At 39.0% G+C, this 60,948-nt stretch overlaps 2 protein-coding genes across 4 annotated transcripts; both read right to left on the bottom strand.

Annotated features, from left to right (window-relative positions):
- Nucleotides 1-308: 308 nt before the first annotated feature.
- Nucleotides 309-6,412, bottom strand: TBR1 (T-box brain transcription factor 1). The gene is made up of 6 exons (XM_050976983.1): nucleotides 5,721-6,412; nucleotides 5,124-5,278; nucleotides 4,665-4,786; nucleotides 4,168-4,326; nucleotides 3,251-3,312; nucleotides 309-1,152 (listed from the first exon to the last, which is right to left on the bottom strand). Exons 1-6 carry the CDS (start codon nucleotides 6,410-6,412, stop codon nucleotides 309-311), a joined length of 2,034 nt encoding a protein of 677 aa, XP_050832940.1.
- Nucleotides 6,413-10,544: 4,132 nt separating this feature from the next.
- PSMD14 (proteasome 26S subunit, non-ATPase 14) lies at nucleotides 10,545-56,895 on the bottom strand. 3 transcript variants are annotated; one of them, XM_050976985.1, is made up of 13 exons: nucleotides 56,763-56,895; nucleotides 53,418-53,467; nucleotides 51,740-51,827; nucleotides 48,859-48,910; nucleotides 34,511-34,582; nucleotides 34,071-34,190; nucleotides 32,913-32,983; nucleotides 31,791-31,941; nucleotides 19,831-19,938; nucleotides 16,807-16,881; nucleotides 14,364-14,489; nucleotides 13,168-13,230; nucleotides 10,545-10,972 (listed from the first exon to the last, which is right to left on the bottom strand). In XM_050976985.1, exons 4-13 carry the CDS (start codon nucleotides 48,904-48,906, stop codon nucleotides 10,874-10,876), a joined length of 933 nt encoding a protein of 310 aa, XP_050832942.1. In that variant the 5' UTR covers nucleotides 48,907-48,910; nucleotides 51,740-51,827; nucleotides 53,418-53,467; nucleotides 56,763-56,895; the 3' UTR covers nucleotides 10,545-10,873. The 3 variants fall into 3 exon arrangements, with proteins under 3 accessions (XP_050832942.1, XP_050832943.1, XP_050832941.1); XM_050976986.1 differs by lacking the exon at nucleotides 51,740-51,827; XM_050976984.1 differs by lacking the exons at nucleotides 51,740-51,827; nucleotides 56,763-56,895 and adding an exon at nucleotides 54,719-54,805.
- Between the last annotated feature and the right edge of the window lie 4,053 nt (nucleotides 56,896-60,948).

Raw genomic sequence — 60,948 nt, 5'->3', positions numbered from 1 at the left:
TCCCCACTATTACTGTTTCCCCTAGAATCCATCCGTGGTAAAAGGAAGGAAGCGCTGTACGGTTTGAGAGTCTAAGCATCCTACTGATCAGTGGGTTTCGGTGCGGCAGTGCCCCTCGCGCCCCCGGGGCGCCGCCGGACCGGGCCGGGCGGGGAGCGGGGCGGGGAGGCGGCGGCGGCGGCCGCGGCTCAGCCTGCCTGCCTGCCTCCCTGCCGGGCCGGGGCACGGATGGGGCAGCTAGGGGCGGGGGTCAGTGCGCTAACGCGGAGGAGTTATTGTGCAAAAGGACGGCGGGCCGGCGGCCGCGCCTAGCTGTGCGAGTAGAAGCCGTAATAGCCGATGTCCTTGGCGCAGGTCTTTTCGCAGTCCCGCTGGGTAAGCACCTCGCTCTTGAGGGGCGAGGAGCTCTCGGACACTGGGGTGTCCGAGGGGGAGATCCGCCTCCTTTTGGCCTGCTCGTAAATCCCAGAATCGGAGGAGTCGATGGACTTAATGGACGACGGCGTCTCGATCCAGCTGGAGTCGGACAAATCTTTGGGCTTGGAGTCCTCGGCGCCCGGCAAGGGGGACCGCTCGGGGGCCAGGCTCTCCGCCTCCTCCCCCAGGTAGGGGTTGCCGGCGGCCATGCGCGCCGCCGCCGCGCTGTTGGGCCAGCAGGAGAGCACGGAGCCCGACTTGCTGCAGTACTGCGGGGGGCTGCGGGCCCCCCAGCCCGAGGGGTCGGCGTAGTAGCCCAGCGGCCGCCCGGCGCAGCCGGCCGCCTGCAGCGGCAGCGCCTTGACGCCCGCGGCCGCGTAGGAGAGCAGCGTGGCCGCGTTGCCGGCGAAGTCGGTGGCCGTGTCGTAGGCGGAGGCGGCGAAGTCGAGGCGGTTGTTGGCGGGGGCGACGAACCAGCGCTGCGGCGAGGGGGCCCCCGGGTCCTCGGCTTGCTGTGGGGAGAGCAGCCCGTTGGTGTGGGGCACGCTGCGGTCGGCGCCGGGCCCCGGGCCGGCTCCTGCCCCGGGATGGAAGCGGGACTTGGCGTAGTTACTCACGAACTGGTCCTGGAGGAAGGAGCCGGCCATGGCGTAGCGGGCCCCGGGCACGATCTGCGAGCGGGGCGAGTCGTTGGGGGAAGGCGTCAGCCGGTCCATGTCGCAGCCCGTGTAGATCCTGCCCAAGAGAAGGGGAGAGAGCTGGGTGTCCGCCGCAGCCCGGCGCCCTCCTCGGCGCGGCACCCGGCCGAACGCGGCCCTCGGGGGACGAACGGGGGACGGGGCGCCGTCCCAGCGCGCTCCGGCCCTGCCCGGGAGCCTGAGCTCCTCTCCGGGCTTGGCCTCTGGCATCAGCAGCGCCGAGGGCCTTTAACGGGGAAGAGGAAAGACGGGGGCAAGCATGGAGAACAAATCTTTCGGAACCGGTCGGCCATTCCTTGACGGGGCTGAGACCCCTCTCTCCGGTCCTAACCCACAACCCAAAAGCGTGGAATCTCGCGCGGTGACACGATGACCTGTCCCACCACACGTGCAACAGGCATCCAGCCCGGTCATTTGCCGCGAGCAGCATGAGTGGCAGACTACGGAATTCTATCGGCTGTTTAACACTTATTATTGGGAGTCACAGACGAACCATCAACATTTTACTGAGTTTAAATTAAGCTAATCTTTAAACACCTACTGTAGGAAATGTAAAGCCAGACACTTCCAGTGTTCCCTGCTTGGCCTATATATAATTCTCCCATGCTGGGCTGCAATTTGCGATTATAAAAACTTTAATGGATGAATAACTACTATCTGTATTTAATTCAGGCTAAAACTGTGCTTTAATTAACCCTCCACGCCTCCTGGAATTTCTTATCCAAAATAAACTTGGCCCTTAAACAAATTCAACGTGCTAGACAACATTGAAGCTTCCCCCTCCCCCCCGTCTCCTTTCAAGTGACGCCCTATAAAGTTTTTTTCCTATCGAAAAGGGAAAAGCACTTTTGGCAGGGGCCGAAGGCCTTTCCCAAGGCCGCGCATACTCTCGCAGAGCTCCCGGAGAGCAGGCAGGCTCGGCTGCCGCCCTCTGTGGCACCAGGGACCGCCGCTGCCCTCCCGGTGGCGGACCTGCTCCCCGTCACAGCCTCGGCGACCCCCGCCCCTTGGGGAAAGTGACCGCACCACAAGCTGCTCCCTGGGGAGAGCTGGAGCTCGGCCCAGGGCCCCTCTCACCCCAGTTCAACTCTGGGCGCCGTTTCCACCCTTGCCCTTCAATCCTGCTGCTGGTGGTTGCCGGACCGCGGTCCAGCACAGAGGCTGAAGTAGGCGCTTAAGATATGCCCGGGTGAGGCGCTCGAGGCCAAGTGAGGCCGCTCCCCGCCACAGTTTAGAGAGGAAAATGGTTTTCCTCCTCAAAGCCGGGGGCCCGTCCCACAGACCAGAGCTTGCAGCGGGACAGGCGAAATCCCTGTCGTCTGCTCCTCCGGGTGTATGGGCAGCCCTGAGGCCGCCACCTCCCGCTGCCCCAAGCTGTGCAGGGGGATGCCGGGCGGGTCGTATCCCGGGCCAGGGGAAGCCTGCCTGCAGGGCCTGCAGGCCGAGGTAGCCCCATTTTTGTCCCGAGGCCCGCGAAAAGCGGTGGCCGAGTGTTGATGCCGCCCCGGAGACGCAGTCGGAGGGGCACCAGCCGCCCTCGGCGAGGGCGTCAAGGCCGGGGGTCAGACCCGTGGGGACGCCTCGGAGGCGGACGGGCAGAGGCAGAACCGCGATTAAAACTTCCGAGGCTTTAGCTCCACCCAGAAGGGAGAAGGGTAAAAAAAAATTTAACCCCGGCGAAGAATAAAACGAGACGAAGACATTTCCCTTCGGACCCCGGCTCTGCGGACCTCGGAATGATGCAGACCCGGCGGGTTGCCGGGGACCGAGCCCCTGCTGCTCCGGTGCTTCTTTCGGAGCCCTGACGCGCAAGTGAAACGGAAGCTTGCAAAGAGGCGCCAAGATACGTGCCAGGAAAAACCAACAACAAAACCGCCTCAAGTGCCAAAGCGAGATGCGGACTCGGGTGCGGGCAGCGCGGCCCCAGGCGCGGAAGCGGCCTCAGGGCTGCGCAGGGCCTCGCCGCAGGGACAGCCCCCGTGAGGGAGCTGGCGTGTGCTTCCCTCCCGGAGGGCCCTAGAAAAGCCTGACATTACACATCTCGGTGTGAAATGAGCCAGCCCTCATCCTAAATCTCCCCCCTTTGACATGTGTGTGCAGCCGGCAGAAGGGTAGTAAAAATCCGGTTTACTTACGTGTCATAATTGTCTCGGAATCCTTTTGCGAAAGGGTTGTGGTCTATTTTCAGCTGTGTGATCTAGGGAAAGAGAGAAGCAGAGCACACGTTGTGAAACCCTGAAAAATATACCCTACTGCAGCCAACATGTTTTTAAAGGACCGAGCTTTACTCTAGTCAAACATACTGCCTTTAAAACTTGAAAAATCAGCTCTGGCATGATTATAGACATCACAGTCTAATTTTAAGATTTAGGATGTTGTAAAAAGCACGAAAAAAAATCAATATTTAACCCCATATTTTGAGACGTGTTCAGCATCCTAGTGCATGGGTATGAATATACTGAAATCCAGAAATTAGGCAAAACGTACCGCAGAACGGTAACTAGTAGTTTGCATTTGCATCGAGCAAAATAATTAAAGCGAGAATGCGGACTGAACATATGTCATTTGAAAAGGGGGCACCAGTCTGTAGCAAAGCCAGACCACTCCGAAACGCATCCAGGCATTAACGAGCTTTTAATTTGAGGAAGTTGCTCCGTCACCCCCGGCGCAATCAATGAGGATGTTAATTGATCTTTGCAGACTTAAAGCTTAAGCTAACAGCTTAACTGCTAACTAAGCTGTTTCCGACTGGGAGATAAACGCTGCGGGCCAGCGCCCAGCCCCGGGCGGAGGGGCAGGATCGCGCCCATCCTGGAGGGGAGGGCGATGCCGCCGCGGGCACCCGAAGGGGGCTCCTGAGGCGAAGGCGGCCCGAGCAGCTACGGCCGCCCTCGGGATGGCCAGAGAGGGCTGGCACAAAGTGGGGAACGGGGAGCCCCATCTCCCGGCGCCGGAGACCCTGGTAGGGTGGGCAGCAGCAGGGCCATCCCGGGTGGGCTGCTTTGCGGGGAGCGGGGGGACCGCGAGGGGAATAGACCAGGGAGCTCTTTACATCGGTGTTTTGGTAGGCGGTGACGGCAATGAACTGCGTCTCGGGGAACGTGAATGTCTGCACTCTGCCCGGCTGGTTGGTATCCTCCGTCCCGTCTTCGTTCACCTCCACCACATGCAAGCGAGGTTGGTACTTGTGAAGGGACTGCAAAACCACCATCTGTCAGGCATGGCAAAAGGAGGGAGGGGGACGCGGGGAGAAAAGAAGAAATTAGAGCGAGAAGGACGAGGAGAGCGATGCCCGCTGGCCGCCGCCTCCCCGGGACGGTTGCGGACTTCCCCGGCCGCACCGGACAGCGGGGTCGGCTTGGGCGACGAGGCCCGTGGCAAAACGAAATGGGAGTACTTTCTCACCACCACCCCCCTTTTATTTTCACCTAACGATACAATCTAAAAAAAAAAAAAAAAAAAAAAAAACAAACGCGTCCTTTCGGAAACGATAGGATTTTAACTGAAGAAATAAAATAATTCTGGCAGCTTCTGCGTTCCCCCACTGACCTGCCCGTTGTTGTTTGATGCTCCTTTATTGTTTGTAAGTTTTAGTTTCCCAAAGGAGATTTCCTGACGCATCCAGTGGGCTCCCGTGTTGGGAGAGTCGGGATGCATATACACCCGGTTTCCTAAGCAAAACAACAAAAAACACAACCACATCACAGTTCTCGCCTGTACCCCGGTTCTGCTGCTACAACCGCACACGAGGGTGAAGAACCCCGTTAAGTGGACAATATTTTACTGCCAAAACTCCCCTAATTTTAAACGAAAAGGATTAAAACAGTTTTTTCCGAACACCTTTTACTTTCTCCTCCACCCTCCTTTTTTTTTCTATTAAAAAAAAAAAAAAAAAGCATCGTTGGCCCATTTACGTTTAAGAAGTCGCCAGAGCCAGTCCGCAAAGGCATTAATTAATCATTCTCACCTACATATGTGTCGGGAAAAGTGTTAATTGGAGGAACTTGCCTTGTACATTGGTGTCCGCCTTGCCGCAAGGAACCCATTTGCCTCCCTGAAATCTCCAGTGATTGGGGTCCGCCAAAATTACATCCACAAAAATATTGTAGTGAGCCGTAGGGTCGAGACCAGAAATATTAAAGCTTAGGAAAGGGAACATGCGCCTATAAAAAAAAAAAAAAAAAGGAAAAAAAGGAAAAGGGGAAAAAAAAGAAAAAGAAAGGGAAGAAGGAAAGCAAGCCATCGGCAGCGACAGGCACACGCGGAGCACCCAGCCGTTGTGCTTTATCCTCACGAATCCCGATAGCGACTGGGAAATAAAAATCAAAAGAAGCCCTCTCCCCGGAGTGCCGAGCTTTCCGCGGGGAAGGGCTGAGTGCAGCGGGCGCGGGAACTTGCGGGGAGGCAGAGAGGGCTGCCCCGGCGGGGACCGGCTCCGGCGGGAACCGGCTCCGGCGGGAACCCGCACCGGACCTCCCGGCGACCAGGGCAGGGGCCCCGGTGATGGGGGACGGCTCCGCCGGGGCGGCGGATGCTCCGGGCGGCTCCCCCGGCGAAGTCCGCGGCTCAGTCCCGACCCCCAGAAAGGTCCTCGCGAAGGCTTACCTTCCCTGCTTCGTGATGATCATCTCCGTCTGGTGCCGGTGAAATTTCAGCCAGAGTGGCCTGTTGCACAGGTAGACCTGAGCCTTGCCGGGAACCAGCCCCGGCTGGGTGGAGGAGAACTGGTAGAAAGGTGCCCCTTGGTAGGAATGACCATACTGCTGGGGGTACGGGTAGCCCGCCGTGGGGTAGCCTTGCGGAGAAGAGTTGGACAGGAGGCTGTTATAAGCTCCGTTGGTGATCACAGGATGATGAGCCATGTAGCGGCTGGGGCTGGCGATGGAGAAGGCTGGGTGAGCAGGTCCATGCTGGCTGGGATAAGGGAACATGGTACTAGGAGCAGAGGCAGCAGACTGGGGCTGGCTGGACTGAGAGAGCAGATAGCGATCTGCAGCAGATCCATCGAAACTGTGACGAAGCTCAGAGACCCCGTCCAAGACGGGAGAGAGTTTATTTCTCTGGACGTCCCCTGGTGTGTCCTTGGAGTCAGGAAAATTGTCTGTATCTGACTGATTCGTCATCCCCCTGGTAATTTTTTTCAAAGGTGAACTTCTCTCCAGGTTGTCAGTGGTCGAGATAATGGGATGATCATGCAAGGCAAGCTCAGATCCGCCTGCATGTGGGTAACTGCTGCTCACATTGAGAAATTTCTTGGAGAGCATGATAGAGGGAGAAAGACAATGCTCCAGCTGCATAGCTCTAGCACCACAGTAATAACCCTTCAGTCCCTGGATCTGAAAGGGCTTCCTAGTATCAGAAGCTAGACATCCTGGGACCCACACTAGGCAGAAAGCACTTCATCTACCAAATGCTTCCCAAACGTTTGATTTACTTTTTTTTTTTTTTTTTTTTTTTTTTTTTTTTTTTTTTTTTTCCTTCCTTCCCAGGGAGAAGAGATTGGCCAATTGACACTATGCAGCAATCAGGAAAGACTCACTTTTGATCTTGCTGCTTGTGGAGAGGATGAAACGGCTTCTGCCATTGGTTAACCGCTGACAGTAATTTAATTAGATAGACATTAATTAGGATAATCACCTGGCTCCTGGTCGCGATGATCATGGCAAATTGAAGGAGATGATTTTATTGTGAGATAGAAGGAAGGAAAAGGGGGAAGGGAATAGTGTGTTTGCTGTGAGAGCTCATTATTATGTGACCTTTCTAGGTTTTTTTTTTTTTCTTTCTGACTACGGCTGGAAAATAAATCCGAGCCCTGCGATTCCCCAAATATTGCGCGCGTGTACCCCACCTTTGTGCGTCAGGGAGAAGAGCGGGTTCTGGGCGCTTTGGGGAGCGATGGCGAGGGAGCGCCGGGCTCGGCGGCCGCTGCCCTCAGCTCACCCCCGCGGTCTGTCCCCAGCGGGGCGCAGTCCCTCTCCCCCAGCTCTTCTGAGCGATCCCCGGCGCATCGCCCCCACCCTTCCCACCCGTGCCTGTTTCGCGGGGGAAAATACACCCTCTGTCCCCGCTGACAGTGGCCGCGTATCATCTCGTTTAACTTCTGAAATAATCATAAGCCCGCAGCCGAAGTGCCCTAATGTATTTGCAGCGATGTTTACGGGTTCTTTAGTAAATAAATATTTTATCTAGAAGCCGTAATGCCCGAGATTATCAGCAAAACAGCGTGGAAGGCGTCCACCTCCCCATCCGTCTCCGGATTTCTTTCCTCTCGGTGCCTGCTTTCCCTCAGTGACTCAGTCCCGGGGGCAGCTCTCGGGAGAGGCAGATTTCTGGTAGCGCCCCGGCCGCGGGTTCGATCGGAGCTGAGAAGCCCAAACCTTGATGGTGCTGCGGCAGGAGCCGCCGGCACCCCCTGCCCAGAGGGGTCTCCGCGGCAGCCGCGGGGGGCCCGGGTTGCGCTGCCAGGCGGGCGGGGGCCGCGGGCACTCCCAGTGACCGGAGGGACCGGCCGCGGGAACCGCGCTGTGCGCGGCCGAGCCCCTGGCTATAGAGAGCGGGACCCTCAAAGGCGCAAAGATGCGCCTGAAGAGTTCAGGGGACCCGCTCGCCACCCCGCCTTTGCCAAGCACCGGTCTCAATTTCTCTTCCTAGAGAAGCCTGCCCGAGAGTTTAAAAGCATGGGGTTTGTTTTTCGGTTTTTCTGTGGGTTTGGGTTTTTTTGACTGGGCAGATCTCCTGTTCCATTACTCTTAGTGTTGTCCCCTTAGTGGTTTGGACTTCAGGTGTTTTAGACACCACATCTCTTCCCAGGTGACATCAGCAGCCGGCTTCAAATTTCACTGCCAGATAATGCAGCCTGAACCACCTCATAATAAACCGAACCACGGCATAACTGCCTGAAGCCAGACTGAAACTTTGCAAACTCAAATCCAGAGAAGACTAGAACCGGGATGACTTGACAAAATGTGTATTTCAATGCTTTCAAATCCCGTGGCCATTTATTTTTCTGTTTCTTAACCGTGAGCTACTTTGGTTATTTGGTGTTTCATAGATGCCGACATACACACACTCTCTGCAAGGAAATTATTCTAATAAGACAATTTATGAAGCAAAAAGCAAGCAGTTCACTGTTCTACTCGAGCGGTTCAGCACATGCAACTTTCCATACACACCTTCTTTCAGTGTTAAGAAAACGGTTTCATTATTATCAGTTCTAACTAATGTTTCCAACACTTGATTCACCAGTGCTCACCCTTCCCTTTCCCTGTTTGCAACAACAGAACAGTAATGGACTTATACAGGCAGGAGATGGACCAAAATGCAGATAAACCCTCGGAAACGCTGCCCTGAATTACAGAGCTACAGCCATATAGATGCAGAGCTGCAATGAATTCAGTGGTATACTGCCAATCACATGGAAGTGCTAATATATGCCAAAAATCTTCAGTGCACAACTCCTAAACTGGTATAATAGGGGGGATATGCAATGGCAGGTGGTGTTACAGAATCGTCATAGAATGGAGTGAGGTTTGCTAATACAATATGCCCGTCCTTCACGCTGACAGGTGACAAGGGGTCATGCTGCTAATGAAGGTCTGCTCCATTGCGGCTGGAGGCTCAGAAGGTGGCTGCTTGAAAATCTCTTTCTTCCTCCAACATCATATATGGGCTGCTGCTTTTCAGGTTACGGCGTACACACAATTCTTCCAAATCCTCTGTGTAGCTCCTAAAGCACTGGACAAAAGTAAGGAAGGATGTCCCAAAAACCTGCCTTTTTATTATTCATGTAACATCTTGGTAAAGGGAAAATTGTGTCTCCAAGTTAAACTGAGGAGTGAATAGAAAGCAGGGTACCACAGCACAAGCTTATACTACAGGAGATCTGCGTCTCCAACAGACTCCCTTTAGCTACCCTCTGCAAGATGTACATTTGTCAAAATTAATTTAGAATATGTAAGACTCACTGGTTTATCTCCCTGCTTACACCAGCCTCTCACGCATGTATACACTGCAGCACTGCGCTAGCTCCTCTCCTGTTCTGCAGTGCCATGTTACCCACGACCTGCCAAACTCTGTCTCCCTTCCCTCGTGGTGTTACACGTGTGTGTGGGAGTAGAGAGCGGCAGGGATGCAGAGCCCCCCTGGCAGACGAGCCCCAGGGCAGGTTCCTCGATCAGCTCCTGCCCCATCTCACCCCGGGCACACGCAGCCGGCAACGCGAGGCCTGAATGCAGCCCTGCTCAACCACCCGCAGGTTTGCAGTGGGAATCTCCAGAAAGAACTTCCATTTAACTACACGCAGGCAAATGTGGTTTGGTATGTCTCCATTTTCCCAGTCTGATATTCCACTGCCTACTGTGGGGGCAGAGGGAAGGCCATAAGGAGGGCAGCTGCAAAAATCTGCATGTTTCCCTCTGAAGTAAGTGCACGCTAAATATACTTTGAGAGAGAGTTAGTCTAAAATAGTAAATTAAAAGGCTTCAATAAGAAATTTCAAACAAAAGAAAAATTTTTGAATGGTAAGGTGTAAGTAAATATGGGCATAAGCCAGAAAAAAAGACAATTTAAGGGTTATTTCCTTAGTATGCAAATAAGAAGTCAATTTTAAAAAAATTATCTTCAACGAGAGATGCAGATAAGTTTTGAAATATTTGCCTGCCACTACTGTTGCTCTTTATTAAAAAAAACCCCAAACCAACAGTAAAGAGAAAAAGAAAACTTCTGCCCAGACAAAAGAATCAAATCAGCCTAAGCAACATCCAACACTTGAAAAAAAGAACCCTAATGAAAAATTCCAACCAGTCCCTGCCCAAAACTCAGAGTCACTCCCCAAACCCAGATATTTGGCTTTACCTGCTTCAAACCAAGCAAACCACCTGCCCTCCCTGCAACTGTTTCCCCCTCCAGTCAGTAGAAATGGTTTTAAATGTCATATTCTAGTTGGGACTCTTTCCACATGTTTATATATATGGACATCTCATGTATGTTCTCTCACAAGAGGGTGGGTTCATGCAACCTAGAACAGCCTCTGTCACTTTCATGTTTATTCTCAGAATACTGCTATTTATGACACCGCTTGTTAGAGTTTTGTGATTCAGTTATCAGCAACTGAATTAATTTCCTTAAGGTCAGTTGTCTTGTGTAGATATTAGGGTTTGAATAATATTCAAAGGGAAGTGACAGAGGAATTTCAGCATTTTTCGTTTTGTACATCCTCAGAATTCAGCACTATGATTTTTTTTTTTGTTTTGTTTTAATCTCCATGAGAGTAACTGGTAATCAATGGCAGCCAAATTCCAGTAGAGAATTTTTGCTTTCCTAGCAATTAGTATCTCAGTAGTTTTACAGTGGAGGGAAACAAATGTTTACTAACAGTTTTTCTAGTTTGTTAATTCCTGCTGTCCTTTCTCAAAAAACACTGTCCAGAACTTAAGACAAATTTGTAAATGTATTTTTATTATGTTGCAACAATCAACATATATATGTACTACTGATTTTCCCCCCCAAATATTAAATGAAAACGTACTCAATTTTTTCCCCACCTCGTGTTCTTGAATGCTTTGGAATCTGTGAGGACCTTGACATAAAGAAACTGAAGCAAATGCACAATTAGAGACTGAGAGGTGTTATAGTGCTGCACTTACATTGCAAATGAAGTCAGATGTCTCCGTTTAATCAAATAGAGCCTCAACAGTCTCTGTTTTGTATTAGAAACAATAAACAAATATACACAGAAAGTATCACCAACAGTAAATCAGTTATTTAAATACAACTGTGTCCAACATAGCAGCTAAACACTGGACAATGTTTGAGGTCATCAGCACATCCACATGCTCTTCTAAATGACGTTTAGGGTCCTGAAACACAAAGGATGCCATGAGAGAAATGATTGAAACACGTCTCTGAAAGATTTCATTTACTTCAAGTCTATTTAAGGTGTCTGTGAGTTAATGAACACAGGCCAGTAATGCTCCTAAATTTTCCATTCTAGGAAGACCTAGCAAATGACTCAATTTCCATGAACAAAATTTTATTAATCCATACTAACAGTTAAGTTGAGGATAGGCTTAGGAAGCAAATTTCTATCCAGCATAACAAGAGTAACCGTGGCAGCTGTGAGTTAGTTTTAAGGACAACACACAATATGTGAATTTTACTATACATCTCACTAAGGCCAATATTTTAATCTTAGTTCTGGTACATTGCAATTTGTTTTCAGATCTTTGCAAATGTGTGTTCTAATCCTGCGAAGATTCAGGCATCATCTAACACAGTCTCTGAATAGTTATGTTGACTGTAAGAAAAGTAATGTATCTATACCCACAGAAACATGAAACATGAACAATGCCCTGTCAAATGCTCTTAGGAATTGAATGCTAAGCCTGAGCAGTTTTCTGAAAATACATATTTTTACACACTATTACTCAACTGATGTAGGCATTTGTGGGCATCTGCATGCAACAATAAGATTATTTCTTGTTGAAAATCATACCCATGCACTTCTTCAGTTTCACCACTGATTTGAAATAATTAATCTCCAAATACTGCAACAATATGAGGCATACCTCAAAAAGATGTCTAAGCTTTATTTTAGTGCTATTGTAGTAATTCTTGTGTGTAAAGAAATTAAAATATGGAAGACAATCATGCATGGGAATTGTAACTTCTTCAAAGACGGAATTATGTCAAAATGTAATGAACCCATCTAAATTTATATAGAAGAGTGCTACTGAACCTGTGTATGCTGCCCTTCTAAAATAACTCCTTTTCAAAGATCAGACAGTTCTCCAATATTCTTTTGGTTCCTAACAAATTATACACCTAATAACATAATATCCCTATACTGCGAGTGGCTGCTTGTTTACAAAGCTTTTTATCTAAGTTGTGTAAAAAAACCCCACTTGAAAATTACTTCACTGAACCACTCTTTTAATTTAAAGGAAACTTGAACATTTTATCAGGAAAAGAATTATTTTCTTTTTGAAGAACCGTATCAAAATTGAGTTTTTTTCACGTATGCGTAACAACTAGTGAAGCTCAAGTTCTGTTTGAGATGACATCATAACCCTTAAAATACAACCTTCTTACATATTTTATATGTATATATTTATGTATGTGTAGGTGTGCATAAACTCCATTGTTCTGAATGCTACAGAAATACATGAGTGACTGAACAATAGTGCAGATGTGTTATGACATTGCTGCTAGAAGCTGACACATAAGAGCAATCCAGAATCTTTTAAATTCTTCTACTGCTACTAGCAATACAGTAAGTACTGGTTCTTTAAGGACACACTAGATATTTTAAAAGCTATTTCTTGTTCTCATTGCCCTTCTTGAACACAAGCTCTTACAAATTTCCTTTGCTCTCCTCTTGCTCACAAGAGCACAACTCCTCAACCTTTATATTGAAATCAAATGTAGGAATAATTTTTTGTTGAGTTTTTAAAAAGACATTATATCCCAACATCGCAAAAGGATGGAACGAATTGAGTGGGTGTTTTTGGTTTCAGCTGTGGTACTAAACAGTTTTCCTCAAACACCAATACAAAGGAACTCAGCCTACCTGCCAAGTGTGTCTGAGAGCTAAGCACTGACAGTGTGTTCATGAACTGAAGACAGGGGTGAGCTGGCTCTTTACATGATAATGTACATGATAATGTACAATACACTGCCCTCACCTCTGTTTCTATGATCACCATTTTTTAAGTGTCTCCACAGTTTGGGTCTCCCTGACACAGACTTGGATATCTTTATGTCTCTTACAAGAAGTTAAAGCAAATGAAGACAAAAAAGGGAAAACTACTAAATTTGGACACTGTTCCTCAGCATATAATAAAAACTGATAGAACACGGCTTGCAGATATTCTGCCAATTACCTACAGTCAAAGGCCCTATTCTTTGCATGACCTCCAACAAAAAAAATGTATTATTTGAAGCATTGAGAATATCGTGCATGTAGAACTAAAATCACCTCCACACATGTAAAGAATTAGTATTTAGAATGAACGAAGCATATCATTCCACCTCACTCTAATTCATCACACCTCACCTGCTTGCCAACATTTTTTATTGCCAGCTGTTCAGGTGTCATCTTATCTTCTTCTTCAACAGCCTGTGAAAAAAACACAGAAAAGGTCAGTGTTTCAGATTTCATTTACTTTTCCCCCAAGCCACAGATTCTCAAAATACAATTCTGTTCCTTAAAAAAAAAAAAAAAAAAAAGGAAAAAAAAAAATCAAACAGCAACACATTTCAGAAAGTCAAAAGGAAAGGTACTTCAGATTTTCAGCAGACGTGGTTTTAATTACTGAGTGTTAGTGCAAAAGATCAAGGCAAATACTTATGAATGGTTTTATTGTCACATATTTACCAAAACGTTAGAAAGCAAAAATCTTAAATGAGCAGTATCAAGAGTTAAGGATAGTTGAAAACAGTTAAAAATAATAAACCAGAACAAACCAAGCATTTTCATACAGTTTCAACAACTGGAGATTTGATCTCAATTTTTGTACTGTTTAAAGGCATTTATTTTAATATATTTTGATACTGTTATGTTGCCTTCAAATACAGTGTCTTCATAAAGTTCATCCACTAACTTAACTAGTTAATGTAATACTGAATTTTGGTTGTAATGACTTGTAAGGAGTTAAAAAAAAAACCACTTAATTACTACTCATAGAATGCTTGTTAAGATCTAGTATTTGTAAGAAATATTTCTAAGTGTGTCAGTATTAAAACAGTACAAGCAGCTGTGATTCCTCTTACTTACAACACCAAAAACAAATTTCTTATATAAACAGAACATTGAATTGGGCTCTGGAATTAATTCTAAATACTTATAGCCTATCTACTAGACTGATACAGATTAATAATCTTTACTCTGCCACAGTGATCAAACAGACCTTGACTGAAGGATTGAAAAATTTGACTCACTGCTCATTTTGATCTACAGAAATCTTATATTCTTGGGACTAAGTAAAACCACAAAATCACTATGATTACTCACATTTCAAAGCAAAGCATGTAACTAAAGACTTGGACAAAAGTTTAGGGCAAAAGTCTGGTGGCAGTGCCTGAGGAGCTAATCTGGCAACTTCCCACAGAAACCATACACAGCTGATTAGTACAAAATACAGTCATTCTGAACAGAGCTCGTGATAATCAATTCCTTTGGAAATTAGGCAACTAATTTCTTCACTTTATAAACACAGCTACACTTCTACTATCATTATGGGATATTAATACCTTGTTATAATTCTTAGCTAATTCTAACATCTCCTTCACTACTGTTTCATTGAGTTTGCAATGTTCACTGTAGTCCTGAAGTGTCAAACCTTCCATCCAACTCTTCTTATGCAAATTCAGCAGCATCTGCAAGATAAAACCTCTTTAGAGCATTCACCACAAAATACTTTCAGAATACTATGAAGATTTCTTTGACTGGCAACCGATTTATAGTAAGAAGAATATTAAAAAAATAGATCTTACAATGTCAGCGTTTAAATAGAGGAAATAGAATAATAAACTACTCTACTAGAGTAGAAGATAGATTTGCATACTTTTTAAAGATTGAACTTCTTGAATCCTAAATATGAAAATGAGGCATGAAAACATGGGTCACATTTACTTTGACAGGAACACATAGATTTGTTTTCTGTCATTTCTTACTTTTGCTGCAGGTTAAAAATGCACAGTTGCCTTGCAGCAGGACTAAGAGAAAATGGAATACTTTAGCTGCCATATAGTTGAATCGTTGAAGCTTTTGGCCTCTGACGAAGTTGAAAAATATTTTAATGCTTGGATTAAATTAATGAAGTAGTTACACAGGCTTCAATGATTATCTGATCTGTTTGCAAGCAACTGACAGTTATGATACTCTGAAAGTGACCAAAGCATGACTTGTGTGTCTTTGCCTCATACAGAATAAGTGAGCATAAAAACATAGGATAAGATGTGAAGAGATTTGATGGTGCTAAATGCAGGCACTATTACATATATTTGAAAGGTTTTACTTGACATCTTGAAAGAGCAAAGGAACAGCTACAATAGCAATTCCTTTATTTTCATGAATAAAGGAAGTGTATTTTGTGGATCTCCTGCACACTTGATGACTATAGGGAGGACGCTTTCAGCAAACAGTTTCAGCTTGCCTTCAATTTGTGAACATTTACTAGACATTTCTGAGAACTGGTAATCCCTGTAATTGCAATCACCTGAATTCATCCTGTAGAGTACCTGTTTCATCCTATGTAGAGCTTCCAAAGCAACCTGGCTTTGGAACATGTGAACTGAGTAGAAAGTTTGTGTCATAATTTGTGTTAGCAAGATCTTAGCTGTTGACAGAAGGAGTCGTAGGCAAACTGCATATGGACAGTTTAGCTAGGCTATCTTGATTTTAAAATTAAGATTTGGTGTGATGAGCTCCTAATCTAATACATGAAGCATGTACTCTTCTTACTACAGATGGAGATAACAGATCACCACCATCATGAGGGGGGTTTGAGATATGTATGAAGCTGCCTCATGGAAGATGTGAGAGAGAGTTGTTACCTCACAGATCAAAGTCTTCCTAACTTGGTCAAGATTATTCTCCTACTTGCAAAGGTAATAACTCACTTATATAAAGCCATAGACAAAAATACACGCTTGGAACTTCAGACAAGACTGGATTTGGCTAATTGTTGCATTTGACTGGAAACAATAACCCCCTGGAAGCCTCATGGACATTTCCTGAGAGAGCTGGCTTTGTTAAATCAGTTAGTCTTTTCAGTAGCAGTGAGGTCTTGGAAGTCTGATACTGCACTAAAAATGGTCATGCATTTCACACATTCCTTCCAACTCTTTCCAACTCCTTAATTTCCACACATATTCCTCCGCTATTTGAAACTGGGTCTTTTTGTTATTACTTGCAACACAGAAAGTCTGAATTCTGTGAAAAAACTGTTCTGACCATTTCATCATAAGCTTTGAGATTAATTTATAACCCTAACAAGGCCATGAAAATGCACAGACTTATCAGGGAACATACATACAGGATAGAATCTGGCTTTTCAAGAATTAACTTCTGTAGATGATGCATAAGCCTTTTTTTCTTCCTTTTTGTTTTCCTGGTTGAGACTCAAGCTAGATTTTGCATGAAACCTGAAGAAGTTTGATGCAAAAATAGCAAAAAACATTTGTTGTCAGTAACTCCATAATGTATCTTCTGTAAATGCAGGACATCACTACTTCCTGATATTCAGTGACGTCTTGGGGAGTTGCAATCATACCAACTGAAAGTACCTTGTGTCAAAGTGATTACAGCAAATAAAAACCCAACATCCCTTGGTTATACATTCCATTTTAGAAAGCACAGTTTAAAACTCTCCTAGCTTCAGGAATTCCAGCCTGTGAAAACTGAAGGCAGCTAGTATGTCTTTCAGCTACATCACTGAAAACTTGAAACTTTTACAAACTTAGCTACAGAGAACAGCATGGAAACTTTCCATGTCGAGCTATTGATATGGTCATTGGAATGTGGTTTTGGAAGGTTTTATAACAATGACTGATCATTCAAGTGCTTTCTGGAAGAGAAGCCACCTATTCCAGGAGAGTTAAAACAATTTAGTAACGGCCACTGAAATCAGAACATTGCCACAAAATTTTGTTTAATGCTTGTAGTACTATGAATTAAAGCTGAAACAATTACCTTCTGCTCTAGTTCATTCTTCCTGTAGTTGATGGTGATGGAATAGTAATGTCTGTTTAGTCCATGGATTAGTGCCTGCAAAATTTAAGGGAGAAACTGAATTAAAATCACCCATTGCTGAAAAGAACGGATATCAGAAGGAGAAAGCTCATCTCAATATAAACATCTTTACACACCACTCAAATAAAGGGAAGAAACACCAAGGAAAAAATGCAGAGATTACAAGGAGATATGAAGTAAATATACCTGGTTCTACTTCTCTTTTTGTGTTCATTAACTGACAGTTATGTTTTCTATTTCTAAACCACAGGTTTTTTTTCACACAGTAGCAACTATAATAAGAAAAAATGGTAACTGCCTTCAAACATTTGACCGATACATATGCACAAACATATTTCTCTCAAATCCTTCCTTTCTCAATAAATTTGGTTATCACTCCTGTTAAAATATTCTGTTACAAACAAAAGACTATTTGCTATCTATTTATTTATAACCACTGTCAACATTCCCAAGTTCATTCTCCAGGGTACAACATGAAGAAGCAAGCAAAAACCTCACTTAGACAATGTGTATCAAATTAACCTTGGATATTGAAACTAATTTTATTTTTTAACTGTAAATGAAGAAAAAAACCCCCACCTTTTTCACTACAAGTATGCCCTCTGCAAATACAATCTGATAACTGAGATTAGTTTTAGTGATAGCTGTATGCATATATTTTCTGTTTTGCTCACTTGCATTAGATATTTCCTTTTACATTTACGACTTAAGGGTGAATTGTATTATTTGGGGAGGTAAAATTCTATGATCAATCCTCATCACACTGAATAGAGTCTATTTTCAAATACAAATTCACATATGAAGTTTACATTTATAAACAAGATAGAATAAATCATACATAAAGTATGCTGAATTAGTGATAAATCTTGAAGCATTCCAACTATTTAAGCTTAAATATATATTTAGAGCTATACAAAATGAATGTGTATTTGCATCCTATGCAACTTAATATTTCAGCATTACAAAATTATCTATTATTTATTACATAAAACCATTACTTGTGCAATGTATTTTAATTAAGCTTGTAAAATACAGGTTTTATTATCAATAACAGAATTTATAGTTTAAACTATTAACAATAAGTAATTTCCACTGCCATTTTTGGTGTTTGTGTATAAACTCATGTGTTGATATTTAGGAAGTTTTCTTAAGTTCTTAAAGTTTGACAAACAGGTTTGCCTTCTCCCACTATCCTCTCCCTTTCCTCTCCCCTTCCAGAAACTACCCTTTAAAAGTGTGAGCAAATGTAAAAGGTAAACAACTGGTAAAAAGGCTGTTGATAAGGGAACTCAAGGAAAAAACACACACACAAAAAGGGAGCAAAGCCAAGGCATGTACTACTCTAATATTCTTCTTCCTGAAATTTTAAGTAATGTCTAGAAATTCCTGCTTCTAGTCCAGCTGAAATCAGTATTTAGTTTGCTTCTGTCCTCAACTGAATTTTATTTAAGGCTTAAAATAAAAGTACTATAACACTGCAAGAGCTCTTTCAGCTTTTAGGAACAGAGTACCATTTAAAATTATGATTTTTATCATAACAGTGACATTTGCAACAGCTCATTGCCAGCTTGCAAAAAATCAACGCAAACAAAAACTATCCATTTCAATAACAGAAACCCAAAATCCCATGGCCAAAATATGCCACGCTGTAGTGACAGTGATCTTAAAATAATGAAGCTGAATAATACTGCAGGGGTTTCCAAGGGAAAGCATTACACATGGTCTAGGAAAGCTCAGTTAGAAAAGCCCTGAAACATGGAAGCATGGGCTTGCTTACATCCAATCAAGAGTACTAGCTGCTTATTTCATGCTCATTATTGTTCACAATTTTGACCAATTCAAAACTCAAAAGTAAAACACAGCCTCCTGAAGCAGACACTCTTTAATTTTAAGATGCCTTTTTGCTAGCATTTTTAGAGTTTCAATGTAGTAGTAACAAAAAAATCAACTTATCTCTCACCAGATAAGGGTGTGATGGTCTAGGACCTCTCAAAGGATGGCTCTCTCAGAGCACAAATTCAGCCATTATTTCAGTTCTGCTCTGACTAGTGGATGGTCTTTTTTTTTCTTGGATGTTTACCTAGCAAAATATTACTTCTATTGTTCAAGTAATGGAAACAAAAGCAGGGCTTCATGGTTTCAAGGACACATGCCTTTAGAATACATAGTAAGGGGGAAAAGTTTTTTAAAGGAAAAAACAGTGAGGCAGAAGAATGACAGGGATAAAAGCTTTAATCACTCCAGAGGATACTTGTTTCAGGATAGAAGCTATTTCTCAAAATAAAGGCTTGCTTCAGTGAAACCAGCAGTGAAAGTTGACTTTTAGTGAAAGTCAACTTCAGAAATCAAACTTTGAATATGTAAGTTTCACAAATGTGTATTCAAAAGCAACATTACAGTAGAAGCCAATCAAGCAACCATTTTATCCATTGAATATCCTCCTCCACCATTTTTTCAGCACATTACTGCATTACATAAAAATCGGGGATTAATTATTTAAGACACAAGGTTTAATCTAGATTACATAATAAGCAAGAACCTCTATAAACTTACAGTAAAAAGAAAAGAGAGAACTTTTTCCATAATTTATTTGTGAGTAACTTATCTTGAAGAACGATGAGATGTTGATAAGCAGCAGTTTTTCAGCAGGACTGAAAACAGCACTTGTCTTGAATCACGTTATGTCATCTATTGTCACTTTAAAACGTTTGCATTTCCATAAATTTATACTTCAATCTTTGCTGTACACATTAAATACATGCATTCACACTTAGCTAATTTAGGGCTCCATTTTAAACCCCTCACATACACATGTCCATTGATGAATCACATCAATTATAATTGCATGTGGAAAAATGCAACAGAGAGAACAATAAAAAATTTGTAACCTACTGTTTTAAATGCCTTTCCCAAAAATTGGTAAACAGACCTTACAATTTACTGGACTAGCAGCACTAGGTTTACCTGGATAGATGGCTTGTTTAGGTGACCCAGATTTGAAGTTGTTTGTCGTGGTTCATGTCCTAAGACCATCATATTAGCATTGATCAATCTGAAGGCATCAATAACAACCTGTAAAAACAAGATGTCAAGTCAATTCTTTTTAGAAAATGCAACTAATAGAGCCAAGCAACAGTGGACAAGGCACAATCAACTCTCATCTGTTTTTGGCCTTTATCCAGAAAATCATTTAATTATAATATTAATAAAAAAGAACCTCCTGCTGGCTATGTGATCAGCACACTACACTGCCTTGTATTGTAAGGTGACACCAATTATTACCTTTTCCATGGAACTCTAAGTTTTATATACATTATATCACCATATAATATTGAATTTTATGTACACTTACTCTAAGCCTCAAAACTATGCATATGTTTGTCACCTAGATCTTATCCAATCAAAATGAATGACAGAGAGAGACTAAAACTGAAAGTGAGCACAAGCTAAGGGACCAAGTCTAAAGCCCAGTCCTGTCACATCAATTATACTACCACAATACTTGAAATGACAACAAAATTATAGCCAGCAAGGAACTTGCCCCATGTATTCCCTTCTAGTCAGATGCTTTTTGCTTCTTGTGACTACGAAAGGGTCTATAAACTGTCTGATGGATTAAAAAGTCCTTGTCAGTGTCATGCTCAGGAGTAAAAAATAGAGTAAAAGAAAACCAAGGTCATTTATGATTTAAAGGTACATGGTAGGCAGTATTCAGTGCTATTTTATTGCAAATAATGTAAACCCATCACTGATTCTTACTCTGTCTTGTGCTAAATTTGTCTATGAAAATTTCTGCAAAGAGAAATTCATGGTCCCATGCAAAAAACTGTCCAAACCCTATAGGAGCTGAGACAGACCTAAGAACCTACCAACAATACACTCAAACCCACTCTTACTGTGAGCTGACCAGCACAGGTTTGTAACTGCAAGAATAATTCTTGTTTAGGTTCAAGTCTTTTAACTGGACCTGAGCAGGTACAGCCTTGCACATGCACTAAAACAGTACCAGGCAGACTTTGCAGGCATCTTGTCTGCATGTTTGGAGAGTTATTAACTTAAGTCTCCTTTTAACAGCTTTTCTATAATAATTTTTATTCTTTTCTTCTCTGTACTATGAGTTGGACAACAGATGCATTTACATGGCTGGTTTGATATTTTGAGGAATTAGACTTGAACCTTGTTTACACTGAACAAACCAGAAATGAACCACTGTCACTGAAAGTCTGCAGAGAAAGTGACAGTCTCCCACCTTGTTCCAGCATTTTCCTCTCCATTTACACAAATATTAATAACTAAATAATGTGTAGTTTTTAGGATTAGAAGAAAAAAACATTGAGGTCCTTCATGGGGAAATGAAATTATTTGGCAAGTATTTATAGCAAAAAAAAAAAATCATCATGTGTAAACAGAAAAAACCCACAAACTTATCGCCAGTTGTGATTTACTTTTGAGACCCAAGTGAGACAGTGGTGTTGACTGAGTGCCACTCAGGGCTATTGCTTGGTCTCTCAGCTGCTGGCCAGATCCACCTGCATATGCCATGTTTTCAAATTGCTTGCAGAAATCCTTCCAAAAAAGATCTTCTTTATTAACAAAGTTCAGTTGTGACCCAATTAAAGTGAGTTACCAGTGATTTTTCTTCTTGACAACAAAAAAAAACCACAATTCAGATTTAGAATGCAGCAGAAGAATGCTATCTGATACCAATGCTACAAAGAAAGGAATTACATTTAGAATAATTTTCAAAAATATCTAAAACAGTTACTATGTATCTATACATTCCTTCTCATAACATAAGAAGTAATTGGTTTTTTTTCAAATTTTTTACAGTTTTTCTCTATCTTCGAACACTTGTGACAAGCTTTTCTACGTATCTTTGTATTCCATTTTAATGAATAAAATGGAATACAAAGATACATAGATGCTCTAATTTATCAACATCTGGAAATGCCCAACCATAACAAACAGGCAGTATAAATTAAAAAGTCAAGAAAAGCAAGGCAAAAAAGAAAAAAAAAAAAAAAACCAAAAAAAGCACACCAGCAGCTCTCCAGAGACTAGCTAGATAATGGAAAAAAACCTAAGCAAGCAAGAATTTACCCTGAGGAGCAAGAAACAGGAACTTGGTAGTATACTAGAATGACAAGGGGTTGCTTTGTAGCTTAATAACAGCCTCGCTTCTAGGCCCGAATTTAACTGAGAACTTCACTAGACAACGTTGAGCTTATCCAGAAAGAATGACATTGTCCTGCATAGATTTGAGGCTTGAGCCATGTAAAATAAAAAAAAAATTATTAAACTTTTTTTTTTTAAAGAAAATTCAACATTTTGGTTAGAGTTCTCAGATTAGTTAAATTTCACATTAAAATATGAGAATAAGTTCCTGAATTATTTATGAGTGATACTGAATATTGCTCAAACATCTTAATTCTGACCAGAAGTAACTTTCATTATGTTTTGGGTACAAGCAGCATGGGAATACACTGCACTCTCTATCTCTCCTCCTGAAGAGATTTCAGGTATTTCCTAAATAGAAGATATATAAATCTAACAGAAAGCAGTATGAAAAACTGAAATCACAAATACCAAATATTATGCTTTTAAAAAGGATAAAATTACAATTCCTACAACCTCAGAGGGGTACAAAAAGTAGATGTGCAAATGCTATTTTTCATCTTAGTTGCACTCTGATGACCAATGGCAACTAAATACTTTAACTACACTAAGATTAAAGGAATTTGCTGCTATCACTATAGCAACCATCTTAAAGAAACTAACATGCTCAGCAACCTGGAGGCTAAATTTAGACCTAATACACAATAAAAACATAAATATAACAATAAATTCACATATTCATTTCTATGAACTGTAGCTGCTTTTTTTCATAGTGAGCATAAATCAGTCCTGCCTTTAGAGGATTACATAAAAATAAATAGATTCATTAATGTCCAGTGTACTAATGAGCAATGGGTGAAGTGTTAATTATGCCACAGTAAGATCCAAGGAAAAAGCCCCAGTGAGTACTTGGAGGTGTGTACAAGTTGAAGTCTCCTCTCTATATTTGTGTATTTCGAAGCACAGAATGATGCAGACTGATGACAGAAACATGGTCACCCCCTATTCTACGATGGAAACTTTAGACACAGTATTTTGAACAAAGAACTTCTAAGGATTAATTAAACCCAGCACAAACCACCATGCCGTTGCTTAGATTTTTGTGGTAAAAAGTCAGTCTTTCCCAACCAAAAATTTTAAACTTTCATTGTACTTAAATTACCTACATAATATAATACAGCATGTACTCTTCTAGTAAAAATTTGTTTCCAAGCTTCATGCTAAATTCCTTTTCTAAAAAGACATTAAAAAGTTAACCAGAAGTCTATGTTATTGGGATGTTTTCCAGAAATTTGAAGGTAATTTTTTTTAAATGCACTTCCATAGTGCAACTCTTTCACCACTCTGACCATTTAATTTTTCCTTGTGTAAGTGTCTCCAGACTTTTCAGAGGTCATTTCAACAGCAGACAGCTTATAACAAAACCATTAGCAGTTTGGCTAGCTTAAGGAAACCTCTTACTTTCCTTTTTTGTTTATTATCACTGCATGAATCTGCAGCATATGAGAGTTTATAATTTCTCAGGCTTGTTAAATTCATGTTAAAGGTCTGTTTTCTTGTTGAATAAATTTTGTTCATATAATGCTGCCTATTTCATATACTGAGTCTTTAATAGCACCTTTGGTCTATGCGCAACTCACAGATCAAAACAGAGGACTAAAATAGGGGTTGATGATGCTATTTACATGTGTGATTCCTGCTGTCTTCTTGTTAGTAGCTTTAATATAATAGAAGACCTTGTCTGTTTTGTAATTAACACATCTTTACTGGAGAGATATTTGGAAGTGATTGCTGTGAATATACTGGTTAGTAAAATAAACACAATCACACACCACTTTCTGTTATCAGACAAATTTGTGAATTGTACACATTATACTCCAGATCAACAAACTGTGATATAACAGCCAAGTAGAAGACACATTTATATAACCCTTTATTTTTCTGAAAATATGTATTCAATCTGACCTTGCAAATATAATTAGCTTGTGGGATGTGTGGATTTCAGTACCATGGATGCTTTACTAATTGCAGTTCTTGGAAATAGATACTAAATATTTGGAAGCTGCCAATACAAAATAAAAACTGCATCTTTTTGTACATCTGTCTTAGCTTCAAAATGCATAATAATCTAAAAAACAATAACTATGCAGCATTTTTTTAGCATTTGCCTTGGGTCAAAAGCCCACACTAGAGTCCATAGAAAGTATTTTTAGGATGAAAATTTACAGTTATGTCCTGTGTAAATTTCAGGACAGCTATAATTAATATGATTAAAATTTACTCACAATCTAAGATGAGCACTGGACACCTCAACTGCTAGCTAGACAAAAATCTGGCCTCTTATAGTCTCCACGCAATTATTAAAAGTAATGGCTTGATGAAAATTTAGGGTATTTAGTAGTCAGACTTTTTTTGCTTCTCCTGAAAGTGTGAATGCTATCACTCTTTAGTTTCTTACTACCAGATACTGATAATACTTGAACATTATCAGTTACTCTAAAACAGTCGTCATAACTTTGTGGGGTATTTAAAAAAAAAAGATTAATTCAAGAGTATTTTACACACTTGATTCTTAAATCCCTCCAACATTAAATATCCCAACAGTGCTGAATGAAATAGCTTTGTTTTTCAAGTCCCACTATATTTTAGTGGTAAACTTTAGATAGGTGTAAGTCAGTCTCTACTGTTTAAATTAAAAAAAAAAACTTAACATCAATATTTTTCCAGTGAAGAATCTATGGCATATGGTGACTATCTTTAAAAATGCATTGTATCCTTGGAATTCAAATCGTGATGTATTGTTTATGCCATATGTTTATGAACAAACATACCAGTGCAAAAAGACAACTGCAAAGGAGAGAGCGGTTCTGCCAGGTGTGGAAAAAGAAGTAATGTCCCATCTAAAACCTCTTTTATCACCTGCAACTGACCTGTTATCAACTGCTTAGTTTGTTTCTAGATTCTTTAAAAATGAAATGGAACACGTGACCAGAGAAGTGCAGATCAGGTTTATGACCATTTCGTTATTTATGCTGCCATGCACTGTTAGACAACTACAAGTGAAGAACATCTTCTGTCCCCTGCAAGCCCACAACATAAAAAATTCAAAGAAATTGTACTTTTTATGCCATTTCCAATGAAAAGCACTAAGAACTGAAACTGACTCATGCCAAATGCATATCACTGAATTGCTGTGATTGTGAGTTTGAAGTTTGCAACATGGAAATTATTTATAAAATGTCAATTTTAGCTCTGGAAAACATATTCCTTGGAGTATGTGCATTTTCCTTCTCTATCCTTGGAGAATTATTTACTTGTGGTCAAATCTGCAGTACAACTTCAATATCCATACAGGAAAGGGAAGAGAACTACAGCATAATACATTTATCTTGACAAGTGAGGGCATGCATCCATAACTCCCATGTAGCTGAGCCACAAGTTTTAAAGCTATATGCTTTAATGAAGATAAATGGACTATTCTACATTCACCACAGCAAAAGGAAATTAAACATTTAATACTTTTCAATTAAGCCTTAGAACTTTCTGTTTTAGGGAAGGGCATGAACTCAAGTAACCTATGTAAATGGTTTAGTAGGTAAACATACATGACTTAAAGTCCAAAGGACATTACAGAACAAATTTTGGAACATTAGGATTGATACTAACAATTTCAGCACTACATTAAAAAAACAGGAGGCAAAATATGCACAATATGTTAATCTGGATATGTATAACCACTCCAGAAAATGTAACAAAACAGTGGTGCACTGGCAGTAATAAAATTATGCAGTTTATGCCTAGGTTTACACAGCCTGAACTGGAAATGCCAAGTGGCCCACACTGTGATGCAGATACAATTCATCTCCCACAAATATGATTCGCCAAGCAAAAGAACATCAATCTTTACTGAATCAACAGTGATCTAACCCAGCACAAACATACAACTTCCTTACTCTCCAAACCAGGCTCCTATTGAAACTTAGTTCTTGCCTAGATCAAACCATAAAGTTTCTGTACGGTCAATGGCAAGAAGCAGGACGTTACTGTGAGAGCATCTAAATGTACTACACCTTGTGCATAATGTCCAGAAAGATACTCTTGATACCTCAGTCAAAATTATATACTGCAAAGTTATGTCATCCATTTCAGAATTTTTCCATTTACAACAGGAAAGTATTAGCAAATCCAGTTCTAACAATGAAAGTAGTTCCAGGTATAAAAGATTCTGACAAAATTTAGGCATCGTGTTTTAAAATACATTTTCCTCTACATGCAATCTGCATAATGATTCACAATAAATAGACATCTCCAAAGTAGTGACAATACAGTCAATTCACAAGTTTAGTTGTTTTTAATTACTAATTTCAACTGTGTTACTTATTTTTAACTGTACCCTGAAGACTGTTGAATTCCTTTGTGTCTAGGGGAGACTAAGTCAAATTAAGACCAAGGCAAGTGCATGAAGTGGGGAGGAGTCAGGTATATTAAAATTTAAGTCTTGTTAGGTGGCTCCAATCCGCTTACACTTCTCACAAACTTAATTCTTACTGGGCTATTTTAAATTTCAGGCATTACACTAGTGTCTCCACACATCTCATTTCAAGGATTGCTCTTCTTCTGCCTTCTTAAAAAACAAAGCCTCTTTAAATCCTGCGGTTAATTCAAACAAAGAAAGGAAAAAGACAAGTTCAAAGGAAAAATAACAGCACTTTGATAAAAGAGTGGAGTTTTAAAACCATGCAATATTTAAAAAAACTGTTGTAAAACACGCTCAGATGAAGAAAATCTTGTAGCTAGATGGTAATTCCAATATTCAGGAAATTGATAAATCACTGTCTGCTATTGGTTTCAGTGTTTTAGACTAACAAGTAATTACCAAATTCTGAAACCATTCCCACACACATTTGTCTTGATAAACGGGGAAGATTTGCAGCACAAAAACGGAAGTGACCAATCTGAAACAGTGTAATACATAGGCAATTTAATCTAAACTGATCAAGAGCAACAGATCAAAATTACTTGGAAATCACTATTTTCGTGGTCAGCATGCAGCAAAATGACCATCTATGACCATCTACTCTGAAGAGTAAAAAAACTGAAACCAGGCATTAACAGACCTGTAATGCTCATATACATCACTAATTATGCACGGGTTGTCACTTAGATTTACAAGTACCAATGGACAAAAACGGGGAAAGACGTTGCTAAAACAAGTCCTCCAGGGTTTTCATTTGTATAAGGAGGATAAAACAAGCATGTATCTTTCTCTTTCTCCAGCACAATAAGAGTAACTTTTTTCATACTTCAAAAATTACTAAAATAACAAATTATAAAGTTCAGCACATTTTACTCCTTTTTGAATAAAATTCTAAAGATCTCATAAGCAGAACAAAAGCAAGCAATTTTCAACTACCAATAAAAAGAAACTGCCTGCACAAAATGGTTTCAGGCTACAGCCCACATTCTGTATCTTCGAAGACAAAACCTTCCATTTCCTGAAGACGCTGCCTGGACCACAGGACAAGGTTCTTCAGTGATGTATGTGGCAGGAGACAGTAGTAATAAACTGAAAAGAGCATCTGCTGACCACATGCATACAAAGGGAAATAAACAACTGCAAGAAAAATAAAATACTGGAACAGGAATTGGCATGAGGCTGTTGAATCTCAAGACTCAAGTGGACAAAACACTAAGTGAGCTGATCTGAACTCAGTGTTGGAACTGTGCTCATCACAAAGTTGGCCGTCTAGCCAGATGATCTACAGAGATCAAACAGAATTACTTTGATTTACCACGCTACCCAAATGTACATATTTATTTTCTCTTACCATCTGAATGAGTTTAAGATAAGGATGAAGTACCACAGTAAAATCCTCTTATGAATGTGGCAGAATTTGGTTTTAAGCACAAGATTAGGATGCATAGCATATTTGTTTCTATCTGTCTGAGGTGACAAACAGAATTTATAAAAAAGTTCTTGCAAAGACAACTATTTTCCTCAGCAAACAATTAAAAAAAGAATTTTGTCATAAACCAACAGATCTTCCTACAAATACTTCAGACAGTGCCTTGCTAGAAAAAAATATGGCTCAACGGAAATGAAAGTTCACTGTATGAGTAAGAGATTTTGCTACCAACCCTGCTGAACACCACAAGTGCCAACAAGTTCCTCAGATGTACAAAATGGACTTCTGACAATTTTGGGTATTTTATCAATCCCTGTGGAAGCAATTATTAATTAAGGGAAATCAGTTAACTCTCTCAGAAGAACAGAACATTTTAATTGGTGACTGTGTTGTAATAAAGATCCAAAGTTTAAAAAAGGTCAAAAAGGAAAAGATCACCCTTTTTTTTTTTAATATTAATTTAACAATACAGTGAGTGCAATGCAGTAAGTTAATGCTTTTGGAGTTAAAGCTACTATGTTACAGTGGGTTTAGTATAGTTATATTTTCCTTAAGAGGTGATGAACAGCTGCTAAGTTAAGGTCCAAAAAACCACATTTATTTTTAACATTTGGCAAAGGTTTATGATTCTCTGTACAGACATTTCAAAGTGTATGTTGGAAATAAATATGAAATGTCAATATTGAGCTTTATTCCAGATCTTTAATGAAATTACTGCTTCTGTGAAATATGTATTACTTCTAAATATGTATTACAGCTTCCATTGCACAGATTGGAAAACTGTAGGGGATAAAAGAAAAGTTTATTAATAAGTATAAAATGAAACAACAGCTAGCCAGGTTGTCCCACTGGCCATATTTCAGCATGCTTACTTTGACCTCATTCAAAGAGATCAAGCTAAAAAAAAAAGTAAAAAAAAAAGCTTTCCCTTTCTGGGGTCTGAGACCACTGACCTTCAGTTAAAACTCACTGCTCTGTTGCAAGTTTATTTTACAGACAACAAGAGCATTATTAGCCTAAATATTGCAAAATATGGTACACAGACATGAAAAAAACCTAATTTGTGTGCAAGAATATGTATGCAGAGTAGTAAGATAAGTATTTAGAATTACTTGTCCTTCATGTGTCCTACTTTATTTATGCAAAAATATCCCAGTCCTAAAATGGTCATTAAAACAGTTGGCATTTAATCCACAGATCTACATGAGGGGGTTTATTTTTATATAAGGATTTTATCTGACTTTTTATTTTTGCTCATTTGCCTTAAGACATAAAATGACTGGTTTGGTTTTTTTAACTGATGAGAATATACAGGTATATTTATTTTTAAACTGCAATCATAAATCCCTGTGCTACACAGAAAACGTGTATGGAGACAAGGCAGTTAACAAAGAAGTTAACAAGATTTCATTTTCTACAGTAACAGGGCAAACTGCTTTTTAATGTTTTAGCTAGTCAGGCTGAACCTGAGATTCCTCATCAGAATTCACTGCAACTTCCTGACACATGAAAATAACCTCTGCCCCAAGTATTCTTCACTAGCACAGCCATGACTGCTTCGCTGACCACAAACTATGGCAATTTATATGGGCATGGGCCTGCCCTGAGGCAGTTTTAAAATTAGCTAATGTGCTATTTTGGGCTTTGCTTTTAAATACATCTAATCTCAGACAAAACATGCCATATTAAATCTTCTATGCCACATGTTCACTATATTTTTTTGCCAGACAGTCCTGCTAGTATAAGGTATAATGAGTAATGATCTTGGACTCATGTAGGCAAAGCTCACCAGTATAATGGTTACTACCCAGCAAAATTACCTCTGCAAGTGGCTCTTCATGCTGGCAAATGCAGATACTTTCCTGAAATAGGCTGAGCTCGAGCTCTGTAGCACACAAAGAGGCTCTGGGTGCCATTATAAGTTAGCCAGGCACGGGAAGCATTGGGATCTCACCTGAGAAACCCCCTTGAAGAATAATATATCTGTTCTTCTCTCAGTTCACCTACAATCCAAACACTTTTTAGTGTAAGTGATCTTGCCAACCAGGATCATAAAACGCGAACACATTCCACATCTTCCAAATCAAGAAGTTAATTACAAGTGGTATTCATAATTTGGGAGATTCTTTTTATTTCTAAGCTTTAAAGGATGCACTTGCCAGAAACATGACAGATGTAAATTTTTTTTAACATGAAACCTGAGAACGTAATTTAATCTGACTGTAGCAGCTAAAAATGTGTACGAAAAACAAACATTACAAGACTTCCAGTAATCTCAAGTACTGGCAGCAATGCCATAAGAGCAGCTGTAACTGAGAAATGCTTAGATAGACAAAAATTTATTCACATTCAAAATAAATATGCCAAAGATTACTTTATTGAAGATCTCAAAGATTTGAAATCTAGACATCTATGTCAAACAACAGTGGCAATACAATTATTATAAAAAGAAGCACTTTGTGAGCAAGTGTGCAGCATGACTTATTGGGAGACTTTTCTTCTTAATAGATTTAATAGCTAGTGAGGTCTAAATTAATTACTAGTAATAGTCTTGACAATTGTTTTTTGACAAAACAAAAAGAATCCTATTTCAACATTTCTATTGGAGTGGAAAAATAAAAGTTCTAGGAAAAATAAGTTCGGAATAATTAAGTGTTCTACTGCATCTTACCCCCACCACAAGACTACCTGTATTTTCTTCTCCTCTTTAAGCAATTTTAAAAGGTACAAAATTTATACAGATGTCTAATACCTTCCAAACAACCAGAAGCTAATAATTTTTCAATTGCCTGTTACATAAACGTATTTGCTATAAAATTCAGAATTAAAATAGCAAAACAACTGAAACAGCAACTGTAGCTTCAGAACATTCTGCTATGAAATGAAGTGAACTCATAGTGTTTGGTATCTTTAATAAGATCTGCCTCACAGGAAATATGATACTACAGCTTTATAGAAGATGAACACTTTTGAAATATTTATAAATTTACATGAATATCATCCATATATACCATGACGCATTTCAATAATTATTCTACAGTACAATGGGAGTGCATGCTCAAACAAAACACCTCAGCAGTATTTTAAAGCAGTAAACCACCTAGCCAATTTCTGTACGTTCTGTAGTTTTTCTAATCCACTCTCCCTGTGGTTGAGCAAAATCGAATTGCCTCTCACATTTGCAGACAGCTCTGTGAAGGTGATAATAGAGCTGCTCCCTGCTGTCATGAGGCAGGAAATAGGAAAATGGCATATGGGGCTAGAAAGAAATAAAAAGAGAACTAAACAAGAACAAAAGAGATTTCAACAAAGGACAACTATAACCCAATATGCTTTGCAAGTTAAAATCTCTTTTCATAATAATTTAAGGTACTTAATCATTCATCTGCACATTTCTCAAAAATTCAAATGCTTGATATCAACTTCTCATTAAAGTTTTATTGCCCAAAACATTTGGAATAGAAATTTTAATAAAAATCATCATATGCAATGCCTGCAAATCAATGCAATCTTAGTAACCGTGTCAAGGGGCTGAACTTATTCCAATCTGTTAGTAATTGATCTCAGAACTTGTAGCTAAAATTTAATATATAAAACAACGTATACTTGGATTATTAGTTGTAAACCTGTTGAGTGACACCTGAATAGCAAAATATTAAGAGAGTATTATGATAATTTATGTGTATTGACAATATCAAAGACTTCCAGTCTGTTTAAGGACTACTTATGTAAGCTGCAGAACAAACTGGAAGTGATATTTTCATTTACAATGAGATTTTGGTTTTAATTTTTTTTTTTCATACAGTATGGGCCTCCAAAAATCAAGTACTTACACATATTTACAGTGCTTATGTATTAAATCTTACTGAAGTACCTTAAAAATAAAAAGCAAGCCTACTATACCTTTCCTTTTACACTCTGAATGGGATCCACCACCACAGCAACAGCTCTTTCTGATAAGGCTTCAAAGCTCTGCTGAGTATTGATATCTACACCAGACAACCAACAGCCAAAGCCAGGATGACTGTGATACCAACCAACTACCATCTCAGGTCTGAAACAAAGAGGACATTGATATTTTTAAAAATATAAACACTTATCACAAGAAGAAACAGGAACATGACAGGGCATAAATTACAATGAGCTGTGAAAAAAACACCATTAGTAATATTTAAATTACTCACTATAGTATGGTGAAAACATGGACATGAATAAATGCGACAAAAGAGGGCTATCATTAAGGGATATACATTAGCAGTGGTAGATCATGCTTTCAGTTTTTCACCCTGTTACCACACCTTCCCTGAACCAGTTTTTACCCTTTCAGCACTTGAGTAAATATCTACTCTTTAACTCCTTGGCATCGAAGGTTGAATTTTCACGGCAGAAAGTCCATTTCAGACATGGACAACGGGAACCAACGGTGGGAAAGGATTAAATATCAATTAAACCAGCAGTAGAACAAGGAACTCAGTCAAAAAGCAATTTGCACTGTTCTGTTCAGCTGCTGAGCCTTTTGCTAACATTAATTTTGAAGTTTTTCCCACAGTAAAAGAATTTGCGCAAGCAGGCGACAACTGTTGAGAGGTAGGAGTGAAATAAAAATTTGTTTAAATACTAGGATCTTTTGCAAAATTATTTTCCGTCTCTTTTCATTAAAATTGCTCATGAGTAAGCTATAACTTCAAAAATTTTAAAAATTTTATTTAAAGGGTTAAATCAAAAAATCAATCTTTTAAGCAGGTGCTGTGTAGTAATCGCAAATGCTAAACTGAGCAGCATTCTGATCTTTCTGGGTGATAATCAAAGCTGTAGGTTTAACAGGAGTGACAATCTCCTGACAATTGAAATGCGTGAGGGGACTGAATTACATGCTATGCTACTCACCTAATTTTTGGGGCAATTATTTATTTTTAAACATTATTAACAGCCCTTAGATCACAAGTTTTGAGGAAAGCCAGCCGTTTCTTCTAAAAACCGTGGAGGGAGTACTTGTGACTGTCAGCCCTCTTTACAGTGCCTTACCTTCCCGTCTGTTTCAGCATATCCAGCATTTTTGCTTGAAATACAGGATCAACTGCCTCCACACTGACACCCTGATTTAAAAGACAGACAAAAATCATGGTAGCTGTACATGAAGCGGTATTATTAAAAGACAGACAAAAATCATAGTAGCTGTACATGAAGCAATATTATCTTTTAACTTGTAACTTCACACAAACAAAAATATTCATAAGCATCTGTTTAAAAAGGCAACCTGAATACTTTAGTACTACATAACAGAACACCCTTAAATGCAAAATAGAATTTTTAGAAATGTATTTCAATGTGAGTTTTTAAATGCTGAAAGAATATTTTGAATTGCTATTTAAGTAATCTTCACTATGAGTAAACATGATTAAATAGGCATAGGAATTTACCTTTTTCTCCTCTGTTTTGGCTGCAAACAGTGGCCTGTTGTTTGTCCCAAGTTCAGCTCTACATGTTTTATTCAACATAAACATCACATATTGACCTTTTGCAGATATTTATATTATGCACATGAATAAACTCAGAACAAAAGAATTTGAAAATTTCATGGAATGCAGCTCTGAGTTACAAAGGAATTATCCCATGCCTGTTTCAAGAACATTTCATTCCAGTTACACAAAATAAAGCACCATAAATTCCAATTATGCCCCTTGACTTTTCACCTCTTTAATCTGTTCATAAAATGGTTCTCAAAATTTAAGCACTTTTTTTTTCAAATCACAGAACTATCATTTAAGAGACATGCAACTAAGATCTGTCAAAGAGAGCAAGTTTGAAGTATATAGCACAACCACTATGATACACTTCTAATCAAACCTCTTACATTTTGAATATTTCCACTGGCTTATCAATTTATAAGTCTTATAAGTCATGTAATACACTATATTTATACATAAAAAGGACACAATATCTGCATATATTGCTATACACACTTAAGTACTAGCCTTTACTCAAAAAGAAGTTTTGACTACATTTCTTTTTACTGGAACTCTTTAACCATTAGACTTGTTTGTATTATAACTCACAGCTTACACCTTCAGATTGCTTTAATGTGGTAAAGCACAAAAACATTTTAAAAAATAAATGTGCCTTAAGGGAAAAAAAAAAATCGAAGCAAATAAAATCATCAAGGTCTAGATGTGAAGAACTCACCGTTCCAGACTGTGGCATTGCAAAAACATCAATCACTCTCACAGTATAATCATCAACAAATTCCCCAAGCATCAGACCCATAACTTCCATAGGGACACCGGCACGACCATGCTTCAACATCTGGAATTAAGACCAAATGATACCATATGTTTAACAGAAGGTTCAAGTCCGATTTGAGGTAGTTTTTTCAGCCTTTGTTGATCTCTAATTTGCAACTTGTAGCACTTTTGGAAACTGTAACAAACTGTAAAATAGTAAAAAAAACCCAACAAAAGAGAACTAATTAAAATAAGTTTCTAAGTATTCCAATCAGTATTACTTTATTTTTAAAATAAGTCTGGCCAGCACTTAGGCAACATAAGTCCATTAACTCTGGACAGCTGCCAGGTGCTCTAACTCCAGCATTATATTCAGACATAGTATGTACACAGAACACTTACTTTCAGCAGTGCAAGGGAAGAGATATAAACCTGTTCTGCTGTATCGACCGCAGGAGCATCTGTTGGTGGCCCCTATAAAAAGCAGAAACAATTATTTTCACCATCATTGTTATTCTGCAGTTTCTAAACATTTTCATTTGTTTTACATATTGCAAAACACTATAGAAAAATGCATATGTAATTGTGACTTAATGAGTTAGATGTAGTTGTTACAAACAAAACAAAAAACTGCACACCCAATCCCCAAAACCTTCTTTACAGAACTTTTTGTCACTAACATTATTTTGTAATATATCACCCAGCCATCATCCTGTCACCCCACCCCAAACAACACAGTCTAAAGAGCAATCTTATCAGAGCCAGTCAAATACAAAGCAGGCAAGTGTTACACTGGATACAAACCTGTTACAAGCCATTCAGGCTAAGAGTCAGATAAGTTTCCATTAGTCAGCCTTGCTGCAATGCTAACCTCCGTCAGCTGTAAAATATGGCCAGTTCTCCAATTAACTATGTGTTTCTTACAGTGGTGTGAATGTAAATGCTGCTGGGCTAGCATGATTAACTGGCAACAACACAAACAGCAATTTCCCTTTGCTTCATCAGCTTTCAGCTAAAGAGGACTTGCAGATAAAGGCTATGGGAGTACTTTGCAGATACACTGGTTACAGTGAGAGAAAAAACGGACCTCTGATCCCTAGGTGGAAAAGCTGTGAACAAAATACTTTGCTCTTTGCCTTATGAGTAGTTATTCAAAAATTAGCACAACTGTCCCAGGTGTGAATGATTGGTTGAAACAGGTTCTGTGTACTGTTGAAATTGAAAAACACAGGAGGTAGCAGTTTAAATGTCTCTTTCTTGAGGAACAAGAGAAATATTGCTGTTATATACAGAATTCCACATGAGCGTCCCTCATTACAGCCAATTAACAGCACATTCATTACTTTATTACCAAATTTCCACTGAAAAGACACAGCTTACTTCTGCATGAGGTGATACAAACTTAGAATGGCAACAAAAAATTCGTGGGGAAAAAAAAGGATTCTCCATATCAAGTTAAAAGAGGAAGAATGGTGCCTTTACTGAACACTTTACAGATTTAGAACTTTGAGTCCACAGTTAGAAGAAAAACTGGGGGGGGAAAAAATTTTGAAGAAATTCTTAATTTTTCACTTCAAGTGAAAAAATTCAACTCAACATGCATCCTCATGACATCAAACAAGACACAGCGATCAACACAAGCCATTACTTCCTGAAGATAAAACTGGATACTTAAGTAATCAACACATTACATTTGTACAGGAATTATCCTTTCTGCATACTCTGATTTTCACACACACAGAAAAACACCAGTCTTCAGAACAAAACCTTAAAGACAGTAAGAAAATTCAGTTGTGGGTTTTTCTCCCCTTGAAGTCAATGAATCTATGAGTTCTACGTCCAATCTTTGTATTGTGAATCTAATCTTTGTATTTTGAAACTCACATACATGCATGGATCTGTCAACTATACCCACTTCCTAAAAGCTTAAACCCTTTATTTCCAACTTTGATACTGCTGACCATCATCTCTCAATATTTGCCTTTCCTCACTTCTTACTACTCACTCCTAATTCTTCTGTCACTCTGGTCTTTTCATCAGCAATCTTCCAGCAGGCTTCCCTGCTTTTCACCTTCCATAGTATTCTCACCAAAGGTCCATTTTTCATCAACCTCACCCCTTCATCAAGTATTTCCCTGGCCTAGCCTCAGGCAAGAGTGAGATGCTCCAGTTGAGATGTGCTCCTCTAGCATCCACACTGAAACACTCTAAAAGCAGTTCTTCAGAACATTTCCCAGAACCAGATGGACAGAGCACCTGCATCACTTATCCCGAATTTTCTGCAATTAAATTGACTGGCAAAGCTTCAAATGCCCAATCATTTTGCAATGCTGTTCCCATGCTTTTTCTCCACAAACATGTCAGTTTACTTTTTAAACTCTATCTCTTCTACTTTAAGTCTATTCACTTAAAAGTGTTCGCTTAGAATTTGGAAAGCACAAAGACTCATGTTTCCACTTAATCAATGCAAAGAAAAAAGCCCAGGTAACCTGAGTTTTAATTTTAAAAGTAACTTACTAGTTTGTTAACAAAACCCTTTTATCATTCATAATGCTCTCCCAATTTTCCACCAGTTGTAGACCAGAGATGGTCTGAAGGGAAGATAAAAATAAGTAGTAACCTTGTGCTTTAGGAAGAGCCCTAATACCCATGCTGTGATCACCCAATGCATCCTACATTTGTTCCAGATTTTGTTTAACATTTCACTGTAAGCAACCACCCCATTACACCATTCAGTAATTTTTAAAATAAAGACTAGAGTAATAAAAATCTCCCCCAGATAAGCACAAATAGTTCCATGATTTCTGGAAGGCTAATCTTGCTGTTTGACTGAGACTAGCTTCTCAAAAATCAGGAGGCTTGAACTGAAGCTTCCTCCACAGACTATGGCTCTTGGAGGAGTCCTCCTCTATGAAATTTCTAGTGTTTGTTAAGATCACACTGACACCTGTCCTGCAGCTGAGGCATTAATCAAAGCTCTGTCCTCTATACAGCCGTCTGTGCCCTCAACTTATAAAAGCTCATTATTCAAAACTTTTCTCATTTTAGAGATCCGTCAGTAGATTCACCACTTACAGGGAGGAAACAATGAATACATTTTGTTTCTGTAACAAGGTAAACAAATCACCTTTAGTTTAAGTGAAGCTAGAAACTAAAGCAGGTTTTTTTTCCCTTATTTTTCCTTATGATTTCTATATTCCTTGGAGCATCCAAATGCTCATTTACCTTAATAATGGTGCAGAAGAGGGCATATCTAATATGATACTTCATCAAATTTTTAGGCATTTTGTGAGATAAAATAGGGGTTTTCCTAAATTTACATTGAATTCCCGTTGCTAGCACCCACAGTCAACAATTTATTTTCAGCATAGGAAACTCTGCTAATTCATAAAGGAATTCTTCATTGGTGCAAGCCAACTTGCTTAACTTTTGCTATTTTTTTAAAAGCCATAGTATTCACTGCAAAGGATTTTACATGCTAAATGTGTTTAAATAGATATAAAAATTACTACATTAACGATTAGGAGGAATCGACAGCATATTTCACTGCTTCATTTTAAGCATATGCAAGACATAGTAAAAATATCAAACATGAGTTTCCACTCTTATTGTGCAGTTCAACCAATTTACCTGAACTTGTAAAAATTAGCTAATGGTAGTACACAAGGCAGGGTTGTTAACTCTCAGTCATCTTATAAATACACAGCACATACCAAGTATTTCCTTGGTCATTGATGCTTCTTTGTGTGACCTCACTATCTCCTTTCCATCTGCTCTGCTCTTCTTATAGATTTTAATTACAAGCTAGATTATGGGAAAATTTAAGTCCTCATTGCACTGTACCAATTATGTGTATTAATTTTCATGTTAATCTTCCTTCTTTTGTTTTGAATATCAATTACAACAAACTGCTCAAAAGAGTACTGAAATTCAGGAATCCCGAGGAGGAAATGATCCATAGGTCAAGTTTCACATTATTTTTCTATCAAAGATAAAGTGCCACACATTTGTATTTCTGCAGAAAATTCTAAACCAAAGTTCATCAAATAAGTAACATAAAACCTTTAAAGATTTAACAGATAAAGCCAAATGGAACTTGGGTCTTGCAAGTAGTTTACTTGACTTTTAATGATTTGAAAACAGAGACATTTGGAAACTGGAACCAATTTCTTCCATCTCTGATCACCTCCATTTCCACAAATGGCTGATAATGTAACACAGCCCTGGAATGACAGCCCCAGCTTCTGTGTGTTAGTTACACAGTATGTGGGAGCCACCTATGAGTTATGTGTTTTGAGATCTCTTTGGCCTGTTTCTGGTCGTCTTTCACAAAAGTTTACGCATTTCTTTCATCAAGCAAAAAAGAAGAAAGATTTTATTAGCTAATCTCTACATGGAGGCAAATATTTTACACTGACCCTCCACAGCATGTGCTATTACCACTGTTCATAAACTTCACTGCCTGCCAACTTTAACAAAGAAGCACCAGCCTTACGAAAGAGAGCACCAAATTAAATTAACTGGTATCAGGAACCCAGACAAGAAAGCATTTGTGTCTGCAATGCAAAAGAGCTGCTGGTGTTTTTAGTTACATTATCATATTCAAAGGACAGCTAGCTCATCGCACAGCTCTGGAAGACTGTCCATCTCACTGCAAACCAGCGCATATTGCATACCTACAGCTTTATTGGATTCTTTCTTGGAGAACGGGAGAAAAATTAGGTTTGGAAACTGCAAGGAATACTGAACATTCTTTTTCCAAGCTATGCATATATAAGCTGGATACAGTAATTATTAAAATTAAATAACTGCTGTAAAAAATACTGTTATGTGTTACTGAAAAATGGATGCTTCTTCTGAATCAACTCTATGCTCCCAGTCACTGAAATGAGCTGCCTGATGGCCACCTCATAAGCCCAAACAAGCTTTAGGATTGTTTTTGTTTAGAATGGCAGAATTCCAAGGTCAATAATAATTGATAAAATTAGTTTACCACTATTCAAATAATATTTTTTTTTTTAGTAAAACTTGTAAGGGAAAAAGAATCACATGCAAGTTATGGAGAGAAAATTACATTGTAATATTAAATTATGCATGTTACTATTTTTGTTCCAAATAGTTAAAGAGATGATCCAATATAAAAAGCAGTCCTTTACTTGGGTAACCCTTGTTGACGAAGTGTTAAAGGCATTTGCCATTCTTACAGGATAAAAACTAACGCCTTGAAGTGTTACCTACTCAGGCCTTTTAGCAAATTTATTAACACTTTTAAGGTATATTACTTCACCTTTCTCTTAGTGTGAACCGATATAAATTATTTTGCCAATTTTATTATTAAATGTGAACTAAGGTGTCATTTAAGAGCACTGCTCTTTATTTGTACTATTTTAGACTTACTCAAATAGTTAGAGAGCGCAGACTTGATTAATTACACAAGGAACTGAGAAATATTCCACAAATGGATACACTTTCCATTGTTTAAATGGATTTTAAACAGTACTCTGGTTTCATGCTAATAGCACAAAAGATGATTCTGAAATACATCATACCTGTTTCAAAAAAAACCCAGTTTTTCAGTAATAAAAATCCAAAGGCAGTGAACTTAAGTGCTGTAAAGTACATCTCAGCTTTAACGCACCACACAACATATTACTGCGCAAAATAAAAGAATCATTACTACTTCCATTTATTTTTGTAACTGGAACAATTTAAGCACAAACACAGACACACAAGCAAACAATGATTGCTATCCTGTTTTATTTCTTTCCCAGTAAGCTAAAAAAGAACCTTTTAATAGTTTAATTTCGTGAGTATTAAACAACTAGTGTGAAAAACAAGCTGCATGTAAACTATTTCTATTGCCTCTGCTTCAATGACTAGCTGAGGCAACCTGTTATAGGAGGTGTTAATTGGCAATAGGAGTACAAGTCAGAAGCATGTTCCCCATCGTCCTAACCCAGCAAGGCTAGGTCATTAAAGTGGAAATGAATTCTTTCATGCCGACTTAACCCTTTCACTACATATTTTCAGCTGTTATATCCAGAGACAATTGAGAAAGATTAGATAAAAAAAAAAAAAAAGACAAAAACAAAAAAAAGACAACCCCCTCCCCCTTGGATTACTTTTGAATTTATTCATCCCACAATTTTTCTTCACTACCCTTCTCTACCTCCTCCAGAACAAGTGTTACAGGTAAAGATGACATTTTATTATATAGGTAAGGGGGAGAAAGGCAACTGAGGTATAAAGGCAATGACAATCATTATAAATAATAATTATCATATTAAAAGATTTATGGAAGGATGAGGCACCTAAAGTGAGCTTAAATCTTCTATTTTGTGGAGGTAAATTCTACTTTGTGTGTATAACTTGATACAAGGGAAATAAACCATTACAAAATACTAGCTGCAGAGAGGACAAACATGAGCAAGTGTGCAAAGGAGGTAGAGGCGTTAATGACAGTAAGGCCTTAAAAGTTCAGAGTACCACTGCTCTTCTCTACTTTTTGCCAGTAACTGGCACAACCTGCTGATATATTGATATAAAGAATAAGAAATTTCTTAGATCAGCACAGTGTTTTTTACACATTGTTAAGTCTAAAAATCTAAGCAGAGTTGCGATTGTAGAACCATTTTCTTCCTGTACCGAGACAATACACTTCTGGAAATTACCAACTCATATTCCATCAGTGGAAGTGGCAAAGGGAGTGAGGCATATTCTGGGATCTCAATGGTTCTAACAACTTTGTCATAACAATCACTAGAAATCATGTTTTGCATTTTCTGCAGTACAGGAAGTTAACATGATCAGTCATGACAGAGAAAATTATTGTGGTCACACAAAAATATTAAAAAATCAGTGACCTCAATAAAAAAGGGAAAAATATATTACTTTGCATTGTGAATCACACACTAAAATTAGTAGCAATTTGAAATTTTATTGCTATTTTCAAGCTATTACATACACAATTTTGTTAGTTCTACATCAACAGGATTAGATTTTGAAGCTACCATTATGTCTAAACAGTTTGTATGTTTAGGTCCATTTTTATACCAATTATCAACAAGCATGCATAACAGACCACAAAATACCGTAAGTCTCAACAAACAGCCTAGATTTCTTGAAGGATCACATTGTCTTGTTACACCATATGTCAGATGAAATAAAAATTGCAGTAATATGTTTAGTCTCAGAGACTCCAAAATGGAGTAGGGATACTAAGGAAGTATTGTGACATCAACTGCTACCTTAAATTGAAAAAATCTCTGAAAAAAACCCCACCTTAACAGGCTACATAAAAACTGTCTCAGTATGTTTTACAAAATTCTGTGTCCTAAAAAAAGTTTACCTAGGTTCACATTTACAACAGAACTCCACGAACAGCAACATAGATGGACTTGAAATATATAACATTTCCCATCTCCCTTCCTCTTCAAAACCAAAATTACAAAACACAGAACTTTGTATAGCATTGAGCAGTTGGTTAAACGGGTTGGGATCATAAATTTGCCAACACCTCTTTGATGCAGAGCCAGAATTTTACTGCTTAGCTTTCTGCTTATTTAGGATTTTAGTTTCTGTGGGGTAGTGTTCTGTGGTTTTCTTTTTTAGGGTGTGTGGGGTGGGTTTTGGTTTGGTTTTTTGCTATGGTTTTGGCAGAGGGGGCTTTTTTGGTTGGGTTTTTGCCTTTTTTTTTGTTGGTTTGTTATTTGATTGTTTTTAACTAAGCAGAACTTCAAACAAAAATAGTCTCTAGTTTAATGAGACAGAACATTATTATTAGAAAGAAACATTTACTACTCAATATTAACATGTATTCATGATATAAAATTACTTTGATATATAACCTTGATGCAATTTGCAATAGTCAGACTTCCCACAGTGTTCCCAACACTACTACTGCATGAAATGGCTGCTTAAGCATAATCCTCCCTGGGTCAGTGTTTCATCTGTCTTTACCCCATTTAATCTACACAGTCATTGAGACACATAACTCAAAGGGGCAGGTGTTCTGTATTACTGCAGTCAGTATTCCTTATCAAGCATAAGGACACTTTGGAATAAATAATCTTTAAATGTCTCTTCCAACACAAACCATTCTATGATTCTATTACATCATAGAAAAAAGCCATAAGATTAGGGACACAAAACAAGTTCTCAGTAACACTGTCCATCTTTTTGAAAAGAGCTATTGTTTTTCACATCCTCAATCTACTGGAAATAAAAAGAAAATACAGAGGTCAATTTCATTCCAGAAAAAAGCCACAACTAACCTGTTATCTACTCCCATCAGCATTACAGAAGGTATTGGGATTTAGAACTGAGAGCCTCAAGGCAGATGACAAGTCAACACCGGTAATTTTGTCTGCCTCCTGTAGTCTTGCTACAATGCAGATTTTTAATTACTTTATTCTAAACACAGTTCTGCCAAGAAGGCAGGGTAGCCCTCAGCAGGTTCTGCCTAAGCTCACCCTAAAGAACACTTTGTGAGGCAAAGCAGTTAAAGATATCTCCTCAATATGAAGAAGAATGCACTGGGTTCTAGATGCCTGTAGGTTCAGTATTGTGAAGAGCTGGTCCTCTGGATACAACCAGTGAACTGGGAGACAGTGGCAAGATGCAGCAAGGTCAATTGTTTGCAACACTTGAAAAAACAACCAATCAGCCAACAGCCACTGCCCCTCTAAACCACACCACTGTAACACAAAAACACTTCCAACTTCATAGGAAAACTAAGAGGACTCTTCTACACAGTAGGAAGAAAAGAGAAACCCTCACTCAAAGGTGCTGCACAGTAGCATTGCAACTTAATATTGAATTGCATGGCATTTCAGAAAGAAGACACAATTTCCAAGAGAAATAAATTAAATTGATTGCTATAGGGTGGCTGTTTCCTGCTTGCAGAAAGGAACATTGCAAGAGCATAGCTGCAATGCCAAATGCACAAAGATATTTATTCTTCCTTACCCTTTCTTCCCTATGTTCTTTCTCATTATGGCCACACTCATTTCCTTGTCCAAGCTCCTTTGCCTCTTTTGGAAAAAGTCAAAATTCGGCTGGACTATGCTGGCAATTAAATTGAGGAGAGAGAATCTAATTGCCTAATTATTAGAAATATGGAAGTTTAAGATCTGAGGCCAAGAAGAGGCAGCTAAAAATGTTCTCAAGAGTAAAACAGCAGATCAGAGGAAACTGTAATGCTCAGACACAATCCACTGGCTTTTTTAGTTTTAGTTTTATGTTTGTTTGTGATTAATATGTAAAACACGTCTGTAGTGCAGCCATCCTACTTTAAGACAGCCTTTATAACACAAATAACACAGGGTATAAGTATGGCTTCTCCTAAACCAATTCTAGCAGGTTTCTCTTTTCCTCTCCCAATTAGCTCCTTAGGAGACAAATCACATTACAATGACTCAACTGTACTTCAAATGTATGAGAACTATACTCTGCTTTGCCATCCCCAGCAACTTTCAAACAAGCCTAACATGACCCATGGAGTTACCATCTCCAGCAAAACCAGACCCTGGCCTGTGACCCAGGCCACACCTGGATCCTAAATGTGATATGAAGCTTTTGTTGAACAGCCCTGTACTAAAACACTAATCAACACAGTAAAACATTCATATCAGACAGTGAAAGTAAGTGAAACTGCACAGTTTATTATCTCTAAGGTGGTTTTCTTCTTCTTAAAACAAAATCATATATTTTGTATATAAAAACTGATGCTGAGACTTTCTATGGAAGATAATGCAGGTAATAAGGTCTTCTGAACTTTCTATGGGATTTCATGTTGGATATTTGTGATGGATGAAATGAAGAATGTTTGTCATTGAGAAAATTATTTTATTCCTTATATAGGCTGACAGCTTCCAGAAAAAAAAAGTAGAACTGGAATAACCCATCCAAACTGTACACCACCTCATCTACTGGGAATTACATTTGAGTTTTAGAAATAGTAACATTCTTCGTACTTGAGAACTTTGCTGGAAAATGTCTCAGAAGCAATGGCACAGAAATGATGCATAACTTTATGAGCTATAATTCAGACTTATTCCCCTGGCAAAATATTCTCAAAAGGGGTATCTGAAGCTTCAAATACTTATGAGAAGCAGACAACAGTGTACCACCACAATTCAAGCCACATAAAGCATACATACCCAGAAGACACAGAAAGGAGAAAGTCACACAGCTAAACAGATACTGAGATACCAGAACACTCTACAGCTTTACAATGAAAAAGGTACTTAATGGTAAGGTGTTGCAGTTTTTCCTGTTTGGATTGTTAGCCTGGTTTTGGGTTGTTTTATTGTTCTGGTATTTTCTGGAGAGGAGGGATGGGGGTGTCTGGGTTTGTTTTGGGTTTGAGGTTTTTTATTGTTGGTGGATGTTTTTGTTTACATACGGAAGATGTAAGTTGCAAGAAAAAGTCATGCACTCAAATGACACATCAGCTTAATGAAGTAACTCAAGGAAATTTGCACCTAATTGTTAATTGGGAATGATCTACACAGAGCCTGACCCTCCTCTGTCTGCCAGACCATCAACTCCTCTTTGGAAGCCCCACAAAAGAGTGCACTGTGCTGTCCTCCAACAGCCACCCTGACTAGATTAGCACACAAAGAAGAACTTTAGACCAGCAGCAGGTCTCCCAAGTTCCAATGGTGCTACAGATTTACTAAACAGGAAAAGCATGTTCTAAAAAACCCAAGATCCTATGAGGGGAAAAAGGTTCCACAGCACCAAGCAGTGCAATATTTGAAACCTCCTAATCAAAGTGACAGTTTTCAAGTGCCATTTACAATGCCCTAATCTGGAAACATCCCAGCTAACCCATCTGATCAACTATTTCACAGATGGAAGCACTTGATGGCTAATTGGCAAGTCCATGATTCACATAAAATAGCTATCTGCACTTCTTTTTCTATATTTCAAGTCAAGGTGTAAACACTCCTTACAAGACACAGGTCAGTTCTCTGTCTCCCCCTCCCTTCCCATTGGAATTTTTCCCCTTCCCCTCTGTCATCAAATATGTTAATTCAAAAATACAGAATCCTTTTATTTTTCATTTATTGTACTAGAACAGTTGTCTGCACTAACAGAGCAGTGTAAATGAATATTTTCAAAAATCTAACAAGCAATGAAAAATTACTTTAAAAGCCTCTTTCAAAAGTGTCATTATTTCACTGCTTTCTATCACATCTGGATTCAGAAAAACAGCACGTGCTAATGTGGACAAGAACTTGCTTAACTTGAATTACTAGTCTGTAAGTGATGGAGAGAAAAGCTTGGCTACAAATGCACTTAATTTGCTCACACCCTTTGCAGTGGGATTGCCTAATAGAGGCATATGTGGAATTGATTTCACCAGCAAACAATAGTTCAGCATACAAAATGAAGAGAAGTGTTGCTCCAAATTCCTGCCTGCTACATAAGCAGAATGCTTTTACGTACCCCACAAACCTGTTCATTTGTCTGCAGCAAATGTACAATGCAAATCAAAGTACTAAACCACTAGTGAGGTATGCAGTATGCCAGAGGGACAAACAGAAAAGAATGATTCAGGAAAGAGAAGATAAGTAGAAAAACCCAACATGACAAGGGACAGAAGGAAAGAGAGACTATGTAAGTGAAGAAGAACAAGGGCATTGCCAAAATCTTAATCCCCATAAACTACAGGAGCGAAATTGAAGTCTTAAGATTTTCTTTGAGACATCACAACCCTTTCAATCTTCTACATCTTTTCTAAAAGGCTTCATTCATTTATTCACTCATCTTATGCATTTATCACAAGAACATAAACTCAAGACAAAACAAACTTATGGACCAGGTACAACAACAGTCATATAAGACAATTTCTGCATGAAGCAGTGCTCCAAAGGAGACCATACTTCTGGCATCAAGTTCAAAACTAAACACAGGTACCCTGCCATAAAAAGAACACACAATTAATGACTAAGCACACTGTCAGAAAGTACTGTGAATGGCTTATGCAATGCCAAAAGCTGTAAGATTCTCTTCCCTTCTCCTCTCTTGTCCACCTCCTGCCCTGCTACGACAGCCCTTTGTCCACCTATGATTAAAAGAGAAGAAATGCCTCAAGATTTCTAAGCCACATGTCACTGAAAGTTTATTGTTGAAGTATCAGTTTAAGATTACTTCCTTAAAGATTTGTTTATTAGCCTTATTAGCCTTTATTAGGCTTAAGGTAGATGGGATTTAGCACTGACCACCTCTGGACACCTGAGGGCTAATCAACCACTCAAAGAGCATCCTGAAGGAGCAAGAAGTAAGGAAAGAGAACTATAAATTCAGTGACAGCAGTTCTCAAGTGTAATACACTACACCAAAAGACTTGAAAAGCATATTGCAAACACATGAATTTAAAGTGCATTTGGGACGACATATCTGAGTTTGGAAATTAAGAAGACCAAGAAAACCTAAATGAGACAATGACCAGAAGAGGTAATTTTGCCAAGGGGAAAGAGCCAAGTAACTGCTGCTGAAGAAACTCAAGCAGGTCACTGAGAAAGAATGCCTTGGCAGAGATCAAACAGAAACTGTGTTCACCAAGCATCTGCCAGCACTTTAACATCAGTTACAAAGCAAGTCAAACACAGATCTCATGTGATGCATTCCTCTTGCTAAGCAAAACCCAAGCTACATGAAAAAGCAATCTCCAAACTATGTGATAAAATTACTTTGAAAATGCCTCTTTTTCACCAGACTACATATACAGATGATTCTTATACTGGCAAGAATGGCTGAGTCACATGTTTTTACTATGTTCAACCTTTAGAACAACTGTGACACAGCAATAAGAACAAAAAGTTCTGTTGCTTAAAACACTCTAGTGCAAACAAATGGTAATAACTTTGCTTTCTAGCGTTACAAAATATATCCAAGAAATACCTTCCTCCTCTCTTCTATCTCAAAGACACCTGATTCACTCTGGATTTTCTCTCAATCTCAATTATCATCAATAGATACTCAGAATATAAGTGACCTTTCAAGGTCCTTTGAAACACATTATTTTAAGAATAAAAATATTCTATTTGAAAAGCCTTCCTGCTGATTCAATAAACCAAAAGATTGCAAATGTAGTCAAGACATCCAGTGCAAGCAGCAACTTGAGTAAAGAGCAATTCAGTTTTATGCCTTTTTTTCAATCTAACATATATTCATCAACTCGTTTAAGAGACAATTCCATATTTAAACAAACACAGAGCAGCTTTGCAGGCCAAAGCTACCAGAGGAGTTCAGCAAGCTTCCTCTGAATGTTATGTTCTATTGTCTGCCACAATTTTCTAGCAAGCTTTAAGTTAAAGATGAAAAATTCAAAAAACAGCAGAGAGTTAACAGTAAATTTGAAAAACAGCTTTGATAAGCGTCAAGTTCAGAGAGGACTAAGAAGTGAAAGCTTGAGAGATTAGACTGCACAGATGTTAAAAAAATGAAGAGTCATGAAGCAGGCTGGCAGCTCAGAGGAACAAGAGAAATAACTGTTTAAGAAAGTGAAACTAAAAATAACTGAGGGCGGCTTGAAGATTCACTAAGAGAACGTGAATAGAATTTTAGCTATAAAAAGGGGGAAAAAATTATGCACCAAAAGTTACAGCTTATTTGGCAAAACATCTAGAGTCTGTAGATCAGCCTAGAATATTTCACCAAATGCTTCAGTATTAAACTACTCCTGTAATTATACTGGACACAAACACACTATATACAACCAAAAGAAGCTTTGGGTCTAGCAATTTCAAACATCCCAGACGAAACCCTGGACACACATCCTGAAGCCCAAGACATGCAGAAATGAGTCCTCCAGAACCAAAAGTCTGGATTCTCAATTTAGAAAGAGACCAGGAGGCAGATGAGGAAACAGAGAAAGGCCAGCTACTGCAGCCAACCAAAGGAAAGGACTACAAAGGAAATTATACTGGAGCCCACTCCTTAAGGAAATAATTCTTCCTACAGATCTCAAACATAGAAGTTCCTAATTATTTTTCCCCTGTATCTACAGCAATCAGCACAATGTAACAAGATCAACTTGATTTTATTTTTGAAGACTGCTGGTCATGACAGTTGATCAAGGAAAAAAGCACTATGACTTGCTGTAAAGGCAGGAGAAGCCATACAATGTGAATAGGTCTCTCACTGGAACAGGACAGCTGCCAGGGGGACCTTCTTGCTGTGAGTAGTTACAGAAGTGAGAACAATCATCAAGAAGAGACACAATAAAATACACATACAGGTAGCTACAACTACCCAAAAGTGACAAACTCAATTCAAATTACTGCTTGAAATTTACATACACTTCAGTATCTTATAATGCCCCATTCACAATGTGATCCAAGAACTGAAATATGTAGTTTATGAAAGAGCAGTGGATGTGCTTGGACATTTATAATAAATACTCTTCATGTTCTGAAATTCCATATTATTGGAAAGTGTTTTTTAAAAAATGTTTTATGTGTTTCCAATGATTTTCAATACAAATTTTAAAATGCTCAGACACAAAAAGAAAGGTTTATAAACATCTGTAAACTTGGTGCCAACACATGTACTCATTCACAAAAAAAAAAAGCCAGGTTGTAACAAAGATATGCATACACACATAAAATCTCTTGAGTCAAAGATTATTACTATGAACAATGTTTTTCCGATGCTGTTTTAAAATATGATAGCATAATAGAAGAAATACTCCAGAATGTATTAATTTTAAAGAAAAGATTGACAAGCTATATACTAACCTGTCCCAGCCCAGGCATACCTCCTCCCAGTCGCAGAAGTCTATCCATATTTCTAGAAAAACAGAAACAAAGGAAAAATGTTCCCAAGCTCGAAATGTTTACTAAATTGTTATCTATATAATTCACCTTCAGTCACTCAGTATGTCAAAAATATTGGTGGTAATTACAACACAACATCAGACTTCCTGTTAATTAACACCACATATTAATTCAAGAAGCTGTCTTCCATGCTAATTAACAGACTTTGCTTTATTGCTTTGGTTTTGGGTTATCCCCATTTCTGAAGATGAACACCCTTGTCAAACTTCTCAAAACTTTCCCATCAGTCAATTAATTGGGGGATTTTTGTTACTTAAGATCAGTACCTACAGCCAGAAAGTTCCTAAAACTTATTAGATACACAATTGAATTTACTTTCGTTTGCTCAGAAATCATCAATAAAAATCTTAAAGTAAGGATTTTAGCATCCTCATTAGTAAGTTCCGCGCTAATTAACTTACAGCTTGTCAGTTATCATCAAAACTACATGTGAAAGACACCAAGCAGATTATGGATCTCTGAATTAGCATCAAAAGCTTTTTTTTAATGAACTCATTATACTAAAAGAAATACTGTAAAGTAAACATTTAATGTGTATATAGTTAGAAGACTAGTGACAGTACAGTCATTTAATACATTCCCAGTCTTGCATGTGCCATTGCTTTAGTGCAAGATTATTCCAATCAATGAAACGTCTTCCTTAAAAAAAAAAATAAAAAGCATCAGTTTTTGTACGTTTCAAGGGGGTGCTCTCCAGGAATAAAGGCTGCTAAGGTGCCCAACCAAAAAAATTACACTGCTGTTTCTTTCTCTACAGTTTCTTCACTTTCTGTTGTTGAAAAGACACCTAGTATTTCATGGTGGATACCTAGGTACAGGTTCTGCCCCAGCTTTAACGGAACTTTACCCCACTTACTTGGCTTTTTCAACTTCTTAGCTCTATACAACAAACTTATCCATAAAATTTAAAAAAGGCCTACTGAATATTAATTTTTAAACATCTGTTTTCATCAAATCAAGTAATTTCCAAGGCCTACAGAAATCAGAAAATTTTACTGGCTTATTTTATTTGTGCAACAGAAGATATAAAGCACAGCATCAAAAATTATGGTCTTAACTGGACAAGTTCTAATACAACACAACAAAGCCTGTTCAGGCTTTGAAAGCAATTGAGAACAAAATACATTCATCGTCCAAGCAGATGTCACATTACACATAAGAGAATTATATACACAATTTCAGATTACACTAACAATACTTATTTAATAGCCTTCTTCTGAAATAATTATGCAAAAGAACTTGAAAAATATATTTGCTTTGTACATGAAAAAATCTTCATGCTGAAGGTGAATGTCACCATCACTTTCATAATTTCTTCTGATATTTGCTAGACTAACAAGTTTTATTTCAGTATAAGGTTAAAACAAACAGTTTAAGCTTCTAAACACATAAAGAAGCAGCATTTTACTTCCTACTTTAATAACTTAACAATAGCCAAGATACATTGATCAGAAATAACTTGCTAAATTCACTTTCCCAGTTCAGTGAACTATCAGGTTATTAGTTTAATATGATTCACTCTCTTGATTTTGTAGAACCTGCAAATCCAACAAGTGCAGCCTCACCTAGCAGTAAGTACTTTCTTAAAGCTCCACTGGCACCATATAAATTAAAAAGGAGTTTATGAAAGGGTCAGTGGTTATGTTTCACTTCTTCACTAAGTCATTGACACCAAGCTTCTTTTTTAGAGGCAAAAGCTGCACACAGTGTATATGCTTTTCCATCCTGAACTACAATAAATTCCAAATCAAGTTGGAGGATTTCCTTGGAAAGGTCAAGTTGCTGTTTAAAGATATTATGTAAGTGTATGTTAAATGGCTTCAATAAAACAGTCACAATGTTACCACAAATTAACGCCAACTACAGTTCATGTTACCCCTCCGTGGTAGATACTCCTCCATTGAAACCCACAATGATTCATCTTCGGTGACTAAAGAGGGCTGAAGAGTAACTGAGAAGTATATTTAAGCTCCTAAAACTATTATTTTAATCCACCATGGTTGTTCATTTATTTTAAGAAACTTTTAGTCTCTACACTGGTAACCATAAAACTGGTAGTTCTGACAACTACAGCAACTTCCATAAACTGATGAGGTACATTACCTATGTACATTTAAGAAACAATAAACATCCTATAAAAGAAGTGAAAAGCAATAGCTTGTACTAATTAATTAATATTTCATTTACACAGTTTATTCCAGTTTCTAACCCAACAGTATAGTACATCACTTATAAAAGCCATATATTTTGCCATATCAGAGTTGGATTAGACTAAAGTGTTAAACAAACTGACTATTTATCAGCATAACTTTACAACAAAATCTCACTGTATTACAGACAACTAACATTTCCCACAGAACAGTCACTGAACTGAGATATTCAGATTTTCAAAACAGCAGCACAGACAGAAAATCTCCAAAACACAGTTCTAGATACACTGCAAATTATTTCACTAGCTCCACAACATGATTCTGGTTAGAGTTTTGGCAGCTAATGCTTTACTTGCCTATTTGCAACTGAATATGCTTTAGTAGGCTATAGTCTATACGGACCTAAACGTGTTTGTTTACTGAGATGTATAAACATCTAAAAAATTTAAGTTAATGAAATACATTCACCAAACCAGATTTTAATTTTTATTAATACATCTAAATATTATTTCAGCCATAAATTCCATTTCTCAAACAATGCTTCTGTAAACCTTAAAACAGCAAGAGAAAATTTTAGACATTAATGAAGCTAACTTTAGCCTTTACAAATAAAGCAACTATACATTTCTAACCTGGTGCTCAGCAAGAAGTGCTCACAGAACAAATTTGGCAGCAGCTCCCACTTTTTGACTGTAAAGATCACACCAGTAGGTCTCTTTCCTGCAGAAGGAAAGAAAAAGGAGAAAGGCAGAAACCTAGTAAAATTTAGAAACCGTGGCACATGTAAAAAAGAAATGTGACATTGATAAGCTGAAAAAGGACAAGGCACCATTGAAGAATAACCCAAAGAATGTTTACTGGGCTTTTTTTTCCCCTTTTACCACACAATTGCTTGAAGTGGTACATGCCATGTCTCACTCAAGTATTCATAATAGTGCAAGAAACTTCCAATTTTCTCAACATTTTTTAAAATTAAATTCTCAAAATATTTTAATAATTCATTTAAGCAACTTAAAGCTAATTGATCATTTTAAATGCTGTTAGAAACTGAAACCATGGTCTTTCTTTATTATTTTAGAAGCTCTTGCTATAGCTAAGATGCCCTAAGCACCAAGGATAAGAGCAGTCTGTGGGTACAAAAAGCTTTACTGTTTATTTCTGCAAGAGTGGTTGGTGTGATTGGAAAAGTGACAAACATCTTTAGGTTTGCCTGAATTCAGGTAGAGAAAGGCTGCTTCAAATTCAATTTAGGAGTTGAAATTCATGTTATCCTCCTCTCTGAGAACACTACCCATTAATTGCCTCCACTCAATCATTCATAGAGCAGTGTTTTGAAACAGATCTGTGAAATGATCTGTGGCTGTGATTTGATAGACTTTTTTTCAATGTCAGTGTTAACATAAGGAGCAATGAGGAAGCTGCTGCTGCTCACCAACTTGATGCTGCTTTCTCAGTACTGCCAGGACAGCCATTTGTGCAGCCCTGCAGCAAACTGAGAGGCTATCAAAAACGCTGGGTTTAACCCTGTTCACTTCTCTGAGAGGCTTCATGCTGCATCCCAGAAATAGTTGTCTTGGCATAACAGAAAAAGAGGTCTTGGAAAAGCTGATTGCTTGTAACACTAATACAGGCTCCAGAAGACATTTCTGTCAAATCATTCTTTAAGCTAAAGCTGCTCAGAGAATGTCTGTGGGTTTTGGGGGTTTGTTTCAGGTTTTTGTTTGGGTGGGGGGGGGTTTGTTTTGTTTTTTAGTAACTGAGGCAATTTAACAGAGACCCTTTTGAAGCTTATCTCAAAGTAGTACAAGAGCAAAGGAGGATGTGTTCACCTTCCCAGAAAGTTGGGAAGAGACAGATCAAGTCAGAGTTTCTCAGTGCTGGCAGGCTGGGGTGGAAATCACTGACAAGTTGAATGCAAAGTTACTATCCTCCTGCCAGCTCTGCGGAAGGAAATGATCCAGGAGAGACCACAAGAGCCAGTAGCGCAGGCTACAACAGAACTGCAGCTATTTCTTAAACTAGGCCTGAGTTATTCAGCTTTAGCCACCTGACCACCCAGTGGTCTTGCATTCCCTTCCCCAATTACTACAAAGATATGAAAGAAACAAATCTCTGTGATCTTGGTTTGTTCCCCAGTGAGACACTAAAGAAGCTTAGCATCTTGCCTCTGCTACAAAGTCCAAAAAGCTGGGCTGATTAGCAACTTCTCTGTTGGTTTTTACCCTATATTCTCACACACACATACTTACATTATATATACATATAAATAAAGGCCAGAAAAGTAAACGAACAGTTCACAATAAATCTCACCTCTTTTCCTTCCAAAGTTGGCAAAAGGTATTTTGATTGTTTTCTTCTGTCTGCAAGGAAGAGTTAACAGTCTCTGTTTAAAGCACAACTTTAAGGAAGTAAATGTATCAAATAGTTCTGTATCAGAAAAAATACAGAAGGACAATTATCATAATAAACTTGCATTTTGGTGCATTGCAGGATTTGGATGATATGAACTCATCACTGAAATCAATACAATCACTAATGGCTTAAAAAGAGAATTAAATAGCTTCTCTGTGTATGCGTCCTTGATTGGAAACATCATAAAATGAGCTTGGTCATTGGATGTTATTTAAAAAGCCAAACTTCCATTACTGCAATTTTTATTTAATTGTCCTTACCTCAAAAGGGAAAAATAGTTAATATCAATAATGCAGTGAGAGTATACACAGAGCATCTCAAAACTGATCTGAAAACAGAAATCTTAAAACCCATGTCTAAGATTTGTTCCTAATACGACTGTTAGGTAACTGTAATAATTGGAAAGAGTTGCCCATTTTGGAGAGCTCTGGTTCACCACTCAGTTGTTCATTGGTATTTTCTAGTCACTTAAATTCTGACTTTTAATAATGAAAACATTTTTTCTTAGGTAGCAAAGGGATGAAGTTATTTAAAAGGATCATGTACAAATGTGCATGCACATATAGGTATAAACCAACAGCTACTGTGTTTATACTTGGCATGTTGCAGCATGTATTTTGAAATCAACTTGAAACAGTCTTAAATTACTCTGTCTCCTTGCATGAGACACATGAGTTTCACACTACAGTGCACTATTTTTATCTAGCATTAACACTCCACGATGTGATCCCTCAATGAGAGAGGGCTCTCCTGGATTGGCAACTTTTGAGTTAGTAGAGAAATAAGTATCAAAATCAGCTTTGACATACATAGAAAACAATGGCTACTAAACTGCCCTATTAGTGGAGGGAGTATCAGGCTACACACAGGTGACAGCAATTTACTTGGCAATTTGTACACTGAGAGATTTGATGCAAATCATTTCATCTTCGGTAACTCAGTTTCTCCACCTGAGACTACACAACAAGCTTTGTACATGCACTTCCCCATCTCCTCTTGAGGAGTTACACGCAGCAGATGATCAACAATTTTATTAACAGTGCTCAGAAGTGGCTCAAGGTTTTTGGTGCAACTGCAACCATTTCAGCTTCACTAGGGATGATAAACAGCTAGAGAAGTAAATCAGCTGAGAAAGTGCACACTGCAGAAAAACAGTACTTCACCAAGAAAAAACCTCACTGCAGTTAAAGTCATCCAACCTGAACAGAGACTTCACACGTGAAAAGGTGGGGGAGAGGGTAGCCTAGTCTCTCTTCCGATACATTTTGCATGAAAAGAAGAAAAAAATATACATGTTACCATCAATCCTAAGTAATCTGTTCATTAAAGCTAGAGTTTAATCATGACATGCATGAATGCAGTCTCAGTAGTGCAAGTCCAGAGTTACATGAATCTTGCTTTGCTCCCATAATGTACTCAGTTCTGTAAACCCAGACCCTGCTTCTGGATCACATAGACCTGAACCTCAACAGACCCGAGCTGGACTAAGTAGTTTGCAGGCCAGTTTCCCAGATTCTGCTTTCTGACTTCCAGAGGTACAGCAAACCTAATTCTACTACATTCATTGCTGAGCTGGAGTTACTTCAGTAACACAGATTCAAACAGACTGCTTTAAAGCGACTGAAGTACATTCACATAAAACTTACAGATAAGCAAAGATTCATTAAAAAGCTGCACCACCATAGAAATTGTCAGAATTAATTTCAATTTTATGCAGTACATGAAGTAATGGCCTTCTCTGAAATCTGCAGAAAGGCAAGCAGACACACAACTATTGTGGAACTATGCAGTAGACCAGCAAGTACTCGTCATACCAGCTCTCTATTACTCAAAGTGTCCTTAACACCTGCCCTTTCCCATCATCCTAGATGTTACTAGGTACTTATAGGTTCAATTAGTTTATACTCCATAATTTTTGTCAGGAGAGAATCACTTCCAAGAAAGTTGACAAACGAATTTATATACTGGTATTATTTCCAAACTAATTTATATACTGATATTATTTAATACTATTTTTAAAGTATTCTCTAACTTATAATGTTTTAAATCATAGTTTTCAAATCACTGAAATGGCATGTTACAATGGATGATGGAACACAACATTTCCCATTAAGCTACAGGCTAAACTCTGCCATTCAAAGTCACACTAAGTGATTCAGAAGCAATTTATATGCTAGCCAATTTCTGAATTTCTTCACAAACAGATAGTTTTCATTGTCTCAGTATGGTCACAAACAGTGAATGCTCTGCTCCACAGAATCTTCTTCCAAGTTTACTCCCCACCTGAGGCATACAGGACACCCTGGACTCCCAGGACTGACAGCTTTTAGATAAACACAAATCTGTCAGACTTTTCAGCTTGCCTAGTACCATTTCAGTTCTATATAGCTTTGAGATACATTTACATAAAACTTATTTTTAAAAAGTGAATCTCAGTCCCTGTTGGCTTTCTGTTTTTCCACAGCATACCGAAAACAACTGCAACTTTAAGACATGACGCCAGCAGACTTTTTACAAGTATCCAACTATATGACACAAATTTGTTACAGAAACATTACTTAAGTCAGGGGCATACTAGAAATAGCGCTGATTAAGTTTTGATTATCAATTCTTCTCTACTTAATTCTGCTTTCTTCCCCTTCAGGTATCCCAGCCAGTGCTTTGCCTCCGCTTTGCCACTTCCCCCCGTGTCCCTCTAACTTCAGCTGCACTGCCGGGGATCGGGGCAGTGCCGCACTCCGGGAACAGCAGCGCTGCCGTCCGGGAGGTGCCTCTGACAGGGCACAGAGCACGGCTGCTGCCCGCAGCACGAACCCGCGCCGGGCTCTGCCGAACAAGGGCGGCCGCAGCGGGCCGGGCGGAGGCGGCCGGGCCCCGGGGCCCGTGCGGCGCCGAGGCCCGTCCGGCTCCAGCGGCTGGGCCCCCGCCCTCCGCCGCTCCCTGGCCCCTCTCGCCGCCTCTCCCCAGCCCGTTCGCAGCTGCCCCCGCTGCCCCGAAGTGCTCGGACTTTCCCAGCGGAAAGGCCAGGGGCCCAGCGCGCTCCCCGTCCGGGCCGGTGCCGCCCGCCAGACCCGCCCTGTCCCGTCCCGTCCCGTCCCGCTCCCGTCCGCACCGCCCGCGGCCTGCCCGGCGCTCGGGCCGACTCCCCGGGCCTCGTTCCCGCCGCCGCCGCGCAGAGGCCGCCGCGCAGAGGCCGCCGCGGGACCCCTCAGCACCCTGGCGCGGAGGCGGCCGGGCCCTCACCTGGGCCGGAGCCACCCGGGCCGCGGTGAATCAGCCGGATCTCATTCAAACCGAGCCCTTCCCGGTTCACAGGGCACCCGGCAGCGGCTTCCGGCCCCGCGGCCGGCGGGGAGGAGCTTCTGAGAGGGGAGAGCTGCGGAGGGGCGCGGCCTCCGGGTGGAACGGGCCCGAGTGGGACGCCATAAACTGCCCTGCTCTAAAGTGCTGTGGGTTAACTTTGTCCCTTTGCAGCCGAATGTCACCAGTGCTGAAACAACGACTCGATAGGATAGCAGAACCAACAACTGAGTCATCAAATCAAGAAAACAATGATTGCTGTAATAGGAACAGTATCACATGCACTCCTCTCAAAAACAGTGTTACAGAAATTACAAGGATTTGGAGAAGAGAAATATGAGTGGCCATATGTGTAAAACTAGCACAAGCAGAAATGGAAAAGCATGGGTATTGTGGCCAAACAACAGAGACATAAGCACATTAAAGCATGCATGCTGATGAACGGTGCAAACTTTTCTGGTGCAAACAGAGAAGCAAATTGGAATTTCTATTACCCTTACGTTAACCCTGGAGCAAAAACTCTGCTGTAAATTAAAAGAGGAAAACACAAAGCCGAAGGAGTACATTACCAGACAGCACATGAGCAAGTTAGAGATCTCAGTACCCCTTGTGAACTTACTATGGCTAACAAAATAAAAATTCCTAGAAGTTGATTTTTACGTAGTTATTGAAATACTGCAAGTATTTTAGAAAGTATTGGGACAGTTTAAGAACCTATACAAGCAATTTATTATGCCTCTATACAGAGTTTCCACCATGAATGACCAAGAAGAGCATCATGGTTTATTTAAAAGCTTCTTTAAATACCAAGAATGTAATATTAGAAGATGATCAGCATTTTCTGCTCACAGACCAATTACATGAAAAAGTGAAAGGTACTAAGTTGTAAATTTCACTACAGCTGAAAAGACTAAGTTGTAAATTACATGGGAATAACCTCAGACAGCTATAGTCACCACTTCCACAACACTGCAGCAGACACAGAAATCTTAGTTTTTTATACCATGAAGTTTAAAATTAATCCCAAGGAAGAGGAAGGGAATTACCATTATGTGGTATTCTGCTTTTTAAGAGGGGCAATGTTTTTGAAAAGCAAAATAATTTTACATTTTGTTTTTTGGGCTAGGCTGAGGGAATCTCAAGAGTCAAAATTTCCAAAAGATTCTTTAAAAGCTAAAGATTTAAAATGTGGTTTAAATTGTGGGTCAGTAATTTCTTTCTACATTACTAATGCAAAACCTATTAGTGTAATTTATTGGTGCACTCACAGCCAAATGACTCAGAAACAAAGAGTAAAACCTACGTGTGTCTGTCTGTATGTGTGTGTTTATCTGGGTATGCTTGTCTCAAACAGAAGAAATCTTGCACCCTGCTTCAAACAGGCTGTTACAGTCCTTCCTCTTTTACCCTGGCAAAGCTTAGCTCCTATAGTCTTGAGACTGTATTTTGAGACTTGTGCGTATCTTAATGTTCTCAGAAGACATTATGTGGTCAATGATTTTTCTTTTGGATTAAATTAATGAGGCAAAGTACTAATTCAGTGGATTGAAATGCATTCTGTATTTTGCTGGGTTTTGCCATGATTTTGAGAGCAATCCATTTATTCCTCCAGGTTCACTGGAATTCTGACACCTTAAGGAGCAATACCCATTATATTTGGGTTCTCATTCTGCAGTCATGTGTCTTTAAAGTACCCTGCATTTCTGAAAAAATAAAGAAACATAAATATTTATTTGTGAAAAGTGAGCATTTCTCTTGGTTAATGTGTATAATAAGGAAAAACAACATAGTTAAATCTTAATAATATGCCTATACCCACTGACTTAAATGAGCAATGGCATTTCAAACTATTTGAAGATTTGGCCCTTCTTTGAAATACAAAGTGAAACAGACTTTCATTGTTATTCCTAATTACATTTTAAGTCATAGTATTGACTTTTAAAATATATACATTTATTGAAATTTTATAAATAAATATAGTTACAGAAAAAGAAAATAGGAGAAAATAGGAGAAATATTTACACTAGAAAGTATAGTGAATTAATTGGATATATAGAGACAGTATCATGGTTGGAACTTATGACAGATGGTATTTTATATTTTTATATAAAAATGATATATTCTTAATCGTATATGTCAAAGAAAAGAGACCATATGTTGTTAAACACTTCCAAATTGTCATTTAATCTGAAGGGCACTCTCTTGCATGCTACCGAATCCCTCATTGTTTTGGTCTAACCAGTGCTAATCTATAGAAGATTTTATTTATTGATTTGCAGTAATACAGTGCAAGAAAATGTTCAAGGTTTGTTCCCTGTTTTATTACTTGGCTCTCGTAAGTGGTAAAAACTAGCTTTGATTGGATCCTTACATTTTTCCTGGTTTCCCCATGCTAACCTGTCCTTGTTTGTAGTGAAGTGATCAACAGAGATCAGACTTGCTAAGAGATCACATCATTTTTTTCCTATCTCCTGGTATATAATTTTCCCTTCAAATCTCTTTGTGATTGGATTAAAGCAGCAATATTTCTGAGGCTCTGTAATTAAATATTGCAATTTTACATGGCTAAGTGGCAAAATTTAAGAGTGGCATGTAGGACGTGAAGAATGCACTGAGAGATTGGACACAATTTTCTAGAAAATCGTTTATGTAGAGAGTGCTGTTTGTGCTATTCTCCAGGACTGAGTTATAATATTAAAAACCCCAAAATCATCAACACTAAAAACCTCAAACAAACCCAACAGAAGATACAGGCTTTTCAAAAAGCCTGGTGTTAGAATACCTGATGCACTGTGGGTTGAACAAAACATTGGACTTGTGGATATTTTTGTTTTCTGTGTTTAAACATGTAGAACAGAGCATGGGAAATGACTATACTTCAAAGGATACGAGAGCTGACATCATGTTTGTGAGAGGGTAATAGAGCCTGAATCACACTATTTTATTGATTGATTTAGAATTATGAAAGAGTAATGAAGGAATAAGTGTGTTTAAACTGCAGCCTTTCACCCTGGGAATGGCCTGGAACTCTGTCTTGGCAAACCCGTAAATGGGGAAATGGTTTCTTCTGTTATCCTTGGCAAGCACTCGCTCCGTTAGAAGTGCTGATGGTGACCTCTGTGACATCCCCAACAGCTTGTACAATGCTTGATCAACTCCTTGCTGCATGCAGAGTAATAGCAAGTCTTGTCACAAACAATGAATAAAATTTTACAGGATCAGTTAAAGATAGTATATGAGTGAGATTACTTTTTTTAGACTCCTCAACAATTCTACAATAGCTGCAGAAGGCTGTTAGAGCCTTGAAAGAGGCTTCATTAATCATGAAACATATGATTATTGAAAACCTGCAAACAAAACTATTTGCATCTCTTTCAGAGCGCAGACCTGCCCATTAAAGTATGACAAGTAATAAGTCAGTTTGAGTGAGAAGAATGGTAACAATGTATTTGGATATAATCCATCCCAGTTAGGAAGGGAGAGGATATTAAGAAAGCAAACATTCCTTACAGTGAGCCATAAACAGCCCCAGCCCCCCTCCAGCTGGTGCCAAAAGATCTTGTTTATATTGGAAATTTCACCAGCCACAAGTTTCACATGCAGTCCTAAAGGAAACTGGACTTTTGTCTTTTTAAGTCTATTTAAAGTGATGGCTGAGTTGTGAGAACTATCTACAAACCATCTGGAGAAGATAAGGCCAAGAAAAAAATCAGTCTTGCTGGAAATGCTTGTGTTGGGGGTGTCTGTGGAAAATTTTTATGAAGAAACAGAGAAGTGGGTTTGTGTCCCTGGCAATTGCAAAGGTGCTACTCTGTGAGAGACAGTTTATTTAAATAACTGTGTAGAAGACTGTAAATTGAAAACTGTAAATTAAGAGAAAGGTGGTATGTAAAGTGGACATACTGGGGTTTTTTTCTGGATCGCTGTGGGATGGAACAATACTACACCTTTTTTTGCCTCCCTTTCATTCAGTGGGTGATTTTCCCCTTATTTGTGACACAATAAAAATTAATTTTGTACTTCCTTTAGAACTTAAGATATTTCTGATTGGGCTGAAACATTACTTTTATAGAAGAGCTGTGTAATTGGTATAAGGCTTTTCACCAATTTCAGGTAGTGAGAGCCAACC

This window comes from Serinus canaria, chromosome 7 (genome assembly GCF_022539315.1).
Source record: "Serinus canaria isolate serCan28SL12 chromosome 7, serCan2020, whole genome shotgun sequence".
Lineage (NCBI taxonomy): Eukaryota > Metazoa > Chordata > Aves > Passeriformes > Fringillidae > Serinus > Serinus canaria.
This window is presented reverse-complemented; position numbering and strand designations above follow the sequence as displayed.

Excerpts from the sequence above, each read along its gene's own strand:
- PSMD14 (XM_050976984.1), bottom strand. The coding sequence starts at position 54,790 with ATGCAAAATGTATCGGAAGAGAGACTAGGCTACCCTCTCCCCCACCTT. Across the intron at positions 31,942-32,912 it reads ATGCTGAAACAGACGGGAAG|ACCTGAGATGGTAGTTGGTT; the intron begins GTAAGGCACTGT and ends TCTTTGTTTCAG. Across the intron at positions 16,882-19,830 it reads TAAACAAGCCATCTATCCAG|GCACTAATCCATGGACTAAA; the intron begins GTAAACCTAGTG and ends TAAATTTTGCAG.
- TBR1 (XM_050976983.1), bottom strand. The coding sequence starts at position 6,412 with ATGCAGCTGGAGCATTGTCTTTCTCCCTCTATCATGCTCTCCAAGAAA. Across the intron at positions 4,327-4,664 it reads CATCAAACAACAACGGGCAG|ATGGTGGTTTTGCAGTCCCT; the intron begins GTCAGTGGGGGA and ends CATGCCTGACAG. Across the intron at positions 1,153-3,250 it reads TTCCGAGACAATTATGACAC|GATCTACACGGGCTGCGACA; the intron begins GTAAGTAAACCG and ends TCTCTTGGGCAG.